General features: G+C 34.5%; 4 protein-coding genes, 1 long non-coding RNA gene and 1 pseudogene across 8 annotated transcripts; 3 read left to right on the forward strand and 3 right to left on the reverse strand.

The window, feature by feature from the left end:
* The first annotated feature begins 12,514 nt into the window (after window positions 1-12,514).
* On the forward strand, window positions 12,515-19,410 carry LOC112755302 (uncharacterized). Its single transcript, XM_025803292.3, has 9 exons — window positions 12,515-14,067; window positions 15,696-15,792; window positions 16,485-16,569; window positions 16,899-17,021; window positions 17,145-17,222; window positions 18,021-18,124; window positions 18,279-18,366; window positions 18,446-18,544; window positions 19,025-19,410. Exons 1-9 carry the CDS (start codon window positions 12,627-12,629, stop codon window positions 19,115-19,117), a joined length of 2,208 nt encoding a protein of 735 aa, XP_025659077.1. The 5' UTR covers window positions 12,515-12,626; the 3' UTR covers window positions 19,118-19,410.
* A 393-nt stretch (window positions 19,411-19,803) lies between these two features.
* Window positions 19,804-23,351, reverse strand: LOC112755303 (uncharacterized). Of its 3 annotated transcripts, none has more exons than XR_011874597.1 (5): window positions 22,875-23,351; window positions 22,141-22,276; window positions 21,430-21,523; window positions 20,804-21,305; window positions 19,804-20,377 (listed from the first exon to the last, which is right to left on the reverse strand). XR_011874597.1 is itself a non-coding variant. In XM_025803293.3 (4 exons), exons 1-4 carry the CDS (start codon window positions 23,171-23,173, stop codon window positions 20,124-20,126), a joined length of 783 nt encoding a protein of 260 aa, XP_025659078.1. In that variant the 5' UTR covers window positions 23,174-23,321; the 3' UTR covers window positions 19,804-20,123. The 3 variants fall into 3 exon arrangements, 1 of the variants encoding a protein (XP_025659078.1); XR_011874598.1 differs by having other exon boundaries at window positions 20,804-21,290; window positions 22,875-23,321; XM_025803293.3 differs by lacking the exon at window positions 20,804-21,305 and having other exon boundaries at window positions 22,875-23,321.
* A 1,587-nt stretch (window positions 23,352-24,938) lies between these two features.
* LOC112757693 (leucine-rich repeat extensin-like protein 7) lies at window positions 24,939-25,947 on the reverse strand (annotated as a pseudogene).
* A 1,174-nt stretch (window positions 25,948-27,121) lies between these two features.
* Window positions 27,122-28,855, forward strand: LOC112755305 (uncharacterized). Its single transcript, XM_025803296.3, has one exon. The coding sequence runs from the start codon at window positions 27,546-27,548 to the stop codon at window positions 28,482-28,484; it is 939 nt and encodes a 312-aa protein (XP_025659081.1). The 5' UTR covers window positions 27,122-27,545; the 3' UTR covers window positions 28,485-28,855.
* A 3,945-nt stretch (window positions 28,856-32,800) lies between these two features.
* LOC112755307 (uncharacterized) lies at window positions 32,801-38,562 on the forward strand. Its single transcript, XR_003178975.3, has 3 exons — window positions 32,801-33,509; window positions 33,575-33,821; window positions 38,324-38,562. It is a non-coding gene; the product is annotated as an uncharacterized lncRNA (long non-coding RNA).
* Window positions 38,563-46,683: 8,121 nt separating this feature from the next.
* On the reverse strand, window positions 46,684-57,973 carry LOC112755308 (elongation factor G-2, mitochondrial). Of its 2 annotated transcripts, XM_025803299.3 has the most exons (20): window positions 57,426-57,973; window positions 56,514-56,735; window positions 55,849-55,970; window positions 55,611-55,761; window positions 55,000-55,071; window positions 54,056-54,151; window positions 52,947-53,035; window positions 52,183-52,249; window positions 51,738-51,776; window positions 51,349-51,409; window positions 50,741-50,850; window positions 50,584-50,658; window positions 50,432-50,500; window positions 50,208-50,329; window positions 48,423-48,548; window positions 48,016-48,136; window positions 47,802-47,902; window positions 47,646-47,706; window positions 47,311-47,364; window positions 46,684-47,214 (listed from the first exon to the last, which is right to left on the reverse strand). In XM_025803299.3, the coding sequence occupies exons 1-20, from the start codon at window positions 57,846-57,848 to the stop codon at window positions 47,113-47,115; spliced, it is 2,283 nt and encodes a 760-aa protein (XP_025659084.1). In that variant the 5' UTR covers window positions 57,849-57,973; the 3' UTR covers window positions 46,684-47,112. The 2 variants fall into 2 exon arrangements, with proteins under 2 accessions (XP_025659084.1, XP_025659085.1); XM_025803300.3 differs by lacking the exon at window positions 55,000-55,071 and having other exon boundaries at window positions 57,426-57,972.
* Between the last annotated feature and the right edge of the window lie 14,116 nt (window positions 57,974-72,089).

Raw genomic sequence — 72,089 nt, forward strand, 5'->3', positions numbered from 1 at the left:
GCTACTCTCAGACAGTGGTGCTCAAAGCCTTTGGCATACTCTGCTAATCGCAATTGATCTCGACTCTAAATATTTTGTCTCAAGGATTACTTGACACAAGAACACCACAAGCATATGACTAGGGAAACAACTCTTTGAGCTTTTAATCATGTCTGACCTCCCTAGTCATTGATGCTCAGAGCCTTGGACCTTGCTTTTATGTCCCTTTTTTTTTCTTTGCTGTTTCTTTTGCTTCAAGGATTAACTTTTACAAATTTCAGAAAATTCATAATAGTTCTCTAAATTCCTGTTCCTTATACATCAACATCTTTTGATTCAAATTCAACTATGCATTATTCATATCATGCATTTAGAATTGCAAATAATACCACCAGATTTAAGTAAATAAGACTACTCTTAAAATTAAACTCAATTTCTCATGCACTGCATCTTTTCTTCTTTCTTTTTGATTTCAAGCTCAGTGGGTGATACATGAGACAAAATTAAGTTAACTACTAGGAATTGAAATAACAAATGATCATGCAATAGCTAAAACAAAACAGCAGAAAATTGAAAAATAACATAGTAAGGGCGGGAAGGAATATCGAATGAAAGGAATTTAACCACCTCAGTTATCTTAGTGGCCATTTTATTCTTCAGGCTATACTCCTCAGTCAAGGTGATTCACCTCCCTTTGGTACCATAAAAATAAACAGAAAAACCATCAGCGAAGCGACAACACCAAACTTAAAGGTTTGCTTGTCCCCAAGCAAAGAAGAACAGAAAACAAAAACAAATAGTATGATGAAAGAAGAATAAAAGGATAAAAGAGCAAGAGAGCATTAGGATTTGGGAGGGAGAGAGAATGAAAATCAAAACTGGGCGGCGCACTAATGGAGTTGTGCGGCGCATGCGACCTGTACGCGTACGTGTGGGTCGCCTGATTTTGAAAGTGACGCATAAGCGTCTGGCACGCGTACGCGTGCCCTTTGTTTGTGCGAATCACGCGAAGGCAGCCGCGCGCTCGCACAACTCTCTGTTCGCGTGGCCTAGGAACCAAAATTCTCATATGACGCGTGCGCGTCATGAAACCGCACGCGTGGATAGCCATGTATGCAAAGTACACGCACGCGTCGAGATGCGTACGCGTGATCAAGTTTGTGCCTCTAGTACAGTTCCAGCCCCAAACCAGCACAACTCTCTGCCCAAACACCCGTTGACGCCGATTTTTAGGGTCACGCGTACGCATCAGCTACGCGCACGCGTAGATGGAGAAAAGCGCAAACGATGCGCACGCGTGAACGACGCGTATGCGTGGGCTCGCTTGTATGCAAGGCACGCCACCAGCACCACTCCTGCCCAACTCTCTGTTCAATTTTTATTTTTCTCGCACTCACATATGACGTGTATGCGTCAGCGACGCTTGCGCGTCGTGTGCTCTATTTTTTTTTTTAAGTGTTCGGTTCCTGTTCTAAAATAGCTGCATGATAAGAACACACTTAAAACGAAAGAAAAAACAGTAAAACTCAATAAAAATCAAATAAGTAAGAAAATCACTACTACAAAAAATAACTAAGGATACGAAATTATCGAGTTGCCTCCCGACAAACGCTTCTTTAATGTCACTAGCTTGACACTTGATTATTGAATTTTCTTCCTCTTCTTCCAGTTGGTTAAAAGAAATGATTCCAAGGGGGAGAGGTGAAGATTAGTGCCCCCTAATATAACTTCTTCCTAACAAGCTTTCTTTTATTGCGATTAACTTGATTCACCTTGCTTGTTGGTGTAGAGGTTGGATTGTTTTTTTTTTTTACCTTCTCTTTTTCATGGATATTTTCTTCTGTTTCTTTGTCACAATTTCCTTTTCAGTGTTTTCCTTGGTTGCCTTCACTTCTTTGATTTCAAAATTTGGGTGTTGTGTGATAGTTAGAGTGTACCCTTCATCAAGAACTTCTTGGATTGGTGGTTCAATAAACTCACCCTCTATGCCACTCTCTACTTCATTGGAGTGTAGATTCTCATAATTGTTTTCATCCCTTACAACCTCCTTTGTTTGTGCATCTTCCTTCTTTGTTGGCGCATCTTCCTCCTTTATTTTTGCATCTTCCTCTTCTTCCATGTGTGAGGGTGGAAAGTTCTCTAATTCGTTGGAGTATGAACTCCTTTGATTGATTTTCTCACTTTCTTCTATAGGATCTTGCATTATATCTCTTGGGAAGGAATTTGCTTGTTCCTCTTCCTGGGACTTGATAATCAACTGCACATATTTCTCTACATTTTTGACACTCGTCTTTATATCATGTATGAATTCTTTCATGAGAAACTCAAGATCTGATGGTTCTTGATATGAATAAGAAGGAGATGATGATTCTTTATAAGAGTAAAAAGAGGATGGCTCTTGGTATAAATAGGGAGATAGTGGCTCTTGATATGGGTAAAAAGATGATGGTTCTTGATATGGATAGAGAGGTGGTGGTTCTTGGTATGAATATGGAGATGGTGGTTCTTGATAGTTGGAACATGGAGCACTGAAGTTTCTTTGGTTTTGACTTTGCCAACCAAAATTTGGGTAGTTCCCCCATTCATAATAATATGAATCATTCATTAGGTGTGAGTAGTAACCCATGTGATCTCTCTCCATTATTTTTCTTAGCACAAAACACCAAACAGAATTAAACGCACCATGTGGTAAACAGGCATGCAAAGAAGAAAGAACAAAAAGAAAAATAAAAATAAAAAAATAAAAATAAAATAAAATATAGAAGAAAACAAAAATAAAAAAATAAAATAAAAAATAAACTGAATAATTAAGAAAATAAAATAACTAATAAGCAAAAGGGAGTATAAAATTTAAACTCAATAAGTAAAATAACTAGGAAGAATAAAATAACTAAGGGACACCAAACTTAATTTCAGAAATTAGAAGAAAAAAAATTTTAAATAAAATAAATCAAAATATTTTTTTTTATTTTTAAAGAAATAAGTTAAATGAAATTAAAGCAAAAATGCCTAATCTAAGAAATCAAACAACCAATAGTTGTTAATCACAGTCAATCTCGGGCAACGGCGCCAAAAACTTGGTGCGAAATTTATAACCCACAAACTAACCGGCAAGTGCACCGGGTCGTACCAAGTAATACCTCAGGTAAGTGAGGGTCAATCCCACGAGGATTGATGGACTAAGCAACAATGGTTAAGTGATTTACTTGGTTAGACAAACAGAAAATTGTGTTTGAAGGTTCAAAGAGCATTCAACAGTAAATTAAGAGTTCAAAGATAAGCAAGTAAATAAGTTGGGAATAAAATATGGAGAAACTGTTAAGGCTTCAGAGATATCTATTTTCCGGATTGACTTTTTTTACTAACTATTTTAATCATGCAAGATTTAATTCATGGCAAACTATATGTGACTAGACCCTAATTCTTTAGATCTTTCTAGTCTCCTCTAACTTTCATCAACCGCCAATTCCTTGGTCAATTAATTTCAATTAGGAGCGAAGTTTAATTCTAGTTATTATGCCACAAAAATCCTAATTATCAAAATATAAGAGTATTATATGTCACGTATCCCGTTAAGTCCAGATAATTAGAATTTATGATAAATTGTTTTCAAGTTGTTGTTCAAGTAAAGAGCTTTTCCAAGTTATACAAGAACTCAATTAGAAAGAGGGTCATACTTCCGTTCCACCCAAATTCATAAGATAAAGAACGAAAACAATTCTTGAAATATAAATCAGTACATAAATTAAAATAGAAAAACAATTGAATCAATCCATACAATAGACAGAGCTCTAACCTTAACAGTGGAGGTTTAATTGCTCATGGAAAAGAGTGAAAACTAGGATTATGGTAAACTGTAATTTGGAATGGAATGAAATCCTCTCCAGAAGAGAAGTTTCTTTTTTCTTTTATATCTAATCTTAATTAATTTAAAATCTAATTTCTAAAATTAAAATATATCTTTTCCTATGAAAAATTAAAATTAAAATTTAAATCAGAATTAATTATAGCAATCAGCAAGTCTTCAATTGATGGATGGGACCACTTGCTTCGTAGGATCTTCCCCTGATTCCTCCATTCCGCAGCCTCTAATATGTGTTTTCTGGGTCAAAAACTGGGTAAAAAACAACCCCAGAAATCACCCCAGCGTTTTTCTGCGTTTTCTGCACGTGGCGCATGTCACGCGTACGCGTCAGTCACGCGTACGCGTTAGGTACGCACACGCGTCGCCGTGCAAATTTCCAAATCACGCGCACGCATCAGGTGCGCGTACGCGTCGCTCCTTGCTGGTTATCTCCTCTTTTGTAGAAACTCCATCAAATTCAGTCGAATGCTACCTAAAATAAACAGAGTTACACAAGACTCAAAGTAGCATCCATAGTGGCTAAAAGATAATTAATTCTTGATAACTCAACAAATTAAATGCAAATTCACTAGGAAAAGATAGGAAAGATGCTCATGCATCTCAACACCAAACTTGAATTGTAGCTTGTCCTCAAGCAACCAAAACTAATACAAGGTTAAGATGTGAATTTGCATGAGAAGTGAGAGTTCAATTATGCTCATGTCTCTTCTTAAAGTGGGATTTATCTATTGCAATTCTGAACAGTTTTGGCATCTCACTTTTCTTTGACTCAGAGGAATGTCAATGTCATTCGGAATTAGAATCCGGATCATATTATGAATTTTCTGATCTTTATATTTCAATTTAATCCTTGAACACAGCAAATTTCTTTTAATTCTCGTCTCTTTGGTGCTTTGCACCTTGAACCTATCCGTGACTTTAAATGTTCTATCTCAAGGGTTAATTGACACAAGAACACCCCAAGCACTTAACTGGGGAACTCTTTTGAAGTTTTGATTTTTCTTTCAGCTACTCTCAGACAGTGGTGCTCAAAGCCTTTGGCATACTCTGCTAATCGCAATTGATCTCGACTCTAAATATTTTGTCTCAAGGATTACTTGACACAAGAACACCACAAGCATATGACTAGGGAAACAACTCTTTGAGCTTTTAATCATGTCTGACCTCCCTAGTCATTGATGCTCAGAGCCTTGGACCTTGCTTTTATGTCCCTTTTTTTTTCTTTGCTGTTTCTTTTGCTTCAAGGATTAACTTTTACAAATTTCAGAAAATTCATAATAGTTCTCTAAATTCCTGTTCCTTATACATCAACATCTTTTGATTCAAATTCAACTATGCATTATTCATATCATGCATTTAGAATTGCAAATAATACCACCAGATTTAAGTAAATAAGACTACTCTTAAAATTAAACTCAATTTCTCATGCACTGCATCTTTTCTTCTTTCTTTTTGATTTCAAGCTCAGTGGGTGATACATGAGACAAAATTAAGTTAACTACTAGGAATTGAAATAACAAATGATCATGCAATAGCTAAAACAAAACAGCAGAAAATTGAAAAATAACATAGTAAGGGCGGGAAGGAATATCGAATGAAAGGAATTTAACCACCTCAGTTATCTTAGTGGCCATTTTATTCTTCAGGCTATACTCCTCAGTCAAGGTGATTCACCTCCCTTTGGTACCATAAAAATAAACAGAAAAACCATCAGCGAAGCGACAACACCAAACTTAAAGGTTTGCTTGTCCCCAAGCAAAGAAGAACAGAAAACAAAAACAAATAGTATGATGAAAGAAGAATAAAAGGATAAAAGAGCAAGAGAGCATTAGGATTTGGGAGGGAGAGAGAATGAAAATCAAAACTGGGCGGCGCACTAATGGAGTTGTGCGGCGCATGCGACCTGTACGCGTACGTGTGGGTCGCCTGATTTTGAAAGTGACGCATAAGCGTCTGGCACGCGTACGCGTGCCCTTTGTTTGTGCGAATCACGCGAAGGCAGCCGCGCGCTCGCACAACTCTCTGTTCGCGTGGCCTAGGAACCAAAATTCTCATATGACGCGTGCGCGTCATGAAACCGCACGCGTGGATAGCCATGTATGCAAAGTACACGCACGCGTCGAGATGCGTACGCGTGATCAAGTTTGTGCCTCTAGTACAGTTCCAGCCCCAAACCAGCACAACTCTCTGCCCAAACACCCGTTGACGCCGATTTTTAGGGTCACGCGTACGCATCAGCTACGCGCACGCGTAGATGGAGAAAAGCGCAAACGATGCGCACGCGTGAACGACGCGTATGCGTGGGCTCGCTTGTATGCAAGGCACGCCACCAGCACCACTCCTGCCCAACTCTCTGTTCAATTTTTATTTTTCTCGCACTCACATATGACGTGTATGCGTCAGCGACGCTTGCGCGTCGTGTGCTCTATTTTTTTTTTTAAGTGTTCGGTTCCTGTTCTAAAATAGCTGCATGATAAGAACACACTTAAAACGAAAGAAAAAACAGTAAAACTCAATAAAAATCAAATAAGTAAGAAAATCACTACTACAAAAAATAACTAAGGATACGAAATTATCGAGTTGCCTCCCGACAAACGCTTCTTTAATGTCACTAGCTTGACACTTGATTATTGAATTTTCTTCCTCTTCTTCCAGTTGGTTAAAAGAAATGATTCCAAGGGGGAGAGGTGAAGATTAGTGCCCCCTAATATAACTTCTTCCTAACAAGCTTTCTTTTATTGCGATTAACTTGATTCACCTTGCTTGTTGGTGTAGAGGTTGGATTGTTTTTTTTTTTTACCTTCTCTTTTTCATGGATATTTTCTTCTGTTTCTTTGTCACAATTTCCTTTTCAGTGTTTTCCTTGGTTGCCTTCACTTCTTTGATTTCAAAATTTGGGTGTTGTGTGATAGTTAGAGTGTACCCTTCATCAAGAACTTCTTGGATTGGTGGTTCAATAAACTCACCCTCTATGCCACTCTCTACTTCATTGGAGTGTAGATTCTCATAATTGTTTTCATCCCTTACAACCTCCTTTGTTTGTGCATCTTCCTTCTTTGTTGGCGCATCTTCCTCCTTTATTTTTGCATCTTCCTCTTCTTCCATGTGTGAGGGTGGAAAGTTCTCTAATTCGTTGGAGTATGAACTCCTTTGATTGATTTTCTCACTTTCTTCTATAGGATCTTGCATTATATCTCTTGGGAAGGAATTTGCTTGTTCCTCTTCCTGGGACTTGATAATCAACTGCACATATTTCTCTACATTTTTGACACTCGTCTTTATATCATGTATGAATTCTTTCATGAGAAACTCAAGATCTGATGGTTCTTGATATGAATAAGAAGGAGATGATGATTCTTTATAAGAGTAAAAAGAGGATGGCTCTTGGTATAAATAGGGAGATAGTGGCTCTTGATATGGGTAAAAAGATGATGGTTCTTGATATGGATAGAGAGGTGGTGGTTCTTGGTATGAATATGGAGATGGTGGTTCTTGATAGTTGGAACATGGAGCACTGAAGTTTCTTTGGTTTTGACTTTGCCAACCAAAATTTGGGTAGTTCCCCCATTCATAATAATATGAATCATTCATTAGGTGTGAGTAGTAACCCATGTGATCTCTCTCCATTATTTTTCTTAGCACAAAACACCAAACAGAATTAAACGCACCATGTGGTAAACAGGCATGCAAAGAAGAAAGAACAAAAAGAAAAATAAAAATAAAAAAATAAAAATAAAATAAAATATAGAAGAAAACAAAAATAAAAAAATAAAATAAAAAATAAACTGAATAATTAAGAAAATAAAATAACTAATAAGCAAAAGGGAGTATAAAATTTAAACTCAATAAGTAAAATAACTAGGAAGAATAAAATAACTAAGGGACACCAAACTTAATTTCAGAAATTAGAAGAAAAAAATTTTAAATAAAATAAATCAAAATATTTTTTTTTATTTTTAAAGAAATAAGTTAAATGAAATTAAAGCAAAAATGCCTAATCTAAGAAATCAAACAACCAATAGTTGTTAATCACAGTCAATCTCGGGCAACGGCGCCAAAAACTTGGTGCGAAATTTATAACCCACAAACTAACCGGCAAGTGCACCGGGTCGTACCAAGTAATACCTCAGGTAAGTGAGGGTCAATCCCACGAGGATTGATGGACTAAGCAACAATGGTTAAGTGATTTACTTGGTTAGACAAACAAAAAATGGTGTTTGAAGGTTCAAAGAGCATTAAACAGTAAATTAAGAGTTCAAAGATAGGCAAGTAAATAAGTTGGGAATAAAATATGGAGAAACTGTTAAGGCTTCAGAGATATCTATTTTCTGGATTGACTTTTCTTACTAACTATTTTAATCATGCAAGATTTAATTCATGGCAAACTATATGTGACTAGACCCTAATTCTTTAGACCTTTCTAGTCTCCTCTAACTTTCATCAACCGCCAATTCCTTGGTCAATTATTTCCAATTAGGGGGTGAAGTTTAATTCTAGTTATTATGCCACAAAAATCCTAATTATCCAAATATAAGAGGATTATATGTCACGTATCCCATTAAGTCCAGATAATTAGAATTTAGGAGAAATTATTTTCAAGCTGTTGTTCAAGTAAAGAGCTTTTTCAAGTTATACAAGAACTCAATTAGAAAGAGGGTCATACTTCCGTTCCACCCAAATTCATAAGATAAAGAACGAAAATAATTCTTGAAATATAAATCAATACATAAATTAAAATAGAAAAATAATTGAATCAATCCATACAATAGACAGAGCTCCTAACCTTAACAATGGAGGTTTAATTGCTCATGGAAAAGAGTGAAAACTAGGATTCTGGTAAACTGTAATTTGGAATGGAATGGAATCCTCCTGAAAAGAGAAGTTTCTTTTTTCTTTTATATCTAATCCTAATTAATTTAAAATTTAATTTCTAAAATTAAAATAATATCTTTTTTTATTAAAAATAAAAATTTAAATTTAAATCAGAATTAATTATAGCAATCAGCAAGTCTTCAATTGATAGATGGACTCCACTTGCTTCGTAGGATCTTCCCCTGATTCTTCCATTCTGCAGCCTCTAATCTGTGTTTTCTGGGCCGAAAACTGGGTAAAAAACAGCCCCAGAAATTGCCCTCAGCATTTTTCTGCGTTTTCTGCACGTGGCGCATGTCACGCGTACGCGTCAGGTACGCGCACGCGTCGCCGTGCAAATTTCCAAATTACGCGCACGCGTCAGATGTGCGTACGCGTCGCTTCTCGCTAGTTATCTCCTCTTCTGTAGAAACTCCATTAAATTCAACCGAATGCTACCTAAAATAAATAGAGTTGCACAAGACTTAAAGTAGCATCCATAGTGACTAAAAGATAATTAATTCTTGATTAAACTCAATAAATTAAATGCAAATTCACTAGGAAAAGATAAAAAAGATGCTCATACATCATTTGTAGATTTGATTCTCTATTTATCTTTTACTTAAAATGAAAATTTTGATAGATTCTCCATCTACTCCAATAAAAGTGTAAAAAAGTAAATAGTTAACATTCTTAATAGTAGCGTATCCAAATTTGTAAGTTTCATGAAGAATTCATCTTCTCTTTCTAATAGATATAATTTCTTTCGTTAAGATATAAAAGATAATTAAAAAATAAAGTAAAGTATCGCTTTTGTTCCTAATGTTTGTAGTAAATTTTAAAATTATCTCTAACGTTTCAATTGTTCTATTTAAATTCCCAACGTTTTAAAATTGACTCACTATTATCCTGCTATTAGGGATTCATTAATAGAATTAACAACGGGACAAAATTGAGACGATTTTAAAATGTTAGGGACTTAAATAGGACGAAAACGTTGGAGACAAAAACGATACATAGAAATAAATTTTAATTTGATCCTTTAATAATATCAATTTTTTAATTACATCTAAATAAATTAGACTTAATCATATTACTTTCATTCTAAACAAATTATTTTTTTTATAATTTTACTTTTAAAGATTTTTAGTTATCATGAAATGTTTGTATAATGACTAGTATATAAACTTGCGGAAAATATATATATATATATATATATACAATAAAATATAAATTATACATTTTATCTCTAATGTATCAAAATTCTTTAAAATTATAAAAAAATAAATTTATTTAAAATGAAAGTAATGTGATTAAGTGTAATTTACTTAGATGTAATTAAAAAATAATTGAATACTATGTACAGTAAAAAATTGATGTTATTGAAAGATAAAATTAAATTAAAATTTATTTTTATGTATCGTTTTTGTCCCTAACGTTTTCGTCCTATTTAAGTCCTTAACGTTTCAAAATCGTCTCAATTTTGTCCCGCCGTCAATTTTGTTAACGGATCCCTAACGGCAGGACAACATTGAGTCAATTTTGAAACGTTAGGAACTTAATAGGACGATTGAAACGTTAGGAACAACTTTAAATTTTATCCCAAACGTTAAAGACAAAAACGATACTTTACTCTTAAAAAATGCCCTTCACACTGATTTACACAGTTAGTCATTTAAGATTTTTTATTTTACGAATAAAATACTCAATCGGTGAAAAGACCTACTCTATAATGGCTTGATGCCAATATAATTGAAATGGCTGAAAATGCAGGAGAAGAACAATTGAATCATATTTTTTTAAATAAATAAATTTTAAAAATATTATCAAGTTTTAAATTTATAAGCAGCGAAATATATTATCAAGTTTTAAATTTATGAAATGTTAAATTTTAGCAAAATAATTTCTAAAAAAATTTTGAAGTTAGAAATAATTCAAGAAATTATTTTTTAAAATAAAATTTGCAATAAAATACAAGATAAAACTTAAAAATAAAATGAAAATAAGGTAGAACATGTATTTAAAATGGTTTTCTTTTCTTTTCTCATTCAATTATTCTCTAAGTACAAGTCATTTTTTCATACAAGTCATTTTATCCTAATTCACCTCAAGCGCCTCTTATTCTAACAAACTTTTCAATCAACGCGCGAATATATAACTGCATTTTTCAAAAGAATTTTGTTTCCGTTTTCGAATTTTCTCAACGTTTTTTATCTACGTTCTCTTTCATCTCTGCGTTTCTCTTCGTTTGTTCTCTACGTTTTTAAAATCAAGCTCTAAAATCAGTTTTGAACAGTTATCTCGTTGTTGAAGATAATGAATAATTCATGTTCAAATTGTCAATTGAACACGAACGAAGTTAGTTATTGTTTTAAATCCAATCAAGTGGCTGAGGTGTGGTTCGATTCTAGTTAATGTTTTTGTTAGTAGTTTATGATTTTGTAGGTGAATAATGTTTTTATTTGTGAAAATTGTTATTCATCGTTGATGGTTTGAATTAAATGTAATGTAAAAGTTCAGCATTAGAGAAAATATTTTTCTGTATTTGCAGCAAATTTGGGTGTAAAACCAAGATATTTGAGTGTAACACGAAGATATTTGAGTGTATTTTTCAAGAACTTTCGATGTATGTGTGCTGATAAGTTCTGCATAATTCAAAATTTTTCTTCTCCCTCCTCTTCATCTTCTGCTGCTGCTTCTCCTTTTTCTTCATCATCATCATCATCATTATCATCGTTTTTTTTCTTATTCATCTTTTTTTCTTGTTTTATCTTCTCAAGTTTCTTCTTGTTTTACTCTCTTAACAAGAATAAAAAAATCAAACAAAAAAGAAGAAGAAACACATAATGGTACAAAATTACTTGGAAGAGAATGGACTTACATTCATTCAACTAAAAGAATGAAAGAAATAAGAAAAAGAAGAAGAAGAAAAAAAATGCAGCATTAGAGGAAATATTTTTCTTTATTTGCAGTAAATTTGGGTGTAACACGAAGATATTTGAGTGTATTGTTTAAGAATTTTCGGTGTATGTGTGTTGATAAGTTCTGCATAATTCGAAACTCTTCCTCTTCCTCCTCCTCATCTTCTGTTGCTTCTTCTTCTTCATCTTCATATTTCATTTTCTCATAATTGTTTATGAATTCAGCTTCGCAACTTCCTTCACTTTTCGCGACGATTTTCAAAAATTTTTGAGAGATTTTGATCCTTGTTTAAATTTTGAGCGTTGCGATTTTGATTGAGGAAAAAGAACCGTTTACATTATTCAAGAGTTAGGAAAATACGCAACCTAAACTGAAAGTCATTTTTGTTGAATTTAGGCCAATTTATATGAACTTATATACCAAAAAGACTTGTATGCATAGCATATCTCATTCTCATTTTCAACCTAATTTCTTGGTTAAGTGTTATATTTCTAATGTAAGGAATCAAAGCTTTCTTGTTTATTTCCATAATATTCATGAAATTCACATCCCCCCGTTTAGTATAGTGATTACAAGATTTCTTCTAAAATTTCCAATTTTTCCATTGAAGATTTTATTTGTGATGTTATCACACTACAATTTTGTCATATATAGTAAATAGAGAGTAAAGAGTATAGCTAGTTTGCTATTTTTACTAGTTTGACATGAAGTTATTACAGTTAATTAATTAGTTTATTATTTATTTTAATTAATCTCAAATTAATATTATTTTTTTCAAATTCAACCCAAAAAAAAGGTTTTGACAGATCAGCCCACCAGTTAGAAAAAAATGGGGACGGACTTAAATTGTCAGACAGCCTTTTTGGTGCGCGGACCCTGAAAACCCCCTTACAAGTTACAACTGGAAATCTAAATCTCTTTCTTTTTTTTTTTTTAATTTTTTTTATGGTTTTTGAAAAGAAGTGGTCGCTCCCAGTGTAGAGTGTGGGAGCGCGCAAGAGCAGCAACAATGTCTGGATTCTCCTTCGGTTCTTCTTCTTCCTCTCAGTCTTCGTCTTCTTCTCCCTTCTCCTTGACAAATCCTCCATCCTCTTCCGCTTCCTCTTCCGCATTCTCCTTCGGCTCATCCACTCCCTCCACTGGTTTCTCATTCGGATCCTCCTCCCTCTTCTCTTCCACCACCGCCACCGCAAACCCTAGCTCCGCCGCTTCTTCCTCACCAAGTCCATTCTCTTTCTCATTCGCTTCTTCATCCTCCACCGCAGGAGGAAGCGGCGGTGCCACTACTACCGCACCCTCCTTCGGCTTTGGCTCCACACCTTCCTCCTCCGCAGCCTCTGCGCCGTCATTTTCCTTCGGTTTTGGGTCCGCGCCGACCGCATCTGGCTCGGCTCCTGCTCCAGCTCCGTCTCTGTTCGGCTCTGCTTCTTCGGCTTCCACTGCGGCAGCTTCGAGTTCCGGTTCTTCCATTTTCGGTGCCGCGAGTTCAGGCTCCTCCTTGTTCTCCACTCCGTCTTTTGGTGGAACTTCCTCTGCCACGACGCCGTTTGGGGCAAAACCCTCTGCTGCGACGACACCATTTGCCGGAGCATCTTCTGCTTCTTCGGCGTCACCGTTTGGCGGAGCATCTTCTGCTCCACCCTCGATATTTGGTGGAGCATCTTCTGCTTCAACCACACTCTTTGGGGGAACTTCATCTGCAACGACGTCATTTGGATCAACACCTTCTTCAACAACAGCGGCTGCGAGTAAGCCATTTGGAGGGTTTTCGCTCTCCCCGTCGGCGGCTTCCTCTTCTGCTGCAACTACAACTCCTTCATTCTCAAGCGTGTTCGCCACTGGTGCTTCTTCTTCCTCTTCGAGCTCATCTTCTCTGTTTACGGGGTTTGCAAAACCATCTGCACCAACACCAACAACAACTGCAGCCTCTACTGCCGCTGCGTCTGCACCGACGCCGACTAGCACTACTGGATTCTCCTTCGGAAATGCAACTTCGTCTGCTTCTCAACCATCTTTCGGGTTCCCCAATGCAGCTGTTTCATCACCAGCTTCATCCGCTTCTACAGCTTCCAGCACACCGGCTTCAAAACCTCCTGGTTCTTTCTCGTTCACCACAGCATCAGCGCCATTGTTTTCGACTGTAACTGCCACCACAGCTTCCACACCAGCCGCGGCTGCCAGCGGCAGTACCCCGTCGTCTTCTGTGCCTGCATTTGGTATCCCAGCTTCAACTGCTCCGGCAATTGCTGCATCTTCGTTATCGGGGACTCCAGCAGCTTCTGCTGGTGCTGCCTCCTCTACTAGCGGAGGATCATCTTTTGCTGGATTTGGTGTGGGGAGCTCTGCATCAACCGGTTCCTCCACTGCTTCTTTTGGGACTGGGTTTTCTTTTGCAACCAAGGCATCTGCAGCATCAACACCGGCTGTTTCAAGTTCTGCACTTGCATTTGGTGAGTCAGGCAATTTGAATGCTTTTGGAAATAGATGGATGTCAAAATGATGGATACTGCTGTTCTTTTATTTAATTTTTTGGATTTTGTCTATACCAATTTGCTTTGAGTCAATCTTTGCTACTTGGTTAAACTTACTGGAAAATGTTGGATATTTGTTGTGTTTTAACATGGCAGCATAAGTATGAGTATTTAACTTGCTTTGTCCATTTTGAATGGTGACCCTGATGTTCTAGTGGTGGTTTAAGATTTAGATAGGTGATAAAATGAAGAACTATAAATGTTAACGATGAGTAACTGAGTTGTGGTGGTGAAGGGGAGAGGGAAGTATTGATGTATTGCATAGTTAGTTGATAATTTTAACATCTTGTGTTATTTAGTTTTTGTGTATTCATATTGTCATGCACTCTGTTTGGAGGGTGAAAATATTTCCTGTGCATCTACTTATTGTTGTAACTTCATCGGATATTCCATTGTCATTCTGAGAGTGTAATTTAAATAGTTGATGGAATGGAGAGGAGGAGGAAAAAAAAAAAAGAAGACCGGGGGGGGGGGGGGGGGGGGATCCCAGTTCTACTATAGTTTAACCAAATATTGAGAGAGGAAAGAAGATTTACATATTGTGGATAGGACTATCTGTTGAGCTAGGATGAGAGATCTGACTAGATTGTTGTCCAGGTTCATTAGTATATCCTTCGGGTTTACTTGCTTCATTTAAGCTGTAAGCATATGAAAAACTACAGGTTCTCTGAAGTGAATACTGTGAAGCTGCATTGAAAGAGTGGATGTTTTGTCTTTGTCACATCACCCCGTATAAGGAATTTGAAACCTTATTGTGCTTGAAGTAGGGATATACAATGCATGCCCAAATCTGATTGCCCAATGACTCAGTTGTTTCTAAATGATGCTTATGCCATTGATTATTGATCATGCTCCAGTTTGTCCAACAGTTCATGGTCACCATGACTGAGAATCACCCCACCTTAAAGTTTAAGCTTATAAGTTGAAGCTGAATAAAGTTTTGTATTGTCAACGCATCAGTGATATGCACTTTTTTTCAGGCGTCAAAGTTGTTGAGAATTTCAAAGGGGAAGCAGTAATATTTACAATTTGCATATTATTCTGTTGTTTATCTTTGTAGACTTTTTAGGATTGGGGTTTGTCTAATCTTTTATCATTTTTTCTTTTTCAACCCCATTGTAAAGATGATAGAGCATAAATGAGATGATAGGTAGTTGATAGCTATAAATAAGGGGAGACCAACAAACATGATAGAAGAAATCATTTAAGAGTAACTTACAATTAATTACTGCTGTATAAGAATTGCTTACTATGAGATATAATGGCATTGTTTGATCTGTCAATGAGCTCATGTAGTAGGGAAAGGCTTTGTGCTGGTTGTTTTCATCTTCCCTATAGAGGATGATGCATATCTTGATGCGGTTATTTTTCTTGTTCAGGATTGTTTACAGTTATAACATTTCACGCAGAGATTTTCATTAGATGTTCATATTTTTTCTTGTTTCTTTTCATGTTATCTAATTCTTTCAATTCCTTTTAATTAAAAAAATGTACATAAACTTTCACATGCCTGATGTGTGATTGTTAACTGAAAACTGCTTCTGTAGGAGTTAGCAGTACCACAACAACTGCTCCGACAATTTCCAGCTCCAGTGCAAGTGCAACTCAGACATCATCTGCTCTTGTTGTGGCTTCCACTAGTGGGTATATATGTTTTATAATTTTTACCGTTCTAGTTATCTAGTTATTTCCTTTCCCCTCTTGACAAATGTTGTTATGTGATCTCTATTTGTGTTCATTTTTTCTCTCTCTATCTTGGTTAATTTCTTAACTTTATCCATCTTGCAATGTGATATGGTGGTAAAGGCTTGATATACATTTCATTCCAAATATACATGGATTATATTAAATTTCAAAATATACAAGAAAAAACTTATTTGCATTCCAAGTGTTTCTTTTTTATTTTTTAAGGCTTTAATTCATAACTTTTACTAATAGGAGTAACTCATGCATTATGTTGTGTACTTGATGATTTATCAAAAAGAATAAAAGGGAAGCTCGGTGCATAAGCATCCTGTGTTAATATAGGATCCGGAGAAGGGTCGCATCCAAAGGGTAGGTAGAACTTTTAACGTGGTGCTTCCAAGTTTCAACATGCACCTTATAAGTGATTGTTTGCTGCATTTACAGAGACATTTACTTCGCATTGCTTCTTGTTTCCAGATTCTTTTTTTGCTGAATGTATCAATTTCCTCACCTAATGATACAAGGCTTAGCTGTTGTATTGATTTTGTGGTGCTGATGTTAAAAAGCTTTAGTATATTATATATGCATAAGGAGTCACTAATTTTGATACAAAGTTGCATCTGATATCTTACGTTCTTCTTGTCACTTAGAACTACTTCAACTGTCAGCACTTCAGTTGCTGCTGCTGCGGCTCCCAAATTGCCATCTGAAATTACAGGGAAGACTGTGGAAGAGGTACCTGGTGCATTCTTATTCTTTTCCATGTTCCCTATTTTGTGTGCATTTGGCTTAGAAATTGAATTAATTGATAAGTTAAGAAATGAACTGCACTTATATTGAGTGGTGAACACGACTTACTGGAATATATTGAAAAGAATTGGAATATTGCATAAATGACATAAATTATATGTTCAAATTCATTGTGTAAAAAGCCCTTATTTAACAGATATCGTTTCCAGTGATGATAGAGGTCGGGTATTTCCAACAGAGTTGTTTATAGAATTTTGAACTAGATATTTCTTTCTTTTGCCCTGACCATTTTGGGATCCTGTAATCTTCTGTAGATTATCAAAGAGTGGAATACTGAGTTGCAAGAGCGTACTGGAAAATTTAGGAAACAGGCTAATGCTATAGCTGAATGGGATCGCAGAATTTTGCAGAATCGTGATGTTCTATTGAGGCTTGAGGTTTCTCTCTCTGCTGATAATTTTTTTCTTTTCCTACTTTTTTTTTTCTATAACACGCCACATGAAACAGTTTACATTTACCAATTATTTCTCTATAGCTTATATAAAATGTTTTTAATTTAGATCGAAGTAGCAAAAGTAGTTGAGACACAGTCAAACATGGAGCGGCAATTGGAGTTAATTGAGACTCATCAACAGGAGGTATTTTGAGAAGTTCTTTTCCCCATTTCTAAACAGTTTTTGGCGAGCTGCATTTAATGTGTGTTTGGCCTACTATTTATTTTAGTTGTTGTGATGTGCTGTTCTCATACAAGATTTTGCGTGTGATTTTTTCTAGTTCTTGTCTTTAGTAACTAGGATCTTTGTTTTCTTTTTTGGTAAATTTCTCCAACATTGGGGCTCGAAACTAGCTTCTCTTCAGTTTCAAGTTAATTTTACTTAAGCATCTTTGCATTTTTATCGTATGAAGGAATTAGTTGTTTGCTTGTCTCTTTGTCATCAAGCTCATGGAGGATGGATCAACACAATCTACAAAGCTGATACTAATTATATAAAAATATATTACTTCCTGTTTGTATATTCGCATATTGGGAATTAACATACTAGTAAGAAGCTATAAATTTCGTGGTTTTTACAAACTCAACAAGCAGGCAACATTTATTGATTTCAATCAAATCGTTGACATAAAGTGAATTAAACCTAGGTAGCTTGATTATGGAAGCAATTAGAATTTAGAAATTGAAAAGATTGAAATTGAGAGACTCAAAATCGGAACATTTAATTTTCATTATGCTAGAAAAGTTTAGTCACTTCATCTAAGTGTTTTTGGGTTATCAAAATTGTTTTCTCTACATCTGAGGAGTAAGTTACTATGCTTATATAAAAATATGTTATATTGATTTAATCATTTAACAGTTTCATCACCCAAAAAGATAAAAAAGGAATTGAAATGAGTTGTGTGTTCTGAATGAATTCTTTTGTTGTCATTCCTGTATTTAGGTTGACAAGGCTTTACAAAGCATGGAAGAAGAAGCTGAACGTATTTACAAGGATGAGCGTGGATTGCTTCTTGATGATGAAGCTGCTTCTACAAGAGATGCAATGTTAGTTAATCCTTGTTTGTTTGGTGATTAAGTAGTATCTGAGTCCAGTGAAGGCTATTAGTAATTTTTTTTGTAATATGAATTGTAATTTTGACACCAGTACCTCTCATTCTGTCATTTCTTTGATTTATTTTTCCAATACATTGATTTGCAGGTATGAGCAGTCTGAACTGATAGAAAGGGAACTAGAGCAGATGACAGAACAGATCAAATCCATCATCCAATCTCTCAACTCAAACCAGGTAAAGGTTGTCAGTTTCAGTTGATTTGTTATTATACTAAAAGAACTTAAAGCGATGCTTACATTATTGTGACATTCAGGGTGGAGAGCTTGATGCACTTGATGGAATGACTCCATTAGATGCAGTAGTTCGAATTCTAAACAATCAACTAACCTCTCTGATGTGGATAGATGAAAAGGTCAGTATTTTCCACCATGCCATTGTTTGGTGGAACTTTTTGTTGTTTCTACTTGTTAGGTATGCTTAGTATTATTACTGGGTGTGTTCGTTTGGGAGTGAAGTTAAGCTACACCCTTCATAATAGGTTGGATACTATACGCACCTGAACTTAGTTAAAAGCTTAGGTTCTAGTTAAGATCATTCATGCTCTTTAATCTGACAGGATTGAAGTTCGATGTGCATATAAGGATTGTCTTCCCAGTATTTGAAATTCATAATAAATTTTCTCCAAAAAATAAAACAAACAAAGATCTCTTAGCATGATTCCTCGACTCAAATATTCTCTATAATTGTGGCCATGGTGTGTTCTTTTTTGTTTTTTTTTTGGGGTGGGTGGGCAGTTATTCCCTGAAAACCTAATTTGCGCCTGTTTCTTCTGTCCTGTGTTTTTGCCTTATCACTGAATACAAGCGCTACGATTTTGATCAATCCTTGTCAGGCTGAAGAATTTTCATCCCGCATTCAGAAGCTTGCTAACCAAGGTTCTGCTTCGGATCGTGAACTGATGGGTCCAAGAATGTGGATGTCCTGATATGTCGATCTTGTAAGGACCTGTTCAAAATTTAGATGAAATGCCAGCAGATAAACACAGGGATTTGTGAGAAGAGGTTATTGTGCCTTTTGTGTGAGATTTGAGATGAATTGTTTGAGTGATTGTTACTATTAAATTTTCTGTTAGCCTAAATGTTATTTTTTACATATACTGTTTTTAAAAGAATAGAAAAAAATATAAATACATTTAATATCTAAATAGGTAATGAACAAAATAATTAAAAGAATGAGAGACAAGCTTTTTCTTTTGAAAAGCTTATGTTCTTTCCTCAACATTTGTTATCATAGTATTCTTGACTATACATGAGGAAAACTAAAAAAAAAATCATACATGAGCTGGTCAAAAGAGATTTATATATAAGCAATTTAATTTGATCCATGTAACTAACTCTACCTAATGAGATAAAGTTGTTTTGTTGTGAACTTGTGATATTGCATTCGGCCATCCAAATAAAGGCTTTTAGTTCATTCAAATAAACTAATATCATTTAAACTTAGAATCAGTAGTGGTTTAATCTCCAGTTTATTTTAAAGCTTTTAATTCAAGAAGTATCTACACTGAATATATTTTTGTTAGTTGTTTCAATTATCCTTCAAAATCTAGCGATATGCAAATACGAGTCTGTATCTTGCAGAATGCATTTTCAGGTTAATTGACACAGCAACTTACTAAATATTTGTATTATAAAATTGAATACAATGCGAAAGCTAATACATACACACTCAAATGTCTCAGTGCGACAGACTAGTGTCTTATGTACAAGAAAAAGGTGTGACACGAATGAGGCAAAAGATTGTACGAGATGTCGAGATTGTCCAAACAAATCGAAATCAACAGCCACGAATGAAACTACTCTTGCATATTCACACACCAATCAGAAGGTGTGTGTAGTTCATGAAATGTTTTACTCTATGTTTGGCTTAGAAATAAGGTTCCCCGGCGACAATATTCCCAAGAATGTGAGACATCTGATGAACCACATTCCCTAAGATCTTTCCAATCGAGCCATGATCACGATCAAGAGGATTACAATGCAGAGAAGCAGAGATGACCTGAGTTTCTCGTGCAGCACTGCCGGATCTACGTGTTGCATCTTCGGAGAATGAAAGAAATCATTTACCAGTGACTGGAAGTTTTCTATCAGTTCCCAGACCTTTCCTTTTATGAGTTGTAGTATCCAGCTTAACAGATACATGGCAAGCTCATTTTCTTCAGAATTCTGAGGCGTCTTGTTCTCATCTAGATGAAAGAATACAACGTGGAATGAGTCAGTTAGTTAGAGGTTGAAGCAATCTAGGATTTCAATATTTCATGAAACAGACATTGGCATTTGGCAATATTGGTGTCGTTCGTTCAACATAGCTTTTGTGACAGTTTTCACTTAGCCACCACTAGTAATTATTATTGTTATTATTATTCAAAATACTCAAATGCCATGCCAATGACTCACTAGTCAAGTGGCAAAGTCAACTAGAAAAGAAGGTGTTTATGGACTAAACATCCAGGGGGAAAACAAACTGTTTTGATGCGTGGCTCCCTAAGTTATGCCTAAACACTCTTTCTAGGTTATATCAAGAGGCTAGAAGGATTGGTTTCCGCTATGTTGGTAAACCCACCAAAGGTAGTATAAAGAACAAGGTCAAAAGTAAAAAAGAAATACTCAACTGCACTTGCTAGCCGCTGCATCTTAGTGATTTGATTTTGTTTAGCTGCTTCATTTTATAAAAGGTTAAATATATTTTTTGTCCTTTTAAATTTGACAAAAGTTTTAAATATATCCATAAGTTTTATTTTGTTTCAATTTTGTTCCAGAAATTTTCGATTTGCATCAAAATATAACTCTGGTGGCTAATTTTTCAAAAAAATTAGAATCAATTCAACAATAATTACATAATAACATTCAACACAAGCAAATCAAACATAATTGTCAGGCATTATTATTGGATTGGTCTTAAATTTTTTTTTTTAATTTAATTGTCAGGGGTATATTTGATGCAAATCGAAAACATTTGAGACAATAAAATTTAGGAAAATATTTTAAAACTTTTGCCAAACTTTAGGAACAAAAAATATATTTTACTGTTTTATAAAATAAGAGGGGGTCTTGGAGCACCGATGAGTTCTCTCCGTGTGATTTTGAGGTCAAATCAAACTGTGAAATGAGTCCCTAATCCGTTTATCAGTTAAAATACATTATACGCTTTCCTGGAATTTGCATAAAGCGGAATATTTGTGCACAGGGTTGAGCTTCATTTTATAAAATAAATATGCATATAACTAGAAATAAAGACCTGAATCAGGCATCTCTAGGAGCTTTTGATGCCGCACATGGCTCATGACAGCATCCCAAATAGCTTTATCAGATGACAGCGACACCACTAATCTCTACAAGGAAATTGTAATTCAATACAAAGTTAACGAACAAATCTAACAGAGGTCATAAAAATTTCAATAATAAATGCAAAAATAATAACAAATTTTGAAGAGAATAGTCGCCAAATAGCGTTAATTATAATGAGATGATCTGTATATAAATGAAAAAAAATTCCAAGATGTTGGGAGAGCAAAATAATATAGTGGAAAAGTAAGAACCCATAAAAGTATGTCTTTAAAATAACATTTATCATCCATAAAACAAGATAATTATCACAGAAACTAATTTCATAAATTGACAATTTAAAATAATCATTTTACAGAACGCAAAGGAATCAAGCCATGTTCATTTTATTTATTTATTTTCAATATTTATTACTTATTGAAGTATATTGATCATTCTGTTTTTTTTTTTTTTTTTTTTTTTTTTGTGTCGTACATGATGATTGAGTAAAACTGAATTATACCGGGTAGAAAATTACCCAATTGCCTAAAATTAATCTCATTTTCATAATCATATCCATGTTGGATTATGGTTATATACGTAGTTACCACTATGTAAATTTGTACTGTTTCACTTTGAGAAGCATAAAAAAACTTCCAAATGTTGTAAAACTTCAAAATGGAACCTTAATTGCTGGATCAGTTTGCAGCAACTGGATTGTATCATATAATCGTTTATATCCCTCAGACAGAAATATGCTCGAATCAGAAGAGCTTGTGATTTGTCGATTTGAGCTCGAGGATGATACCGCTTCTATAAAACTGGCAAATCAATTTGAAAAGGAATACTTGAGTTTTTAATTGTTATGGTAGTTTGCGCAAGTCATTAATACACTAATTCTAGAAAAATTGAAACCACATGAAGAAGTGCAGTCCAATTCTTTTGACCGGGAAATACACAAAATAGTCCAGGTAGGAAATAGACTAAATAAATTGGAATTTTTGTTTATTTCCAAACAAATTCATCCCTCCTTAGCTAGATCTTATCATAAGACATACTAGTTACTCCTTCAAGACTACAAAAGAACACGGAATTAATTTTCAAGAATTTTTAAAGAATAAAAATTTGTTATGTACCAAAGTGTACCATATGATATTCTGACCGATTTGGTATTTTATTTGTTGTTTAAGATTAAAACGGGAATCAATTTAATGACTAAAATCTTTAAATTACCCATCAACATGTCCGAAGAAACTCGAAACCTAAGTCATGGTAATTTCCCCACAAATATTTCCAAAAATAAGCAAAATCCAGAACTAACAAGTTCAAATTATGTAAAAGCAGCTCAAGTAACAAAAGAAACTCCCAGAATGCTAACATTAGGTAAGAATAAGAAATTGAGAACTATATAGAACTCACTTTAGAAGAGCTGATATGGCATCCTCAACTTCCCGTTGAGATGGAACCGTTTCAAAGACGTGGTCGTAGAGACTACTGTTGGCTTTTTTGGCTACTTCTTTCGGATCCACCGGCATAAGCTCTCTACTAGGTTTATTGCTGTGAGAGATAGAAGTAGATAAGGTAGTGTTTGCGTTCGGAGGCTTGAGATTATTAGAAGAAGAAAATGAAGATGAAGATGGCGGCGGAGGAGAAAGCTTTTCCAGATTTGAGCTTAACTGAGGCACAGAAGGACGCTGAGGCATGGTTCCACCACCCATGACCGACTGAATTTCCAGATTCAAGGTTGTTGAGGTGAGCAATGATTGTCGCTGCTTACTCTCTTTTCTTATCTATGGATGCTACGTTGTGATCGGGTTGGTGTCATTTGACAGGCTTTTGGTACACTGGTTAATTATGGTGCACTATATTAATTCAGTCACTTTTTAATTTGAATATGGAAGAAAAGGTGGTGTTGGACTCAGATATGGAGAATATAGGTGCTTTACAGTCATGTGGTATCAGTGAATAGAATTCGGACCATGCGAGTTCTTCCTTTCATAAAAAAATTCATAACAACAAACAACTCGTAGGGTCCGTTTTCTAGCTTCCGAAATTCATGTTTGCCTAACAACAAGTCGGACCATGCGATTTATTAAGTAAAATTTTAAAATCAAACAACTCGCATGGTCCGATTTGTGTACTTTGAATTTTTTTAATTTTTTTTAACACAAATCGGACCTTCCGATTTGTGTACTCTGAATTTTTTTTACTTTTAAACATAAATCGGAGGGTTCGATTTGTGTACTCCCATAATTTTAAAAAACACTAAAAATTACCATGTTAAAATATATCATTCATTTTATTTTCATATCAAAATTTTTTAACCTAATTCAGTTTTAGTAAGACTGAATAAGAAAAATAATAAAAACATAAAAATTTATTATTCTCTTCGTACAAATTCTCTGTCATAGAATTATCCTTTCAGTAAACCAATCCATTTTCTACTACAGCAGAAGTTGTTTATCAATTCGATTAAAGTATTGGATCACTATGATTCAAGGTAATTTCAATTAAATATATGTTAAGATTATCATTAATAAAAAAATTTAATTTTTTTATTTTAAAAAATAAATTATAAATATATTAAAAGTTTAAGTTTTATATTATTTTTCATACAAACTTTTTAATTAATCATATTAAAATTTGTTCTTAGCACATATATTAACTAAACTTTAAATTTTTTTTATTATTTTAGAATAAAGTGGCAAATAAATTTTGAATATTTATATTTTAGACAGATTAATTTAAAAAAAAATATTAATAAAGTTCTTTAAAATAACAAACGTGAATAAATTAGTTGAAATTAAGATTTTTATCTTAATTATAAAGACTAATTTAAAGATAATGTATTCTATTATTCTAAAAATTTTTATTGATATTTTTTTTAGAAATTAATTTATTCAAAGTGTAAATTTTTAAATTTATTTATCATTTTACTCTATTATTTATTTCATATAATTCTATAAATTCTAATATAATATTTTATAGTACTCAAAATAAATTAAACTAAAATCACGTATTAAAAATACTCTTTTAATAATCATCAAAAGATGCTTTTTATAGAGTAAATACCCATAGTCGTCCCTATTGTAGTCCTCCAGATAGAGCTTCAAGTACTCAAAGTGGTCCCTACGTATATTTCTAGTGATGAGTCATCACTGGAGTGCTGACGTGGACTCGGTTTGCCACGCTGGAGGGCTCCCAACGGTTGAGTTGGCGAGTTTCCAATTTTTACCTAGATTAGTCCCTCCTATTATATTTAACCCTAAATTCCCAAATTCTCATACACTTCATCTCTTATTCTTGTTCATCTCTTCTTCTTCTTTTTTCAAGCATGTCACGTGAAATATAAATTGTCTGGCTTGTATATACCATCAAGCATCAGGTGTTGTCTTTCTATAATAATCATGAAACATATTAGAAGTCTCGGAGGTCAGCAAGTATTTTTTTGATAATAACATTAAACATGTATGCTGAATGAATCTAATTTGCAAGGCTCTTCAGAGAGCATATTACATATGATAACTCCCTACAAAGCTTGTTATGTGCCAAGTTAAGGACTTGAATGTCTTGTAGACAAGACAATGTGTCTGGCACATGACCCATGAGAGTATTGTAGCTAATATCTAGAACTTGAATCTCAGTGAATATCCCCACTCCTTCAGGGATGCAACCAGTTAACTGGTTATTTAGGAATAGAATCTCCTTCAATTTAGAACCCATGAATCCAAAACTTGCTGGGATGTTCCCACTCAACTTCTTGTTGGCTAAATTTATCACTGATGGAGGGGAATTTCCAAGATTCCGAAAAATTTCACCTTCAAATTAATTGTTGTTGAGAAACAGTGCATCAAGATTCTTGTAGAAGAGTTCTTGAGGGATTGTCCTGGAGAAGTAACTGTTACTGTTAAGGTGGAAAAGGGACATGTCAGTGAGTAAAGATAGCTCTTTGACAAGGGTTCATTGAAAATTTGCATGGTTAAAATCTATGCTTGCAACTACAGGGAATGCTGATGCAGATGCACCTATTTCATCTTCAGTAAAATCACAAAAAACCCCTTTATAAGAACACACATTTGGACCAACCCATGTTCCTAGAATTTTCTTTGGGTCATTAGTGATTGCAGATTTCCATGCCTGTAGCGCTGTCTAAGCTCTATCCAGATTTGATTCTGAAGAAGATCCAGAGGGTTGTGAGTTGTTAACCCCTCCCCCAACCCAAACCACTCCTCCTCCACCACCATTGCTAACACCAACACCAACACCAACACCAACACCAACACCTATAGTATCTGATATATGCTTGAAAGAAGAAGAAGAAGAGATGAACAAGAGGAAGAGATGAAGTGTATGAGAATTTGGGAATTTAAGGTTAAATATAATAGGAGGGACTAATCTGGGTACAAATTGGAAACTCGCCAGCTCAGCTAGCCGTTGGGAGCCCTCCAGCGTGGCAAACCGAGTCCACGTCAGCACTCCAGTGATGACTCATTACCAAAAATATACTCAGGGACCACTTTGAGTACTCGAAGCTCTATCTGAAGGACTACAATGGAAAAATCGGGATCTTAGGGATTACTATGAGTATTTGCGTGAATCTCAGGGACGATTATGGGTATTTACTCGCTTTTTATATGATAAAATACTCTAAATATCATAATCAAACATTTTTTTGCACTAATTATCCTTTTTAGACAAACTATTTGTATATTTTTAACACATCAATTTATACATTAATCAATCAACATATAATTAAAGTTTGAATAAAAATAAGTACACAGATATTTTTTAATTTTATCTCACAAATGGATATAAATGATGCCATAAATTAATTATCACAGATAATACTGCATATTCATATAAAAAATAAAAATTGTAAATAACATGAATAATAGACTACATCCCAAGTCCACTAAACATTGAAAATAATATCTAATTTTTAATTTTACTTTCTTATTTACCTTCTTTCCTAACCTAAACCTTATTTTCACCTACCCCTAAAGTCAACCCTATCTTTTCACCGCCATCTTTCCTATCGCCAGAAACAAAACTTTCCAGCACCGCCCTCACCTGTCGTCGCTAATCTGCCCAGGAGAATCGCAGTTCTCCCGTTGCTCGAACGCTGCACTACTGCCGCTGTGTCATTGCGGCGCAATCGCGTTTTCTCCCCATCCTTCGCACACTGCTATTCTGCCCATTTCGAAGCCCACGAAGTGACGTCTCACCGTGGCCGAGCCAGAGGCATATTCCGCCGTTGCTCCAACGCTGTATTTTTTTCCTTACTTTCACGCTATTGCGTCGTGTTTTCGCCACTTCCATCACGTGCTGTTTTGTTTCGTTTAGCCGAATAGTATGACCCAAATAAACATCTACATATTAATGAAAAGAACTATCCAGCATCAGCGATAGTGTCACAAGATTGCCAGAGAGCGGTTGTGACAATAGCCTAGGATTGTAAGAGAGGCACCTCGCGACGGCTCTCCTTCCGGAGACGACGAAGATCTATGTAGGCGGATGACGACGCACTGTAGATGCCTAATGACAAAATCTGAACGGCAGTCGGTTGAAAAAAAAACGAAAAAAGATGTAAAGAGACGAAAGGTGACGTTTGAAAAAAAATAATTCAAAAATTAAAAAATTTAAAATTATGATTAAACGTAATTAATTTAAAATTTAAATTTTAAAATTAAAATTAACTTTTTTTTAAACTATTATTTAGATCGTTCAAACAGAAAACCGTTATTCCCCCTAATTTCTCATTCACATGTTACTATGAGATAAGAAATGAGAAATGCAATTACCCTTTAATTTTGGTTTGGAAGGTACACAAGTAATTGTAAAATAAATAAATAAAATAAATAAATCGTGAAAAGTCAAAAAAAGAAAAAACGGAAGGGACAGAGAGTCGGAAAGGATCCATTGTGGCAGGTGAGGCTTGGCAGTTGGCATTCATTCCACCGTGTTGCAGGAAGCTTCCACCGAAACGAGCAAACAAGCATACATTTTGCTTTTGACTTTGACCCAAATCTGAAAACAAAAACCCCCTTCAGTGGATCGTGGAGATCCCCACTTTGTTCTTCATTCTTCTCAATGGGACTCCTTCCCTTTGCCTTCGCCGGCACGGCTTTCATCCTAATCGGTGCCCACGAAGCCCTCCAAGCCACCTTCTCCAACCGCAAACAAGATTCCCAATCTCGATCTCAATCCTCTCTCTTCTCCATCTCCGTCTCCATCTTCTCTGCCTTCTTCATCATCAACTCCCTCGTCTCCCTCTTCGACGCACACAACTCAAACGACGCCGTTGGCTCCGTCCTCCAACTCCAGCTCATACCAATCGCCCTCCTCTTCCTCTCTTACTCCCTCCTCTCTCTCTTCACCTTCCCCCTCCCTCTCCCCTCATCATTATTAGAACTCCTTGCCGCCTTCGCCTTCGTCGAAGAGTTCCTCTTGTTCTACCTTCAGAGGAAGGATCCAACCGGGGTCGAAAACCGTTACTACAGTCTCTTACTGGTTCCCATCGCTGTATGTGTTTTCTCCACTTTTCTTGAATTGAAGTCTCCGGGCTCCGCTTTCCCCAAATTGGGACGTGGAATGGGCCTCATCCTTCAGGGCACGTGGATCATTCAGATTGGCCTGGCTTTGTTCTCCGGCTGGGTGGCGCAGGGGTGCTCCCTGCACCAGCTGAGCAGGGGAAACTATACTCTGAGGTGCAAGGGCCACATGGACTACCACAGAGCCAGCGCCCTTGCCACGCTTCAGTTCAACTGCCAACTTGCTCTCATGGTTGTTCTTTCTGTTGGTGCTTATTCGGTAATCTCTGCGAGGAATGGAGGATCTCTAGAATCTTCTTCTGCTGCTGCCAGTTACAGGCCGATTGGTTTTGCTGAGATGCAGCAGTTGGAGAATTCCACGAATTTCTCTTTGGATTCTGATGATGATGATGGTGATGGTAATGGTGACGTTGAAGAGAGGCAGAAGGAGACTGTTGTTGAACATGGTAATATGAATGGTCATGGTAGAAGTCATTAACATGGTGGTGATAATCATGGTTTTGTATAGGATCATTATCTTGTTTCATATTGTTAGGAAACAGAGTAAATCAGGGTTCAATAGTTGGTTCTTGTTGATTTCTTGCTATTCTGTATTTTTCTAGTCTTGGCTTGGGGTCCATTTGATTTCTTTTATTGGAATGTGAATTTTTTTTTCTCTTGTAGTATATGTGACTCCCCATACTTTTAAGTGGTAATGTTTGTAGTTCTTGTGCTTCATTGGTTCGTTAAATGAGTGCTGATGAATGCGACAGCATGGGGACTTGCCTAAAGTATTACTTTGTAGCTGTAAAACTCAATCATGGGAATACAGACAATTAGAATTAGAAGCATTTTGAACATTATGAACAATTGGAAGCATTTTGCTTTGCTATTCATATCAGTTAATTTGGATGCTACAAGGGAAATTTTGTGGGGGCTAAAATCCTTTGTCTTGATAGTGGTTCCTTTTATTATCGCAAGAAAGCTTGAGATGTCATGGGATGGAAATAGTCTTGTTATCGCAATGGAAATGGTCTCGTTATATAGCAATATTTCTATATTTTTACACGTGCTTAACATATTTTTTTTTAAATCGAAGATAGGGAGGCTTGAATTCGCAATTTCTTAAATAAGTACGGAGAGAATTGATTAGCATATTTTTGACGTGCTTAACATAATTTTTAATAAAGTAAAGTATCGTTTTTGTTCCCAACGTTTGAGATAAATCCTATTTGTGTCCGTAACGTTTAAATCGTCCTATTTGTATCCCTAACGTTTGTAAAAATGATTCACTGTTATCCTGCCGTCAATTACACATCATGAGCACTTTAGTTTGAGTTTTAAAAATCTCTTCTTGAAGTTAGAATAGAAATGTCTGAGATAGAATCGATGATCTACTCCGAAAAATAGCTTATCAAATGTTAAAACTAATTCCTACAATATTTACATAATTCACTTTTCTAGGGACATAATTGAATCTAAACGCAAATAGTGGGTCTAATATTAAAATCGAATACATCTAAGTGAGACCTAATTGAGAATGAATACATCCAAGTGAGAATAATTGAAAAATATAATCTGATTTGTTAGTATAATTGATAGTAGGATAACATTGAATCATTTTTATAAGCGTTAAGGATACAAATAGGACGATTTAAACGTTAAGAACACAAATAGAACTTACTCCAAATATTAAAGACAAAAACGATATTTTACTCTTTTTAATAAAATGATTAACTGCTAACATAATCAGTCATATTTTTTATATAAATATCAAACATATTAGGTATACTAAAATTTATCACTAAAATTAATTATTAGTATAAATTATATATTTAAATATAAAATAAATATTAAAAATAAATTAAATTATAAATATATAATAGTTAATTTTGTAACTGATTTTTTTTACACATAATATTTTTTATAAATATAAGTACAATAAATAATAGATATTAGACATTTGTATAAAGAGAAATGTTATTTAAACAAAAAATAATTTTATGACTAAGAACCGACAGAAAATTATCCAATCACACATTCTGTAAAGCAAATTACTTTTCTACTCGCACTCTATGCAAAGCAAAAATTTCAACTTTTTCTCCCTCTTCTCATCCACAAACTTACAAATCCAAGTTCTAACGTGTCTTCCAATGCAAAATCAAGACACACAATCTCGTCTCTGTTTTTACTCTTTAGTGGTTCGCTTTTGTGCTAGTAGCAACACAAGTGTCTACACTGAAGATTAACGATGAGGTTGAATTTGGTTTTTTTTTTGGGCCAATACTATGGTGCTGAAAAGAAATTTTTTCAGTTGGTACTGAAATTATGTGTCATAAGAAAAAGAACAATACGTGTTTATGTTGTTAGTAAAGTCTTAGACAATTTTGCAGTGTGCTAGAGAGTACTATATGAGATAATTAATTATATAATCTTAACTCATGCGTTAATGAAGATGATTATGATTTTGGATTTTTTTTTTATGGTCCAGCAACAATAAATTGGGCTTACACTAAGGTTTGGCTTTTTTGGTTGCATTATTGAATAAAGATGAAGTGATTAAAATATATGATGGGTTATAAAAAAATTTTTTTTTTAACATATCTTTTAAAGTTTTTTATTGGGCTAAATATTTTTTGGTCAGTTTAACATGGTATACAGTTATTTTTTTATTGAGAGAAAAGGTAATTGTTAATTTAGTTATTGAAATTATTATGACAAAAGAAAACTAAAATTGTAAAAAATAATTTATTACTACTAAATGTGTGTTTAGATTGAAGTTTATAAATGACTAAATGAGAAGTTGCATAAAATTAATTTTGATTAAAAATGAGCTGAGATTAGCATAATTTATATTTCTCAAGTTTTTATATTAAAATAGATTATAATAAACTAAGAAGTCATTTAGATTATATTATTCAAAATTATTTTTAAATAAAAAATTATTAAAAATATAAATTTAAATAGTTATTTGAATTAATCAAGTTTATAATAAAAATTAATATTTATTTAGTGAATTCAAATTAGCATAAGAAATTGACAAAATGTATTTTATATCAAAAACATAAATAATTAGTATATGAATAATATATAAAAATATACTTTATTAAATTAGATTACTCATAATTTATTTAATCAGTTGATTTAATATTGTTGAGTTATAAATGTTACTTTAATATGATTCTATTATTAGTTAAAGTTAGTTTTCTATTTAAAAATAAAAAATTTAAAATTTGTAATTTTTTAAATTTAAAAGTATTGATAATTAACGTCGTAGAATAAATTTTAAAATAAATAATTTTAATTAAAAAAATATACTCCTAAAATTTAAAGGTTATTTATTGAGTATTATTAGTAGAAAATTATAAAATTTAAATAAACAAACATAGCAGAATAATTTTAGAATTTGAAATCATTAAAGATTTGAAAATAGATAATTTTAAATTTTAATTTTTTAATTTTAAATTTTAGAATTTAAAATTATTAAATGTTTGAGAATAAATAATTTTGAATTTCATATTTTATTTATTTTTAAAAGTATTGAAAATCAAAGTTGCAAAATAAATATTATAAGTAATTTTAATTAATTAAGTTAAACAAACGTACTATTTTAAGAAATGAGAAGTTTAAATTTAAAAAATTGAAATATATGTGATAGTATGTGTCTAATTTAATAAAAATAAATTTTTTTTCGAATACGTTTCTGACACACCTAAATATCATCACGTGTTAGTGTATCTAACTTTATTCTCAACGTATATTCTCGAAATAAATTTAAGAATAGTATATATTATTATTTACTAAAATAAAAATATTTTAAATACTCTCTATAATTAAAATAAGACACTAAGATCAATTAAAAAATAAATTTATGTTTTACTATCAATAAAATATTTTATATTTTATATATATGTGTGTCTTTATATCTTATAAAATTGTAAAATTCATGTATCAAAATGTTTCGTGTCACGTCGTATTTCATGTTCATGTCAGTCCATCATAAATTCTCTTTAACATTATCATTCATATAAGGAGCCGATCATGTTAATTCTGGCACGAATTTAAGAATCTGAATCCTTGTCTACAAGTGAGGCTTAGTTTAACTCTATTATGGGTAAAGTTTACTTTTTGTCCATGAAGTTTGACAAAAGTTTTAAAAATACCCCTAAGTTTTATTTTGTTTCAATTTTGTCCCAAAAGTTTTCGATTTGTATCAAATATACCCTCAACGACTAAATTTCAAAAAATTTAAAACCAATCTAACAATAATATATGAAAATTATGCTTGATTTACTTGTATTAAGGGTTATTCTTATGAAATTATTATTGAATTAGTCTTAAATTTTTTGAAAAATTAGCCGTTAGGGGTATATTTGATGCAAATAAAAAATATCTAGGATAAAATTGAAACAAAATAAAAATTAGGGATATTTTTTAAATTTTTGTCAAATTTTAAGAACAAAAAATATATTTTACCCTATTATTATTATTATTATTATTATTATTATTATTATTATTATTATTATTATTTAGGTCTATATCATTTTTTTTCTACTCCATATATAGTCCAAACCAAAAAAACAAGTCCAAACTCATATACAAAAAATTTCTCCGAGACAGCAGAAAAAAGCCCAATAGATTAACCATGGGATTATCAATTACTAATTATAACCAACACTTCCTGATAAGGCGACAACTCTTCTGATAGTTTCTGCAACTTCTGCGAATGCAGTAGGAATTTTTGCAGCGACACAACACGCGTCTACCTCTAATGTAGCCACTTCATTTCAGCAGATGAGGAAAAAGTTTTCATTCGGCACAGTAGCACAACCCTTTTTTTTTTTTACTGAAAATGGGGAAGTTCATTCAACGGAACCAAAAGGTCCAGCCACGCCAAATTGAGTACATGAGCAGGGCCATCCTCCATCCACACAAAATTTGGATTGGTAGGTACTAATTGTACTAATTCATGAGTAATTTTGTTTTCACCTCTCTTTACATGATTGAAATTAACTGATCTAAAATTACTTACTAGGTCTAGGCATCAGTAATGAAAGTTCCAAAACAAGAATCCAAATTACCTCCTTTTTTGAGAGCATTCACTATTTTTATATTGTCACTTTTTAATATAATATTAGTAAAACAACACTCCATTGCTAATTTTATACCAACAAAGGCTGCATAAGCCTCTGCCTCTCGTGGTTCAAGTGGGTATGGTATGATCCATGAAGCTGCTGCCATTATTTGGCCCCAATTGTCTCTAACTACCACTCCCACACCACCATTAAAATTTTTGAAGATTGCAGCGTCAACATTAACTTTCAAGACAGAGTCTGGTGGGCACTCCCAATTTTTCATTGATGGATGTTTCTGTTCATTTCCTCTTGTCCTCGTTTCCTCTCTGATCTGAGTTTGCCAAAATTCCACAAAGAGGGATCTAGCTTTTTCCAATTCTTCTTCGATCTGCAGCGTCCTTTCCTCAAACACCATGGAGTTTCTCGCCTTCCACAATTGATTCAGCATGGTACAGAACATTCCATTTTCTTCTTTTTGGAGAATCTCTATTGTACTCATTATCCATTTTTTCAGGTTTGTGTCCCTTCTAACTTCAGTTCTAAGGGTAAACGGGGAGGCAAACCAGAATCTTTTCGCAAATTCGCAATCCTTGAAGATGTGCTCCTCAGTCTCTTCCTCATTCCAGCATCTGGTGCAGATCGGTGAGCAATTAATTTCTCTTCTGTTCAGGCTCTTCTTCGTTGGCAAGGAGTAGTGTAAGAGTCTCCACATGAAGTTCAGTATTCTTGGGTGAGCTTTAATTTTCCATAGTTGCTTCCAGGTATTCTCTTCCTCTTGGTCTATGCTTGAATTGTATGGTTGGTTCTTGTTTTGGATTTTTATTTCATGATAGGCCAGTTTGACTCTGAAATTTCCATCTCTAGCTTTCTTCCAAATAAACCTGTCTGGTTGATCCGACCTGGGAATAGGAATTTCGACAATCTGCTTTGCTTCAAAATTTAGGAATATCTGGTTTATTAGCCTTCTATTCCATTCTTTGTCATCTGTTGTCATCAACTCTGCTATTGTTGCGTCTGCTTCAAGAATCTTTGGAGGGGACCAGACTTTTGATCCATTTTGTTTTGGCAACCAGGGGTCCTTCTAGATCTTGATATTGTTTCCATTTCCAACTTTCCAACAACCTCCCCTTTCCAACACTCCTTTTGCTTGCCAAATGCTCCCCCAAGTATAGCTTGGTGTGAAACCAATCTTCGAGCTTAGAAAATTTTTTTTGTTAAAGTACTTGCATCCTATGGTTTTGGCTGCTAATGAATATGGGTTCCTGATCAATCTCCAACCTTGTTTTGCAAGAAGCGCCATATTGAAAGCTTTGATATCTCTGAATCCCAGTCCTCCGCTCTGTTTTGGTAGGCACATCTTGTCCCATTTTATCCAATGAATCTTTCTTTCTCCGTTCTTTGAGCCCAATAGAATCTGTTGGTCATGGACGCAATATGCTGGCACAGGCCGCTTGGAAGTTTGAAGCATCCCATTATGTATGTTGGGATTGATTGCACGACGGACTTGATGAGCACCTCTTTTCCCACCCTCAATAGACACTTCTCCTTCCACCCCTTCAACTTCTTCCAGACTCTGTCTTGGACATGCTCAAAAACTTGTTTATTAGATCTCCCAACAAAAGTAGGAAGTCCTAGGTACTTGGAATGTCTTCGTACAGCCTTTATCTCCAAACATTCTTGGATAAGCTTCTGTCTGTTAGTTGGTACGTTTCGGCTAAAAGACAACTCCGATTTTTCCAAGTTTATTCGCTGTCCCGAGGCCCTCTGGTATGCAATTAGGGCTTCTTTGGTGGCTTGAATGTCTCGGTCAGTGGCTCTAGTGAAGAGTATACTATCGTCGGCGAAGAATAGATAGTTTATTTCCGGTCCATTCCTTGAGATTCTAATTCCGTGGATCAGCCTACTGTTTTGTGCCTTAATGAGGGTTCCTGATAGAGCTTCGACACAGAGGATAAAGAGGTATGGGATAGGGGGTCCCCTTGCCTCAATCCTCTTGATGGCTTGAAGCTTTTGGAAGGGGTACCATTTAGTAGTATTGAAAAGGATGTAGTGCTAATGCAATTCCAAACTGTTTGCACCCACTTGTTTGGAAACCCCATTGAGATAAGGACCTCTCTTAGGAAGCTCCATTTCACTCGATCATATGCTTTCTCCATATCGAGTTTCATTCCCACAAAACCTCTTCTTCCTTTTGACCTTTCCTTCATGTAATGGAAAGCTTCAAACGCAATCAGACCATTATCTGTTATAAGCCTACCCGGGACAAATGCACTTTGATTTTCTCCAACTATTTGTGGAAGGATTGACTTCAGCCTGTTTGCCAAAGTTTTAGTTGCTAATTTGAAGATGACGTTACATAGGGATATTGGCCTATATTCCCTTGTATGCTTCGGCTTCTCCACTTTTGGTATCAAACAGATGTGGGTTTGGTTAATAGATGTCGGATCTGCTCCTTCATTCAAAATCTTAAGCACTGCATTTGCTACTTGATCTCCCAAAGTTTTCAACATTCTTTGATAGAAAATTTCCGGTAATCTATCCGAGCCCGGTGCTTTTGTAGGATGCATCTGTTGAAGGTCTTGGAAAATCTCCTCTTTTGTGAATGCTGCATTGAGAATCTCAAATCTGTCCTTGTTTATCCTCCCCTTAACCACATCAGCCACTTCCTTCTCATTCAGTGTTTCTTCTGATTTGAACAGATTTTCGAAAAAGCCCCTCATGACCTCTTCTATCTTATCTTCATCTTCATACCGTATGCCCACATCGTCTGTGATCGCTTCAATTATGTTCCTTTTTCTTCTTTGTGATGCTTTTTGGTGGAAAAATTTTGAATTTTTGTCTCCGTGCTTTAACCAGGTTGCTCTTGATCTTTGGCTCCACCATACTTTTTCCATCTTCAATAGCTCATCTAATTCTGCTTCTTTCTCCTTTGTTTCTTTGATCAAATCTTCTGTTTGGGAGATAGAATTTAGTTGATTTATCCTCTCTTGGGCTCTTCTCACTCTTCTCGGAAGGTCACCAAAATTTTGTTGTCCCCAAAGGTACAGTTTCTTGCTACAACTTCCAATCCTTTCTTGAATGCTTCCTTGGCAAGACTACCAGGCTTCCTTCACTACTGTCTCACATTCTTCATTTGACAACCATATCTCCTCGAACCTGAATCTTCTAGGACTCTTCTTCTTCTTCCCTACTTCACCAGCTAGGTTCATCAAGATCGGACAGTGGTCTGATTTATATCTGAACAGGTGCTGGACTATCGTCTTTGGAAATGTTGCAAACCACTCTCTATTAGCAAATGCTCTGTCTATTCTCTCTTGTATGTTCTTCTCACCAGCGTTTCCATTGGACCATGTAAAAGGGTAGCCCGCATATCCCAAATCAAGCAGTCCACACATTTGTACCGCTTCTTGGAAGTCTCTAATTTGGGAATAATTCACTTGGTTTCTCCCTTGCTTCTCTTGTGGTCTCATCACTTGGTTGAAGTCACCGAATATTGTCCATGGCATATCAGATGCTTGCCCAAGTGTTCTCAAGAGTTCCCAGCTTTCCTGTTTATTTTGGCTCTCCGGGAAGCCATAGAAGCCCGTTGCCCTCCAACAAGTACCGCTGCCCGCTGCTATCACTTCCATGTCAACATGGTTGTTTGACATAGAAATCATCTCAACCTCCAGAGAACTGTCCCATAAAACAGCCAATCCACCCCGCCTTTGTCTTCCATCCCCTCTGCAGTCCACACCGATAATGTTGTTCATTCCACCCTTATATCTTAATCCACTCATCTCATTCACCTTTTTCCTAGTCTCCATTAAGAAGACTAGGTTGGGAGCTTGTTTTTTAATGAGCTTGTTTAAAGCTCTAATTGTCCATGGGTTCCCAAGCCCACGATAATTCCAGCTTAAGATCTTCATTGGTCTCGGCGGGGCTGCTCTACAGCCTCCACCGTTTCTATTTTGTTTCCAGAAAATTGTTTTTTGGACTTTGTTTCCCTATCCTTAATCTCCATCTCATCTCTGTCAATTGTCTTCCTTTTTTGTGCCTTGTTTTCTTTTTCTATTTTCCTCTCTGTATCATTTGGTATTTCTCTGGCTTGTTTCTTCCATCTCCTTGCCATGCTTGCATTCTCTCCTTTGCTTGAGTTTGTAATTTCCTGTAGCGGAATTCCTTCTTCTTTCTTCTTTTCCCTTTCTTTCCAGTTTGGTTCCTTTTCAGTCTCCTTATTCTCCTTCACACTTATTTCCAAGTCTGGCCTTGTTTCTTCTTTGGTTTGTCCTTTCTCTTGTTTGTTGATTTCTATGGTTTTTTTTTTCTGTAAACTCATGGAGTTCCTTCCCCTTTTTGATCCCATCCTCAAGATCCCTCTTCAGTGAGGAGGTTCCTGGGAGTGTTATCGCAGGGGCCTGGCTGTTACCTTTTCCAATGTCGGCCTCAAAGGAGTCCACCATTGACAGACATGCCAGTTTTTCCATTAGTTTCTCTGTGATTCTTGCTTTACGCTTTCCTTCTTCCTTATTTTCTTCTTGTTGTTTTTCATTTGTTCTACTATTTATTATATCAACTCTAATACCAGTAATATCTGCTTTTATCCAGGGACCAAGAGATTTGGATTTATACATACCTCTTTCCTCATCTTGTTTTCCTTTTTCACAGTTGTTTTCTTCATGTCCTGCTTTTCCACAGTAGTAGCAAACTGTTGGTAATCTTTCGTATTTGAAGTTTACCCATGTAAAGCCATCCTTCTTGCTCCTTACGTTTGTTCCTTTCATGAAGGGTGTATTAATGTTCATTTTGACAGTTGCTTTAATAAATCTCACTTGATCTTTTCCTGCTTCAAACAGCTCACAGCTCACTATATCTCTCATACAGGCAGCTATCTTTTCTCCAAGTTTTGGTATTTTGCAGTGTTCCGGTAGGTTCCAGATCTGCATTTTTGTCTCCACCTTATCTAGGCCTTTGTCTATTTGGTTTTCAGCTCTCTCCCATTTTTTCACTAGCATCCAGGCATTCCTGAAGAACCATGGATTTCCTTTTAGCACCCTGTTTAGATCTGCCTCCTTGTTGAAGAAGAACTGATAGATCTTGGGTTGAACTTTTATAACTCGAAAGCCTGCTGGTTTCCTCCATATATTGGATAGTGCTGTCTAGATCCATGTAACATTGATGTTTTTGTTTGTTACTAGCTTTCCAATGATGCTATTTTCGCATGCTTGGACACTTTCTAAGATATCGTCTTCATCATATATGACAAGTGTTTCTTCCTCGTCAGGTTCCTGTTCTATTGGTTCCACATATTCTCCTTCATCAGTCATTGTTTATACTCCACTTCGTTGGGACACTAATATTTATCACTCTGCTAGTTATCACTAGTAAGGACTCTTTGCACGATGTACTACGGATAGTAACACTACACTCTTCAAACCCTAGGAGAAGAGACTCCCAAGGACATGAGGAGAGAGGAATAATAAGTGAGGTTGAATTTGGTTTAAGAAAACCAATTTGGTTGAATTTGATTTGTTTAGCACTCCGATAGTTTCATTTGCAACAATGCTAGGGAACCAAGATATTTTGGACCAAAAACCTGCCAACTCTTATTGGGCTGAGAACATGAAGTATAGTCCACTTCAGTAACATCTCAAATTAACTTAGGTAAACATAATTAACCTAAGTGAACTCTCTCATCTCCTTTCACCGTTTCACCCAATTAGACCTACATTACCATACACGGCTGTGCCACACCACCACCACTCATCGCATGGCGTTCTCTTTCGCCGTCGACGGCCGTTGTGCCTCGGACCACATCGTGTGGGCAACTTCAGTCCTCCAAAGCTAGCTACAGAACGCCGCAAAGCTTCTCTCCCGTTGGCTTGGTCACTGGCGCGTCAGTCGGAATCACGCCCATCTCCGCCGCAGCGACGTCGTGCCACCCAGTTGCGAGGAAGAAGGCAGTTTTGCTTGTCGACAAGAGTGCGCCGCTGCTGCTGCATGTCGGTGTAGGCGGCGCTATTGAAGCATCTCTGCCCTACTACCATAAACGCGACAGAAGGTCCCCTGCCCCAGCCTCAAAACATCCCTTGCGAGAACTAATTGGTGAGTGTTTAGTAGTTGGAGTTGATTGATTTTTGTTTTTGAATACCACGTTTACAGGTTGTAGGATGTTGCCTTTGATTTGGTTATAAATATGGCTTTGGTAGATGTTGCTCTTGATTGCGTCAGACGGTTTTGTTAGTGGTTTTGGTTTTGCTGTTTCATTTTGCTAGATGATTCTTTTCTACTATATTTGGGAATTAGCAATGCGATCATGGCTTTTGAATGAGATTCAAATTGTGGTATTTCATATCCTAAAATATGAACTTGAGCTACGTTTGGGTACCACTAAAATCAGCCCCTGTTGGCTATTAATAGCAATATGAACTTGAGCTGTTTATGTGTGTAGCCATTGTGTCATCCTAGCTTACTTGTTCAATTAATTTCTTTTCATGTTCTAAATATGATAAATAACAAAGAGTTTTATATTACTCTGTTCTCTTTTCGTTCTCACGTATTTTATTATACAACTTATGTGGAGTTCACGTAGAGCACAAACACACGAATTAATATGTTCTCCGACACACAACTTAATATTATAATAGTGTTTATCATTGTTTTGTGACCTAAAAAAAAAAGAAGAAAAAAAAAAGAAAAGGGAACGGAGGGGCACTTTGTGGAGGCTTGTTGTATTTGATATGCTCAGAAAAAATGACTTTCTTTTATCAATACCATTTGACTTTTCTTTTTTATTGTTGCAGTGATATAAATAATACAAACCAGATATAATATACTTTTATCATAGTTATCTTCAAAGTAATAATCATAGTTATCTTCTTACTTATGGATTGTCATTGGCTGTTGAAATGATACTGTTACATGCACATAAATTAGGAAAACATACACAGGTTATGGGAAAAATTTTGCTTTGTAAGTTGGTGTTGAAAAGTTTTAACTGTACATACATTTTTTTTAATTATTAAACATTGGATGATTTTTTCATTCATGCAATATGTCTCTGAAATTCAAAGAGGTTTATACTTTTGGTCTTTTATTTGAATAACTGGTTTCTGTTTGCACTTTTTTTTATTGCGATTTTGGGAGTTAGGTAACAAAAAGGATTAGAGTTGGTTAATTTTGTTTGCTTATCTATAAGGAAGTGTGGTTGTAGTTGATGTGACTTACCCTTGCTAAGTTGTTGCATGTTGTTAAATTGCTGTAATTAGAGATTGGATGTTACTGAAATAAGGGACCGAAAGGTGATGTTATTAGGAGTTGGATTTTGCTGAATTGCATGTGATTTGGGATTTTTGAAAATAAGGAAGTTAGTTATAAGTTAGTTTATTTCTTTTTTTTTTCAACTTTAAATTTGGTCTGAATGGGATTATTTAAAATTGCAGTACCAAAACGTGATTTTTTTGGACAGATTTTGATGGAGGTTTAAATACATGTGTTGGTATCTATGATTTAGGTTTAGGTACTTTTGTTGTAGTCGATGTGATTTACCCTTGCTAAATTGTTGGATGTTGTTGCATTGCTGTAACTAGAGATTGGAGGTTTCTAAAATTCGAGAGCGAATGATGCTGTTATTAGGAGTCAAATTTTGAATCTTGCTGGTCTCTTAATAGTGTTTTGGAATTTGGATGATGATATTGTTTTAATTTTAGTCCAATTTTGGTCGTACTTTATGTTGGTCCTTACTCATGGTCCAGGAGTCAATTTATTTGATACTCTGTAATCGTTTCTACTACCCTTCTTGTAGCTTAGTACTTGTTAAATCATGTTTTCTATATGCCAATTTACCTGTTTTCTTTCCAACTCTTTATACCCCGGAACCCACACTTGATGCAATCTGTGTAACTTAATAGCCTCTTCAGCCGGTTTTCTCTTCATGTTGAACATCTACTCTAATTTTGCTTGTGTTTAAAAATGAACCTCGTGCAATTTGATCTATACTGCTTCTAATGTTGGTTTAATATGGTATTTATTGATATGGGCTTCGTATAGTATCATCATCAATGTTCAATTGAGAACTCTTTGGATGTTGCCTCTGATCTTTGTATGCAGTTTCCATTAAAGGATTCGGGGCTGTTTCTTGTGAAACCGCAGTAGGATTGTATTGCAGAGAAGCCAACCAACATGGGAAAAAAGGTAAAATGATGTCTATCATTCTCCTTTTAACATTCCACATGTTCTAATGTGTGACTTAGAGCTAGTGTTACAATTAACAGAAATTGTTGGAGTCGTGATGCTCGCCCAGCTACATACATGACATGATGAGCACGCTATCTAAAAACAACTCCGTTGAGAAGCTTGCAGAGATTGATGAGATTAGATTCAGATTCTTGAGGATTGTTTCAAATTGGTCGGTAAAGCAAGCCATCATGGTTCACCTGGCCGAGTCGTATCAAGTTAAGCAAAGAACTTTTTTACTCAACATTGGCAACATCCGCCTCAATGCCGAGTTAATCGGGAGGGTTTTCGGCATTCCGTCTCGAGGTAAGTTTTGCTATCTTAATTACCTGGTGTGGCGTAGGCGTGTTGGCGCAAATATCTTTGGGTATAGATATATTACCATGCAATAACACATGAACATGTTGTAGGGGATCCATTTCCAGCCCTGGATGACGGTATTCCGTACCACGTGTCCATCAAAAAGAGGTTCTATAGACAGACAACAACTGAACTTCGGGATTTAGTTTACAGTTATCCAATGGCAACAGAATCAGATAGGATGGAGTTCAGGAGATATTTCCTACTGGTGATAATGAAGATGTTCCTGTGCCCCACCACTCAACAGGTAATTTCGCCATGGCACATCTTCCCCGTCTTAGATGTTACTGATCTACGAAGATTCAACTGGCCTTTGGACACTCTAAAGTGGTTCGACAAGGCAGTTGAGAAGTATAAGTTGAAAGGGAACAAAACTTGTGAAGGCTGCATGTTCGTCATGCTGGTAGGACGCAATGACTATTAATAAATTCAATATGCCATTTTTTTATGAAGAACACAACTTGTAGAAAATTAATTTCCTGTGCCTGAACTCTCCAAACTAATGTATAGGAAATTAATTTTCTACAGGTTATGTTCTTCATAAAAAACGGCATACTGAATTTACTAATAGTCATTGCGTCCTACCAGCATGACGAACATGCAGCCTTCACAAGTTTTGTTCCCTTTCAGCTTATACTTCTCGACTGCCTTGTCGAACCACTTTAGAGTTTCCAAAGGCCAGTTGAATCTTTGTGGATCAATAACATCTAAGACGGAGAAGATGTGTCATGGCGAAATTACCTGTTGAGTGGTGGGGGCACAGGAACATCTTCATTACCACCAGTAGGAAATATCTCCTGAACTCCATCCTATCTGATTCTGTTGCCATTGGATAACTGTAAACTAAATCCCAAAGTTCAGTTGTTGTCCATCTATGGAATCTCTTTTTGATGGCCACGTGGCATGGATTACTGTCATCCAGGGCTGGGAATGGATCCCCTACAACATGTTCATGTTTTATTGCATAGTAATATATCTATACCCAAAGATATTTGTGCCAACACGCCTACGCCACACCAGATAATTAAGATAGAAGAACTTACCTCAAGATGGAATGTCGAAAACCCTCCCGATTAATTCGGCATTGAGGCAGATGTTGTCAATGTCGAGTATAAAAGTTCTTTGCTTAACTTGATACGACTTGGCCAGGTGAACCATGATGACTTGCTTTACTGACCAATTTGGAACAATCCTCAAGAATCTGAATCCGATCTCATCAATCTCTGCAAGCTTCTCAACGGAGTTGTTTTTAGATAGCGTGCTCATCATGTCATGTATGTAGCTGGGCGAGCATCGCGACTCCAACAATTTCTGTTAATTGTAACAATAGATGTAAGTCACACATTAGAACATGTGGAATGTTAAAAGGAGAATGGTAGACATCATTTTACCTTTTTTTTCCATGTTGGTTGGCTTCTCTGCAATACAATCCTGCTGCGGTTTCACAAGAAACAGCCCCGAATCCTTTAATGAAAACTGCATACAAAGATCAGAGGCAACATCCAAAGAGTTCTCAATTGAACATTGATGATGATATTATACAAAGCCCATATCAATAAATACCATATTAAACCAATATTAGAAGCAGTATGGATCAAATTGCACGAGGTTCATTTTTAAACACATACAAAATTAGAGTAGATTTTCAACATGAAGAGAAAACCGGCTGAAGAGGCTATTAAGTTACACAGATTGCATCAAGTGTGAGTTCCGGTGTATAAAGAGTTGGAAAACAAACAGGTAAATTGGCATCTAGGAAACATGATTTAACAAGTACTAAGCTACAAGAAGGCTAGTAGAAACGATTACAGAGTATCAAATAAATTGACTCCTGGACCATGAGTAAGGACCAACATAAAGTACGACCAAAACTGGACTAAAATAAAAACAATATCATCATCCAAATTCCAAAACACTATTAAGAGACCAGCAACATTCAAAATCCGACTCCTAATAACAGCATCATTCGCTCTCCAATTTTAGAAACCTCCAATCTCTAGTTACAGCAATGCAACAACATCCAACAATTTAGCAAGGATAAATCACATCGACTACAACAAAAGTACCTAAACCTAAATCATAGATACCAACACATGTATTTAAACCTCCATCAAAATCTGTCAAAAAAAATCACGTTTTGATACTGCAATTTTAAATAATCCCATTCAGACCAAATTTAAAGTTGAAAAAAAAAAAGAAATAAACTAAGTTATAACTAACTTCCTCATTTTCGAAAATCTCAAACTACATGCAATTCAGCAAAATTCAACTCCTAATAACATCACTTTTCGGTCCCTTATTTCAGTAACATCCAATTTCTAATTACAACAATTTAACAACATCCAACAACTTAACAAGGGTAAGTCACATCGACTACAACCACACTTCCTTAACTTTAGCGTAGATAAGCAAACAAAATTAAACCAACTATAATCCTTTTTGTTACCTAACTCCCAAAATCGCAATTAAAAAAAGTGCAAACAAAACTCAGTTATTCAAATAAGAGACCAAAAGTATAAATTTTTTTGAATGCCAGAGACATGTTGCATGAATGAAAAAATCATCCAATGTTTAATAATTTAAAAAAATGTATGTACAATTAAGATCTTTCAACACCAACTTACAAAGCAAAATTTTTTCCATAACCTGTGTATGTTTTCCTAATTTATGTGCATGTAACAGTATCATTTCAACAGCCAATGACAATCCATAAGTTAGAAGATAACTATGATAACTATGATTATTACTTTGAAGATAACTATGATAAAAGTATATTATATCTGGTTTGTTTTATTTATATCATTGCAACAATAAAAAGAAGACATTTTTTCTGAGCATATCAAATACAACCAGCCTCCACAAAGTGCCCCTCCGTTTCCCTTTCTTTTTTTTTTCTTCTTTCTTTTAGGTCACAAAACAATGATAAATACTATTATAATATTAAGTTGTGTGTTGTAGAACATATTAATTCATGTGTTTGTACTCTACGGGAACTCCACATAAGTTGTATAATAAAATACGTGAGAACGAAAAGAGAATAGAATAATATATAAACTCTGTTATTTATCATATTTAGAACATGAAAAAGAAAATTAATTAAACAAGTTAGGATCACACAATGGCTACACACACAAACAGCTCAAGTTCATATTGCTATTAATAGCCAACAGAGGCTGATTTTAGTGGTATCCAAACATAGCTCGAGTTCATGTTTTGGGATATGAAATACCACAATTTGAATCTCATTCAAAAGCCATGATCTCATTTCTAATCCCCAAATATAGTAGAAAAGAATCATCTAGCAAAATGAAACACCAAAACCAAAACCACTTACAAAACCGTCTGACGCAATCAAGAGCAACATCTATCAAAGCCATATTTATAACCAAATCAAAGGCAACATCCCACAACCTGTGTAAACGTGGTATTCAAAAACGGAAATCAATCAACTCCCACTATTAAACACTCACCAATTAGTTCTCGCAAGGGATGTTTTGAGGCTGGGGTAGGGGACGTTCTGTCGCGTTTATAGTAGCAGGGAATAGATGCTTCAATGGCGCCTACACCTACATGCAGCAGCAGCGGCGCACTCTTGTCGACAAGCAGAACCGCCTTCTTCCTCGCAACTGGGTGGCATGACGTCGCTGCGGCGGAGATGGGCGTGATTCCGACTGACGCGCCAATGACCAAGCCAACAGGAGAGAAGCTTTGCAACGTTCCGTAGCTAGCTATGGAAAATTGAAGTTGCTCGCACGATGTGGTCCGAGGCACAGCGGCCATCGACGGCGGAAGAGAACGCCATGCGATGAAAGTGGTGGTGTGGCACAGCCGTGTATGGTAATGTAGGTCTGATGTGGTGAAACGGTGAAAGGAGATGAGAGGGTTCACTTAAGTTAATTGTGTTTGCCTAGGTTAATTTGAGATGTTGCTGAAGTGGACTGGGTTTCATGTTCTCAGCCCAATAAGAGTTAGCAGGTTTTTGGCCGAAAGCATCTTAGTTCCCTAGCATTGTTGAAATTAAAATTTAATAAAAAAATCTGACATCGTATACCATAGAAAAAAAAAATCATAAATAAACCAATACTAACATTTTAACCTGGTTCAACAGTTGGTTTCTTCCAATTTGCATTTCTCAATGCATACATATAATTGCCTCCAATTATAAATATTTCAAATTATAGTTATAAGTTCTGTTGCCAAATTAATTTATATTTTCCAATAATACTTGTATTTGCTGCTGATTATAAGTATCTCAAATGACAATTACAAACTTTGCTATCAAACTACAAGATATATAACCTTTTAACATAGGTCATTTTTTTAACTTTCTTCTTCCGTTAGACTAATAAAATTAATTAGCATAAACAACCAAATAATAAAAGTTTGTGAGTTGAATAGATCATTATTTTCTTTTATTGTCCTCTTGTTGACTTTTGAAAGGAAAGACAGGATGGAAAAAAAATAGAACAGAAAGAACTTGGATTGAAGAAAAAAAAAAAGAAATCATACTAAACGACCAATTAGTTCTAACATCAATAAAATTATAGAAATAAATAGAGATGCATTGTCATTTTACACTAAATCAATCTTTGTCGAGACTTACATTGCTACATTCTAGAAGGTGAGAGAACACTTTTTTTCAGTAAAATGTTATATATACTATTTTTGTATGCACATTTTTTATATACATTTTGTTGTACACAATATACAAATATCATTTCTCTTTTACAATTCGCTCTACAGCTATTCATTTCTTTCTGAGAACTTATTTTCTCATGACCAGTCAAGAAAAAAAAATCATTCTTTTTCCACATCAGTGTCTCCAAGAGAAAAAAATGTTTCCAAAAGAACTAAATACGTTCATCATATCCAAAAATATGTTTGACAAATTCCGTCGAACCCTAGTACAATCATAAGAAAAGAAAAATCGAAAGGACATTTGAAAATTTTGTAAAACAGTTTCTCTGCGTTGATCTTTTGAAATCTAATTTGGTTGTCTGCTCTGAAAGGAAGCAAGCTGACGCTGCCAAATACAAACTTTCAATCGCCTTATGAACAATAAATAGGAATTTATTGCTACATTCCGTACACCGTAAATATTTTTGGCGATGTTGTATCTTACCGGTATACCAAAACAAATAGAGCAAATACAAAATATAGAAAAAGCTCAGGTTCTATCTGAGCTAGTTGACAATGTTACTAGTTACTAACTACCTAAAACAAGTAATTACCTATGGCGATTAACATGTGCTGAACCGTTAACTTATCCGTACAAAATGTTCTCACAGCTACAAGAACTTTTATTAGCTTTTCATTTTTCTGAAACTGTCAACCCCCCCTCTCTTTTCTCAAAAAAAAAAAAAAAAAAAAGAAGGAATCAAACCTATATACCTTATATAATTGATACAATTTAATTTCTTCCTTCCATGAAAAATGATTGTCCCAGGTTTTAGGACCATGTTCTTCGACGAAACCTGATCATTCGGCCGCCTTGCCCTTGTAGGAGTTTATTAATTGCGTCTGTACCTCATGAGATACAGGTGAATGCTCCTTGTATTCCATTGTGAACTCACCTTTCCCCTGCAGTTATTGAAGGATCAAAAGAAAATTAAAAACCAACATTTGAGTAATATTTTATAAGCCATGTTCTTGATTCATGTAAACCGTGATATTCACCTGGGTCATTGAACGAAGAGCTGTAGAATACCCAAACATATTGTTAAGAGGGACCTGAAATAATTCATGCAGCAAATAATTTAGCAAGTACAAAAGGCATAAGAATTGAAATTGACAAACTGCATTAGATATTCCCAGTTAAGCCATTAAGGTTAAACCCTAGAGCATGCTCTCAAGTTTACAGAACAAGCATCAAAAGCATTCTAGTTTTGTTAAGTATGCACAGATTTTAGATGCCCAAAAGACATAAGCATGCTAACCTTCCCATTAACACTAACATAAATACTTGAACACCTTCCAATAAAAATATTAGCACGGATTTGTTAATCACTTACATGGGCAGTGATGATAGAGTCATCTCCTTCCTGATCATTGCCAACAATAACACCTTTTCTCCTGTTAACGAGGTAAAAAAATATCAGTAATTGTTAAAATTTATCGAAATATCCATTTGAAAGAGAAACAAGGATAGAATAAAATAAGAACCCCACTTGTTAATGTCACCAGCAACGGCTCCTTGGAATTCTGTTGGTACTTTCAGCTCAACAAGCATAACAGGTTCTAATATAACTGGCCTGGAAGCTGTATAGCACTGATACAAATATCAAAGAATATGGTCATTACTATGAAAACAAAACCATGGACAATATTATCAGGATGATATGTGCAATGTTATAAAATATGGATGTCAGAATTGTAAAGAACCTGTCTGAAAGCATAGATAGAAGCCAACTTAAATGCAAGTTCACTAGAATCAACAGCATGAGCAGCACCATCTGTCAAGACAACTCTAAGATTTTCGACAGGATGTCCAATTAAAGCCCCCCTGTATGAAAGCAACATTACGTTACCATAAAATGAGTATTGTAATACTACCATGGCTGAATCGCATAATAAAATTGATATTTCGTAAATATGCCAATGAATGAACTTTGGCTTCCTCAATATTACATTCTTAGTCCCCATAAATTACTTTTGAGTGCTCACTTATTCCATCATTACATTTATCGGTGGTCTTTAGTACATTCATGGGGAATAAGATAATATATGTTGAACGACAATTAGACTTAAAGTAGAAATCACAAATAAGCAATGATGAAAATTTCACTCACGAGTTGGCGGCTTCCTTAAAACCTTTTTCAATTGCAGGGATAAAACCTGATGGAATAGCTTGCCCAACAAGGAGGTTTTCAAATTCGAATTTAGTTGGTGATCCTGCCGGAAGTGGTTCAATATACCTGCAAACACAGTGAATTCACTAAGCATCAAGAAACAAAAGGTGATTAGGGATAAGTTGGATCATCACAAATTCACAATCAGCTGCTATCATAAAGTAAGATACTTCATATGGAAGCCATTAGCCCAGAACCACAGCAAAGAGAAGAAGGCTTTAAACAATTTGTTTTAAATCTCAGGATTATTACACTTTTATTGTAAAAAGGAAAAGGATATTTATACACAAGGAGAAGTCTGGAAGTAAATGAAAATCCCTATCTAAAATTTGATTGCCCTTGAATACCAGCAATTTTCTGTTCCTAAGAGACATGCATTTAGTTTGGATGACATTGTTTGAAAATCACGATGTATACTTTCTTCATTTATTAATTCACAACACCTTTTATTTAACAAAACTTTCTTGACTAACTTTAAAATTTTTTAATAATGCATCAACTTAATTTTATTTCTAACTACACAGAAAAGAATATAAAATGAGATACATTTGTTTAAAAACTAACATGGACAAAAATGCCTCTTTTGTCAAGCGCTTATATTAAAAGGAACTTCTCAAAAAGTAATTTATGAATAAACAATTTGCTGTAAGATTAATATAAGTTACTTTTTTTTTATCTTTTAGAAAGTACTTATTAAGCCTAATACAAAAAATAGCCTAATACAAAAAATATATAATTACACACTACAACGGCATATTTATCTTGTAATATTCAGTAAGTTAAAACTTGGGGAAAAATAATTAAAGAATCTCGTAATGATCAAACAGTGCCTACTCCCTAATCTTGCCTTGCATGCAAGGTCTATGCATATTTAAACATGCTGTTGTTTGAGAGAAAGTTAATCAAGAGTGAGTCACAGTCATTATATTTCTTGCAAGGTTGGTTCACATGATTTCTATGCTCCAACCATAGGGTATTGAAAATTGTAATTGCAATTAAACAATTTTTGGAGTTATATCTTTGATGTTAACAGTTTGTCATTAAGTATCTCTCCTAAAGTTGTAATTATTGTAATTGGATAAAGGTAAAACACAAAAGAATGGTTTAATATCAAACAGCCTCCTTCACACGAATGTCGATCCTATCTTGGGATGCAGCTTTTATTAAGAATAATTGAGAGACAAGAAGGATTGAACCCTCTGTCTAGTCATAGAAGCTCTTATACCATTATTGAAACTCAGTCACTCTTTAAACTTTAAAAAATAGCTCAAGGGAGAGGGTCGCCCTAGACTTGTAAAGGCTTCTACTACACCTTATCCTTAGGACATGTGGAACTATAATATACCTTCTCATGCTCAAGACTGGACAAAGACTTACTATTTGGTTGACTAGACATTTTGGGGTGACCCAAAAACAACCATAGAATAGGTTCTGGTACAGTAATATACCATGATATGAACCATCTTTCCCATGAACTTAAATTGTTGGTCAGCAACATGATTTTATATCTAACACTTTCATGAGAAACAAATCCAAATCTTGATTATTGATATTGTAAATGTGAGATGTAAATTAGTGGGATACAAATAATAATAATAATAATAATTAGTGCATATGACAATCATAGTGCAAAGTGCCACTCTCAGGCAATCCACATGTCTAATCTGATTTTAATAAAAAAAATTCTTATGTATGGTAACTAATATAAAAATTACCGATACATACCCGATTACCCGTCCATATTGACCTTGCCCTCCAGATTGCTTCTTGTGTAAATAATCAAAATCAGCACGTTGTGTAACAGTTTCTCTGAAGTTTACACGGGGCTTTCCAACAGTTGCATCAACCTTAACAAGTAGGAACATAATAATGAAACTCCAGAAGCAGGAAATATAAAACCAGTATCAGCAAGGATTAACAACATTAATGCATGGGAAAGGAATAGGTACCTTATACTCTCTCCGAATACGTTCAACATAAATATCTAAATGTAGTTCTCCCATGCCAGAAATGATAGTCTAACAACAAAGGTAAACTATGTCATTGCAAGTACAACAAATTTGCCACTTTTGTGATCTAGATAAATAGAATAGAACATTACCTGCCCACTCTCTGGGTCTAAACCAACACGGAATGTAGGATCCTCTTTCTGGAAGCGATTCAAAGCTTTTGAAAACTACAAGTGATATACCAAGAAAATCAAATACTTGATAAGCTGGGACAGGGTGGTCAGTGTGTTACATAAAGAAACTACTTACTTGCCCTCCAGAATCTTTTGAAACTGGCTGTACAGCTAATGACATTACAGGTTCAGGAACATTCATGGAAGTCATTGTGTATTTAACTGATCCATCAGTAAACGTATCTCCTAATAACCAATGGATGGAAAAAAGTTAGACAAGTAACATGTATTAAGGCCAATATAAAACTAACTTAGGCAACATATTACTACAAGATTAAGTTCAAAATAGAGTGCAATTCATTCTCTACATCAATAGGCAGAGACTGCTAACAACAAAAGACTCAATTATCAGAAATTCAGAATGTTTAACAGCTGTTGAGAAGGACTGACGTAATTAAGCCTTAAAAATTTGATCAAACTATACAATTAGAGCCTTACAAATTAATTTAAAAGATTTAACTTAAGAGTTTCCTATGGGCATTGGTTAAGAGAGAAAATAGAAAAGTTTTGGTTTGCATTAAGTGCACAGAAAAATTTAAAAAATTAACATTTACTTGTTCTTATAGTATTCCTAGCAAGTGCCTTAACACTTGTTAACAAGACCCTTAATTAAATCTTGAATAAATAAAGGTACAATATAGGATTCCAGACATCAATAGGTTAGGGCAAGGACAAAAGACGAACCTGATGCACAATCAACACCAAATACAGCAACTATTTGCCCTGCATGAGCCTCTTGAATGTCCTGCAATTTGGATAAAATCCTAATTGAATATTAAATATATTTAAGTATTGAAATATATTAAACAGTCTTCGTAACAAATCAAGCAGGGAAAGGTACCCCTACCAAGTTACTCTATAGCAAAAATAATAGCCTATAACCTACCCAACTAAAGTTTCTTTTTCTTTTCTTTTCTTTTTTGTTTTTTCTTGATTTTTTAATATGGAGAGAAAACTAAACAAACTGGGTAGGACAAGGGGATATGAGTTCCTCTTTACCATAAAAAAATAATGAGAAAAAAATACCAATAACATGAAAATCTGCCAGTAATACTGTAAATTTAAAACCTAACCTCCATCTCATCAGAATGCATCCTAACTAAGCGAGGAACCTGCATCCATTAAGAAAAACATTTAGCCAAAAATTCATTATAATTTTGAAATGCAATACATGAAAGCACAGACCTAATGATCTAACTAGTGAAAATATTACATCACTGGTAGCACAGCAACAAAATTTTGGTGCATAGTTTTAAAGAAATTCATGAACCCAGGGTAGATTACAATTGAATAATTGCTATAATCTTATGCCATGCAATTTATTACTCTTCCCAAGATGAAATCTAAAGGAAATAATAAAAAGCTGAAGATTTCAACAAAACATTACTGCAAAGTTGTGTTTGGAAAAATCTTGAGTTAAAGCTATGATTTATAGCATAGCATTAGCCAAAAAAAATTCCAGGATTCAGTTGCACATATGCACATGAATAACGCAATCACAAAAACCTTAGAGTTTACCTTGATCTTCTTGCCGGTGTTTACATTAATAATAAACTCGCCCTTGCGGATCACACCCTCGTAAATTCTTCAACACCCAAAGCCGGGGGGTAGGAAAAATGAGAAAACAATCCAATAATTGTGTTATTTACAAAGTTAACACATTCAAAACAAAATATATGCAGACAACACACACACATAGGGAAAGTGATAAAATGGTTAATGGTGAGAGTGAAATGAGTAAATCTCGGTTGTGGGAGAACAAAATGCTCAGGAGGGGGAGGAGGGGAGCGCAATATGGGCCCAAGGGACTGGTAAATCTGGGTGGCAAGACTGGTGGGGAGGGGTAGTGAAATGATTTTGTTAGAAAAGAGAGTTGGGGAGTATATTGGGAGGTGACAAAATGCTGAGGAGGGCATTCAGATTGTTGGGATTAGAATCAGACTAGGAGAGGGCCAGGTCTCTCAAAAGCCTGCCATTTGTCACACATTGTTTTTTCCTTTCTCAGTAAAGAACACATGACCTGGGGAAGGGTAAAGCCACATTGGATTTTACCATTTCCTTCAGTTTCTGTACTGTTTGATCTCTTTTCTACCTACAATTGGTAGCAGCTGTTACATAGTCATATGAGATGTGACTTCTTTCTGTAATCATGTGAGCTCTAAAGTACTTCGACCATTCATGTACGATTATGCAGCCAAGAATTGCTCTCATCTCATAACAGCCAAATTCTCTTACTTGATACTGCCATATATATGTTGAAAAAGAGTTTGAAGTTATATTACCTTAAATATGTCAACTGGCCAAACCGCCCTTCCTCCAACTTAAATGCCAACGCTACAAGTGGCCCATCAGGACTTCCAGTCAACTCAACCTGAAAGTGCATAGATAAATTATTCAATAAAAAAGAAACAAGAGCACAAATGCAAAATCGGCTTGCAAAATCATTTGCAGGCCTCTCATTGCCACAGCAAGAACTCTTGAGGCCTTTTGGTATCATTTAAAATCCTTGGGCTTTTCCCGATGGATTTGCATCAATTTCTAATTACCACATTCTGGATCATACCAAGAAGCAAATACAACTGGTAACTTTCCAGTGTTTTGGTCCATTCGGTTGAAACTTGTAAAGGAAGTCCATGCCTTTTAACAGCTCCTTTTCGACTACTGATTTAATTGAGATATGATTACCTTTTCGGCCTCACTTTGGTGCTTAGTACATGGTCTGTCTAAGGGTGTTCCTCACTTCCTCTAGCTAACATTCAAAGGGATTGGCATGCTTTAGTACATGGTCCTGTTTGTTGGGTGATACCATTTTGTATCCATGTGAGGATATTCCATCCTCTTGTGTACATTCTTCTCTCTCCTAATAAAATTTCTTTTTCTATCAAAAAAATTTAACCTTCCTTTGACTAAGTTGTGATTTATATTTTGAAAACTTATGCAATAGTTATCATCCCGATTAAATCTAAGTTGTGTTATTTTTCATTTTGTATTTACTTTTTCTGCCTGGAGTCTTACAAATGCTACTATAGATGCAAGAAAATGTCCACATGAGAATTTTTAACTTTTTTAAAGATTATGTTTAACTAGTAATTACATTTTAAAAAATCCATGAAAATTTAATTATTCGAGTAATTAACCAAGTTCTTAATTGATGTTTTTTCCCTTTTTTTATGTTTTACTCTATTTTCCATATATCTTCTTGTATGATGCTTCAAACCAAATATTCTTCTTTCACTCCCACCCAAATATATATCTAATCTATATATATAAAGAAACTTATAAATCATCATTAAAAAAATAGCCTGCAAATTCAGAGGCCAATTGACAATTTATGACAAATTGATCATAATATCAAAGCAAAACAAAGATAAACATCTTATAAATCAGGTACCTTTTCCTCATTCTTTGTTTGGTCAAGGGCATAACTACTAACTTCAATTGGACATGGCAAATAATTAAGTACACCATCCAGAAGTGGCTGTACTCCCTGTATCAGTAACAGAAGACAATGAAAAGCATAAGAGGCAGAAGGTAAAAATAGGGATGCCTGCAAGCATATGCATGTACAAGAGAACCTCTTGGGGGTTTGGGAGTTTGAACTTGAGAGCAAGGATACCAACCCTAGACGAATTGATGATAAAAAGATTCATCAATTACACAAATCCAATCAAAAGGTAACTTAATAAATCATACAAATTACAAAACATTACACGACACATTAACAGAGCAATCCAGCATATCACAAGCAAGATAGGAGATAGAACACAAATAAGAGATGAGTAGTCAATAATAGATAGTTATAAACACAGCAGCATTCTAATAAAAATTTATCAGGACAAAATATTTTATTCCTTTATATTTATTGTGTATGGTCATAAATTGACCTGTATTTGATTTCATTTGGGCATATGATGGGATAAAAGATCCCAGACATCTATGATCCAATCAAAACAAACGTAAAGGATCTAGTAGGTTGGGCAACTTAAGCTACCTCTTGGAATATTTGAATATTTTACACTCCTAATATTTTGAGCCATCCTGACAAATATTAAATACCTGCTAACATGATGCATGCCATTTATGATCCCATATGATATGCATACACAACCATTATAGCAGTTGTGTATTACAGAATGTCGGGGCAACTAAGCCAAGAGGATTTAAGTTCTCAAAAAAAGAAAAGGAAAAAAAAAAACAAATATCCAAATTAGGTGCATTGTATACATATGGGAAATAAGGATACAACATATTAATAATGTAAAGAGGAGGAATACAGAAAGCAATGACTATATAGCATAGAATACACATAAGAACTAAAGGTAATTCAATGGTTACCTTATTTTTAAAAGCACTACCCATGAACACAGGTACAAACTTCCGTGCTATGGTGGCCCTACGAATTGCTTCCTGCTCAAAGAAAAATGACATCACAATAATACATCTCAATATTTAATAAAATAATTAAATATTCTAAACTACATATAAAGCTAAAGGAGAATGTAGTACATCGACTTCATGATAATCTATCAGTGAAAAACCATAGGCCAAAGTGAGTAAAAAATGCAAGAACTAAGCATCAACGAAGAACCATGCTTACAACTTTTATTAGCAGAAACCACACATATTACTATATAAGCGATTATTTTCACTGATAATCATAAAATAACTAGACCACTTCCCATTGACACACCTATGCCTTTCCTATTTCTGATACACATCTAGAATGCTCAAGACTTCTATGTAATCAACAATAAAACATCTCAACAAAATAATTGTCAGAGGTAGACCAAACTTAAGAAACTGACTCTACCAGCTAGATTAGGATAAATACAACAGATTCAGAAAATATCTTCTCTCTCTACTCAGTTTCAGTTAATACCAAACTTCAATAGGGATGAGGGAAAGGGGGAAAAAAACCAAAAAATGAAAAAAGAAAACCCACAGACCTGAAGGTCAGCAGGTGATATGGGCTCATCACCAAGAAAAGCTTCAGCAAGTTGATCATCAACTTCTGACACAGCTTCTATGAGCTCACGCCTTTTTTCTGCTACCAAGGCTTCCATATCTGCAGGCACCTCTTCAGTGACAACTTTTTCACTGAAATAAGCAACAATAGAGCATGCTAAAAATAAGCCATAAGGAGAATTAATTTTAGTAATAAACAGCAATAATTTTGAAACAAACCCATTAGAACCCCGAAAATAGTATGCTTTTAATTGCACAAGATCAACAAGTCCCTCAAAATCATCCTCCAAGCCTATCGGAACTTGCATTGCAGCACTATGATGCCGAAGCTTAGATCGTGCCTGTAAAAGTAATAGTCCTCAAATGAGAAAAAAGTTATGCAACTATAATGATGATGTAAGCACTTTTGGCTATCTTTTGCTATTGTATATATATAATCTCTTATCATCTTCCTTCTATCCGTCTTAATGATATTCTTCTATCAATATAAATACAATAAAAAAGAAAGTATGGTGATGATGATATAATGAATCAAAAGGAAACTAAAAGGATTTCCAGAATGCACAAAGGTAATAACAAATAATACTTACTAAACTACAAAACTAAAATTTGATAGCTTATGTATTGCTGCAAAATCTTAATTAATGTGATGCTATTAAGGTGAAGTCATAGAAGATTTTTAATAAACAGGTTACAGAAGATTTTATCATGAAAAATCAGCTTTAGAAGAGGTTCAACTTTTTCAAATTCCTTAATTTCTCAAAGATCAGCAACCAAGGGATTGAGGAACCGAATCTGTGAAATTCTCTTCCATAAAACCGTATGAATGGCAATAAAACTATAAAACATATCATCTATACTGTCTTCATTAATCTCCAACGAACCTGATTTAAAACTTTCCATGGATCTGCTCCCATCCGATCAAGCTTGTTAATAAATGCAAGTCTTGGAACCTCGTATCTTCTCATTTGTCGATCTACTGTGATGGACTGACTTTGCACACCACCAACACTACAAAGTACAAGAATAGCACCATCAAGGACACGCAAAGCCCTCTCAACTTCAATGGTGAAATCAACGTGACCAGGTGTGTCAATTATGTTAATCTGCAATGACAAATTTCCCAAAAGAAATACAAATACAATTATACTTTTACCCAAAAATTAGAAAGTATAAATAATTAGCAAGTCAAAGAGATGGAAGAAGGAAGTCATCAGTACTGCAAGTATAATATAGAATTCTTATTCCAATATTCCAATGTTCCAACATTTCTGACTGTCATCGAGACAATTTGCTTTTGCTTAGCAGACTAACTTTTTTATTTTCTCAATTCCACTTAAGAATGATTACACATAGAAACCTTTTCAACCTTTTCTCCATTCTCCATCATAACTAATAACTAATCCATAACAATAATTAGTATGTTAGGGATTGCAGTAATCACTATACATTAAAAGCTCATTAGCTCTTCAAAATTGATTTAATACTTAAATTCAGTCTGAGCTCAGTCAACTCATAACCACATAAAATTCATCAAACTGAATCTCAACTCGAATCATAAATTCAACACTGAAATGGAACTGACTGATTCATCATAGTCACTAGTAGATTGACAGGTACTTCAATACACATTTTCTTTACAGAAAACGTAAAAAAATAATTACTTTTTGAAAAATTAGACTAAAATTGAAGTAAATAACTACTTTTATATTGTTTTATCATTTGAGGAATAGCAAAACAACAAAACCATTTGGAGAAGGGGAACAGTTTATCAATAGCAGAGAAAGGGATATTACCTTATAGTCTTTCCAAGAGCAGTAAGTAGCAGCAGACTGGATAGTGATACCTTTCTCCCTCTCCAAGTCCATGGAATCCATCTTGGCGCCGACGCCGTCTCTGCCCCGAACCTCGTGGATCTCGTGGATACGACCAGTGTAGAAAAGCACTCGCTCCGTCAAAGTTGTCTTGCCGGAGTCGATGTGAGCAGAGATCCCGATGTTGCGTAACCGCTCCATGGACTCCTTCCACCATGGCTCCTTGTCCGCCGCCGCCGCCCTCGCTCGAGCAGCGTTGCCCGACGAGAAGTGCCGCAGGTGGAATGCACCGGCAAGGAGGGACGACGCCGGAGACGGAGATGGCGATGGGGATGCCGGGGGCACGGAGGAGGAGAAGAAGGTGTAGAGTAGGCGCGGCGCAGAGGACCTGGCAATCCGTGCCATGATGATGGTGGAAGAGGTGGCGCAGGGTTTTTCGTTTGGTTTGTGGTTTTGTGGGGGGCTTACAGCCAGTGGTGCCTAAACCCTGTGATCGAAATAGGAAAATTATTAGGCATATAGGCAAATGTTCTTAGGAAATTTTTAAAAAATAAAATAGAATATATCCTCAGATAAGCCCTCATGAAATTTTGTATTTAGCTTTTTGGCCTCTGAAAAAATTTTATTACAATTAAGGTCTTCGAATTTTATATAAGTGAAATGTTTAGGTTTTTCTGTTAGTCAAAATTGTTGACCACTAATAACAAAAATTTATGTGACCGTCAAGATATTGGCATGACTATAACGTTGTTACGTGTTGTCAATCAGACTAATAGATCTTCTAAATTGAATTTCCTAGACAAAATGCTGTCTTTCTACTTAAATTAAAACAACATTCATATTCAAATCTTATTTTGCTGTTACACTAATAGCATTGATATTTATATCAGAATTTGTTGGAGATAAGCCTCAATGTAGTCCCTGAAGTTGCACTCGAGCCTCATAGTAGTCCCTGAACTTAAAAGTTCTTCAGAGTCATCCCCGAACTTGCACTCTGAGACTCAAAGTGGTCTTTCCGGCGATTTCAGCACACGTGGCGCAACCAGAAAGCTTAGCTAGCAGCGTTTGTGACACGTGGGACTCACAACGGCTAGCTGATGTGGCAAAGTAAACTCTTCCGACTCAATTTGGTCCCTCAGGTGAAGTTAAAACCCTGATCCCCTTTTTTGAAAGCCACATTGTTCACTCTGCTGTCTCCTCATCGGTGCTGTGTTCTTCTGTTCTCCCTCTCTGAAGCCCGAAGGTTATGGCTAGCACGAGCAATGCAGCTGGGAGCTCGAACAACCCACGATCATTTGGAAGCATCATGAGGAGAATGAACAGAAATAGAGAAGCTCGTTTGCCAAAAATGAAAAAAAAATCATGGGAAGCCTGGTTTCTCTAAAAGAGGTAAGCCAAAAATGAAAAAAAAATGTGGTTCCTCTGTTTTTTGATATTGTTGTTAATCTAATATTCACAAAAGTTCATGCCATTTTTTTTATTGTAATTGGTGGGTATGAACGCCTCTGTTCTGTTCTCTGTGCTAGGGTTTGATCACTACTGGCTTTCGTAGTGGTTTGGCAAAGAAAATTGTAGAGTAGGAGTGTTTCTTGTGCTTTGATAATATGAAAACGTGTTCCTTATGTGTTAGAGTTTACTGCTCTTAGTGGAGGAGTTTCCAAACTGTTAATGTGTTTCAGGACAATGACTCTGATCAATGAATTTGTTAAACAGAGTTTGCATGATCACAATAGAAGTAAAGATCTTTTGGGAGTTGAAATTTTTTGTAACTCTGATAATGGATTCTGAATTTGACTGATTTACCTAATTGCCTTTCTTTGTATTGGGTTGGTTTAGTTAAACTGAATGTAATGTGTAATGCTGTTTAGTTAAACTGAGTGTGTGATCATAAAGAATTCTTGCATACATAAGTTAGAGTAATATAAAGTAATAAGTTTTGCAGTTGCTAATGAAGTTAACTTAGCTATTGGAATAGTCACATTGTTTGATGAATTTGGTCTGGACTAGTGGATTAGTTGTGGGAAAGGGTATGTAAATTTGAATGGTTTGATCCACTAAGATTGAAGTTAGTGTCTAGAGAACTGCTATCCTTAGTTACACCAAAATAATGTTCTTGATTTCACACTTTCTTATGTTCACATGACACAAATCATTAGCAACATGATCAAAATAAAGGTGAAATATCATATAATTTAACAGTTAACAACTAACAAAGTTAGGCACTCTATTCAATACCCCGGTCCACAATAACCTTTTCTAATAAAAATTTTGAAAAAAAAAATCACAAAATAATAGAAGACTTAACTTATATTGTTAATTTGAATATAGTGATAATATAGCACAGTGAAATATTAGAGGGAGAAGGAGAAGTAGAAAAGCAAGGGAGTGGTGCTTTTGTTGCCAACTGTCAAGTAATGAAAAGGAGAGAGTGAGAGTGATGATGAAAATGGTAGAAGAAGATTAGGAGTGAATCAATGCTATGATATGAAGAAGATAACAGATGCCATTCAATGAGCTTTCATTAACTACTATTTACCATTACTATTTCTAGATGGTTTTTCTTGTTTCATCTCCACTTTCAATGTTGTATATTATTTTATTGTTTTTTAACCTCTCTAGTTAGTGATTACTTTAGCTCCAAATTTGGCAGATTTTCTTTATTTCTGTGTGCCTTTTTTTGTTGGTAGTAAGTTGTAGTTGTATATATATATATATTTCCCTCAGTTGCAAAAGAAAAAAAAAAGGGTCTTGGTCTTGGGTTTTGTGGGGAACTACACGGAGAGTGAAGTTTGGTGCCTGTCCTTGTGATTTATTTGCCAGTTTGATTTAAGGCACATATTGCTGATTATATATGCTGAATTAATCCTGGACTGATTATATGATGTTAATACACTGGGCTGCTGTCTATATATGCAGAATTAATCCTGGACTGATTATATGCTGCATAATGTTCTGTCAATCTATTGTTATTCATTTATCCTGTTCTGCATAATGTTCTGTAACAGTGCTGTGTAGGGACTAGTTTGATGTCACTTACATAAGTCTAGGGACTATTTTGATGTCACTTATATAACTGTAGGGACAATTTTACTGCCTGAAAACAACTATCTGACCCCTTCTTTGGTATCTGAAACAGGGCCTTATAAATGCAGTTAAGGAGGTTTTTCCAAATGTCCATCACAAATTCTGTGTTTGACATCTGTGGAAGAACTTCAATAAGCAATGGAAGGATCTCCAACTTAGAAGGCTACTTTGGGATTGTGCAAGGTGTACTAGCCAAGATGGCCTTGATATCATCAAAAAGATTGAAAGGGTTAATAAGGAAGCTTGGGAGTATTTGAACAAGTGGCCCTATGCAAGGTGCAACACAGGAATTGCTACAAGGCTTGCGAATTTCATGAAGTTTGTGTCCAACCCTGGATTCAAGGCACCCAGACACAAAAAATGAAGATTAAGATGATTATGTTTAGGAAAAACAGACTGCTTTTTTTTTTTTCATCTATTTTGCTGATGTTGTTTACAATGCCTAAAACATTGTCCCAGTGTTGGGAATTTTAGAATTTGAATTTTATCAGGTCAATATGTCAACAACTTTGATATACTTAGTGTTTTGGCTCTATATTGTGTCTTTTTTGAGTCAAACATTACCAATATGAATTATGAATTATGACTTTATTGAATTGAGTTTTCTCAGCCTTTTGTTTATATCTTATCCTCTGTTACAAATTTAAGAGTAGTTCAAATCTTGTCCATTTCTATTTCATTGAAAAGAAGTCCAGGAACAAAAGTATGCATATAATCAAACACTTTAATTTCCATTTCTTTCAAACAAAAGGATAGGAACAAGTACATGAACAAGGAATGCATATAACATGCATGTCATTTGTTTTTTGCTAGATACACTTGACTCTGCTGTCTATTCAGCTTTAATACAAGAACACCAATTACAATCAACAGTATGAACACAAAGATCAAAATTCTTCCCATTTTTAGAACCCTAATTTCAGCTTCTAATTTGCCAAATTTTTAAGCCATCTTCATCTTCCATTCTTCATCATCAACTGAATGTCTTGTTCTATCATCACATGGCATGGCATCTTCCAAAACTTTATCAACCCACATAAACAATCCACACCATTTCTTACCCACAGTCTGCACATCAAAGAAAATTCAATCAGCAAAATTTATATCCATAAATACAGCAATCAACAACAATAATACTTACATTGTAGTTCGGGCAACCCAGGAACGGTCTCCCTGGATTAGAATCCGTCTCTGACCACCGCAGCACCGGTCTCGACCCGCAGGCATACCATTCTGGCAAACGAACTTCTCTGTTTCTGTTCATTCTCCTCATGATGCTTCCAAATGATCGTGGGTTGTTCGAGCTCCCAGCTGCATTGCTCATGCTAGCCATAACCTTCGGGCTTCAGAGAGGGAGAACAGAAGAACACAGCACCGATGAGGAGACAGCAGAGTGAACAATGTGGCCTTCAAAAAAGGGGATTAGGGTTTTAACTTCACCTGAGGGACCAAATTGAGTCGGAAGAGTTTACTCTGCCACATCAGCTAGCCGTTGTGAGTCCCACATGTCACCAACGCTGTCAGCTAAGCTTTCCGGTTGCGCCACGTGTGCTGAAATTGCCGGAAGGACCATTTTGAGTCTCAGAGTGCAAGTTCGGGGATGACTCTGAGGAACTTTTAAGTTCAGAGACTACTATGAGACTCGAGAGCAACTTCAGGGACTACATTGAGGCTTATCTCGAATTTGTTGCAACACCAACAGCATTAGCATTCACATAAAAGCTCTTGTACTTTGTCATTCATATCAGAATTTAAATAGAAAAGTAACGTTTTATCCAGGAAAAAACAACATCGCTTTTGTGCTTCGATTTGGAGGGCTTATTAGTCCAATTCGCAACACGTGACAATGTGCTTGTTTGGACGCCATTATTTTGATAAAAAAAAATATTTTTTCAATGAAAAAAGATTTTTTTTTATTTTTTAGCGTATTTAGCAAATTTCGAGTAGTAAAAGTAAAAGCACTAGAAAAATCAGAAAAACATTTTTTTTTAGAAGCTGTAATTTACATCTTTTTTTAAAAGATCTTTTTTCTTTTAAAAAAAGATGTTTTTCATGTAATAAATAAATAAATAAGTACTTTTATATTGTTATATCCAAACATAATTAATAGATAAAAAGATCTTTTTGTATGAGATACCCAAACATAAAATTACTTTTACTTTTCTATAAAATCTTTTAAAAAAAAAATAACTCGAAAAAAAATATTTTCTTAGAACATCATCCAAACAAGCCCAAAACCCTAAACCCTAAACCTATATCAGTAACTTAATGGCTACCTAGACTTCTGCCATTAGTGATCAACAACTTTAACTAACGAAAAATCTAAATGTCTCACTTATATAAAATTCGAAAACTTTGATTATAATAAAAAAATTTCGAAGACCAAAGCGTTCAATACAAAATTTTTTAAGAACCTATTTATATATATACTCAATAAAATAAATTTAATAATTACATATTTGTGTACTTTTTTAAAAAATTAGGCAAATGTTCTTATGAAAATACAAAATATTATATATAAAAAAATCAGGTATTAAATTAATTATTATGTATTTATATTATATATTTGTATATATAGATATATATAGTATTTAATTTATTTTTAATTTTTTTATATATATTTTATATGAATAGTTAATTTTTTAAATATACAAAACATGATTAGTTAAAATAATTTCTATTATTTTTGTATTTTTATTTCTAAAAATAATTTTTATTTTTAACCTTTTATATTTTGAAAACATAATTTGTTTGTGAAAATAATAAAAACATGTTGGATTAGTCTATTTATAAAATATATTTTTAGTATTGATTTTAGAATATAAAATTATATTTATTGAATTTATAATTTTATTTATTTTTTCTAAAGTTAACAATTAATTTTTATAAAATATCAAAAATAAAATAAATTACTATCATAAAGTAATTAACTTAATTCATAGTAAAAATAGATATTTAACCAAATAAACAATAATAAGTAAAGCTTTTATTACTTATTATTTTTCAATATATTAACCTAGTAAAAGTTACTATTAATGAATTAAAACAAAAAAAAAAAATTTTACTATTCATATTTTAAATATGTGATAACTATCATGTACGATTCTACGATAATTTTTCACATTTAATTTGCAATAATCGTTCTTATTTAAACTATTTCAGTCATTTTCGTAGCATTGTTATCATTTTTATATAAGTGTTGCTGATCTCCAATCAAACATTCCTTCGAATATTCACCAAAGAATTTATATTTCTATGTTGTATTCAAGTTTTGAAAAACAAACCAATGACCAATCATTCAATTGATGAAATTATAAATTCAAAAGTTTAACGAGACTCCATTAAAATGAAATCGGATATAATAAAATAAAATATTTATGTATAAAATATATATTTTAAAATAAATTATATTTTTGTAATTTATTATTTTAAATTAATTAATTACTAAAAAATTATACTAGTTAAACTAATTAATTATTTTTTTTGCTAATTTTTATTCTGTCATAACAAAGTAGTTTATACCTTGAACTGAATTAATTTGGTGATTGGTTCTTGATTAACTAGGTCGAACCGATAGATTTGATTTAGTTCGTTCTAAAAATCATGATTGTATTTTAGTAAAATTATGTATAACATAACATGCCATAAAAATTTACTTTTTATCTCCTAATAGGATAATTTGACATTTGTTTCAAAATTAGAAAGCTTGCCTTTAAAACACCAAACATTTTTTAATAATATTTTTTAACAAACAGTGTTGATAATTAAAATAATTTAATTTTATTATGTGATTGTTCTTGAAGCAAAATTTTATGTTATAAGTTATTCAAACTGTGATGTTAATAATTTGACGAATTAGAAAAAAGAGAAAGAGTAAAAATTGAGAGCGGGAGAAAAATTAGTTTTTCAGTTCTTCTAATTTTAAAATTTTCAAACGAATGAAAACAGAAAATGAAAAAAAAATGTTTTGTAGTTAATCTTATGTACTTTTATTATAATTAATTACCATTAATATTAAACTAATAAAAAAATTTAAGTAACACTCTTCCGCAAGTTAGAATTGTATATATCTTGACAATCCTAACTTGGAAACATTAGTAAAGAAAAAGACTTGGTGGCAAAATTTTGGTAAAAAAGATCAACAAGTTGGTCTTTGAAACGAACTGACATAAAATGAATGAGACCAAACAAATGTTTTAATGTGTTTGGTTTTCTCATAAAAGATGGAATTATTGGCTGGTTGTCACATAATATAGTGATAAACTTTTGAAGCGATAAACCAATGAAATCCATTAAAAAATGAACAATGCTAGGGAACTAAAAGGGTATTAGCCAAAAACTAGCCAAATACCTTTGAGTGAATCCAAAATCTTTACGAGTTAATATATATGAATGTTTCTTCTGCTAAGTATCAAAATGTTTCTTCTGATAAGTATCTGAATGTTTCTTTTGCAAATGTGAATGCATCTATTTCTTTAAGAATTTTATATTTTTTTTAAAATTTTATAGATATTTAATTATTTTTGCTAAAATATAACTGGATATTTCTTTTGTTAAGTATTAGGATGTTTTTTTCATATTAAATGAATGCTTTTTTTTGTTATATTTCTGTAATTGTAGCCGTTGAATACAGTTCTTAGTTCAACCATTTTTGCCAACCAATATTAGTATTTAGATTATGTTAAATTTTAAGGATTAACTGACACTGATCGGTTGATTGAATTGTTATGATTGCTTGTTTTAATTAGTGTACTCTGCTTGTGCTTGTTTGTGCACGATTGATGCAGGTGCAGGAAAAAGAGATACATTAACAACCGAGACAGATGTGGAAGCTTGCTCCAATAGTAAAACAAGTGTTCCTAGAAAGAATAAATACCGTATGAGAAACATCACATTGTTTGGTGTAGACTTATCCCCGGATAACATCGCCGTCGCTATGGTATACTTTGTTCAAGGTGTTTTAGGCCTTGCAAGACTGGTTGTCAACTTTTTTCTAAAGGATGATTTACATCTGGATCTTGCTGAGGTATGTCTTCTTAGTTGAAGGTGTAATCAATTAAGTTTGAGTTAGATGTCGGTGATAACACATCTGATTTACGAAAGGAAAGCGGTTCTTATCGATGGTGGCAAATCCGACGAGCCAGATATGAGATATCGGTGATAGAAGAGGAGTGGGTCACGGTGGGAAGGCGGAGAGGGCCTGACGGTGAGAGAGATAGGTCTGTGTGTGTGATTGTTGGAGGTGGGTAGGTTAATGTGAGAGAGAAGAGGAAGGTTTTTATAGGTTTTAATTAGGTTTACTTAATCAATTTTAAATTTTGAATTTAAAAAATTAAAATTAATGTGGTTTTGTTTAGTTTTTGGCTGGTAATCTCTTGGTTCCATATATTTTTTCTTAAAAAATATAACTAACTAGCTTCATACGTGGCAACGATAAGAGACCTATATTCAGTTTTTACAGAGGACTTGGCAACGATAGTTTGCTTCTTACTCTTCCTGCTAACGAGAGAGTTTTCAAGCATGAAGTAATAACCGAAAACGGAATGACGACTATCGGCACAGGTAGCCCAATCAGCGTCGGTAAATCTAGTGAGATGCATATTAGAAGTAGAGGAGAAGAATAGATCAGTAATATGCCTTTTAAATGTCAGAATACGTAAAAAATAGCCTATAAGTGAAAAGTGGTTGTAATAAAAAATACATATATATTTAGTATTCTGATAAAATTTGATTATATATAAAAAAAAGTTGATGATTCTGTTACAATAAATTTAATTATTGTGTAGGTGACAGTAGTCCATTTGGTTCGCTCCTTCAAACACCTATGGTGCATGTGGATGACATGGCTAGAGCCGATATATTTTTACTTGAACATGCTAATCCAAAAGGGAGGTATAATTGTTCATCATCTTTGGTTACTGTTAAAACAATATCTCAAGTCGTTTCTTCTAAATACCCGTAGTTTCAGTGGTTAACACTAGGTGAGAAGTGGTTGTATAGTCTAAAAATGAGCTCAAACGTTCAACAACATAAAAGATATCGGGTCTAGTATTTGTGAGGTAAAGGAGTCGGCCGATAAGCTGTCTGTAAATAGTGTTGTCCGTTAAAATAGTTTCTGACTCTTTCGAGAGTTTCTGACTATAATCAAATAGAGTGGAACGAGGCTTGCAATCTAGATAACCAAAATCCTTGAGAAGGTCCATGGTGTACTTCCGCTGATAAATGTGAATTCCACAGTTGGAGTGTGCTACTTCCATTCCCAATAAGTACTTGAAATTACCAAGATCCTTTATTTTGAATTTGTCATCCAAAACTTGATTGATGGAATTGATTTCGCCAATGTCATCTCTGGTTAAAACCAAGTCATCAATATATATTAGAATGACAGTGAAGCTTTCGAATTGTTTCTTGATGAAGAGGGAATGATCACTGCTTATAACCAGCATCAACAAGAGTCTGAATGAGCTTAATGTTCCATTGTCTGCTTGCTTGCTTAAGCCCATATAGAGACTTTTGCAATTTATAAACTAAACCTGGTTGTGACACAGCCAAATCGGATGGTATCCTCATATAAAATTTTCTTGTCCAAATCTCCGTGAAGGAAGGCAGTATTGACGTCCAGCTATTTCAAATGCCATTTTTTTGCCGCTGCTATTGCTAACATTACTCGTAGAGTAGTCATTTTGACAACTGGACTAAAAGTATCACCATAATTCACTCCTTGCATTTGAGTAAATTCTTTTGCAACTAGCCTCGCTTTGTGCCTTTCTATGGTGCCATCGGGATTGAATTTTACCCAAAAAATTTATTTACAACCCACAACCTTCTTGCCTTTTGGGAGTTCAGTGAGACGCCAAGTTCTGTTCTGATTTAGAGCTGTCAATTCAGCTTATATTGTCTTTCTCCAACATTCATGTGCAGCCGCTTTCTCATAAGTGCTAGGTTTCGGATTTGAGGTAATGGCTAGAGAAAGGGACTTATATTTTGAGATTAGTTTATCATATGACAAGTGTTGTGAGATAGGATATAAAGAGTTAGAGTTAGCAAATTTGCTAGAGTGAACTGCGTGGGTTATCATACAGTGGTAGTCCTTCAAATAAACAGGCGATTTTTTAACTCTTTCATATTTTTTAGTGATGCAATCATGTGTGATGTCATAGTTTTGTGATGTAGATGTTTTGTTAGTGTGTGGTGTGGTAATGGGTGTAATGGTGTGTGAAGAAATTGGTGAGTGCACTAAACTTGAGAAATGTTCATTTGAATTTATGAGTGTGGTATGTGTGAGTAATTGTAAATAATGTGTGAATGGTGTATCATATTAAAAAAGATTAATACATTGTGGAGTACGAATGGGTACCGCAGGAATGTCAGTGCTAGTGAAATATGAAAATAAAAAATGAGTTTCATAAAAAGTTACATTTTTAAATATAAAAATTTTCTTTTATTTTAAATCAATAAGTCGAAAATCCTTTGTTTCTAGTTTAAAATCGAGAAAAACTGTTTTTCTGGCTCTTGGGTCTAATTTTGTTTTTGAATTTGTTAATGTAAAGACATATGCAAGAGAACCAAATACTCTTAAATATAAAAGGGTAGGTAAGTTACCATACAAAAGCTTATAAGGATTAGCATTATCCAGTTTAGTACTGAGCAACCTATTAATTAGGTGATTAACGTGAGCAACTGCGTATTGCTAAAAACAATGTGAAATTCTTGATTGAAACAACAGTGCTCTAGCAACACCGAAAATATGTTGGTATTTTTGTTCTACAATCCCGTTTTGTTCTACACAAGAAATTTGGTGTAAAATGCTTGTTAATGAAAAAAAAAAGAATTTTAGGGTGAATTCTGGTTCATTGTTAGTCCTTATACACTTAACTTATTTTTCAAATTGTACTCTGATAAATTAAAAAATTAATAACCAATTGTAATGTCTCAAATTCGGTTTTCATAAAAAAGATCCAAGTGAATCTGCTCTTGTCATCTACCACAGTAAAAAAATACCTATGTCCTTCATTGGAAGGGACAGAAATAAAACCCCAAATATCCATATGAACTAAATAAAAACAATCTTTTATTTCAGTTGTACGAAGATCAAAAGATAATTTCTTTTGTTTTGCGAAATGACATGAGTCACAAGAAAATTTTGAAGCAGTAAATCTATAAAAGGATAATATTTTTTTCAATAAAATCAGTTTATGTAATGTATGTGTCATAATCTAAGATGTCAAATGTTGTTGTGCTCAGTGTGTGAAGGTGTTATGGGATGAGTAGTAATCGTAGTTGCCGCCAATGAAGCTTGCTTTGTTGAAGGAGAGAAAAAGTGAGAGAATTCTGGTTCTCTACTCATTATATATAACCATTCTCTACACTTAGCAATGCCAATCATTTTTTATGTGGATCAATCTTGTATCTCACAATACTTGTCATCGATTAACAATCGGCAATGTAAGTTTAATGTTAATTTTGACACAGAGATCAGTTTAAAATAAAAAAAGAAATGTACAAAATATTTTTGAGAAAAAAGTTTTTAGAGAATGTGATTATGCCAATGATGTTGCTGACAGTTTTGGTCCCATTTGGCAATATCATTGATTGGAGCAATATTTTAAAAATTTGCGAAATCTTTTAAATCGAAAGTCACATGATCTATTACATCGGAGTCAATGACCCATAGTGCATATTTTAGACTGATAATGTTCATAATTCTTGCATTAAAATGTAATGCAATGGTTTTACATGGAGTGGAGGTCTGAATGGAATTAGTTAAAATTTGGTTTGCATTATGAGGTTGTTCGCACACTTTTGTCTTTGATAAACTCTAACAAGACAAATTTTTGTTCTGGAGTGAACTCAGATATTGATATTCCAGTGTTCTTATAGACAATTGAGCTGGGATTGTTTGTCACTGAGTATATCATCATGCTCCTCGGTGATCACGTGATTGATTGTGGTGTTATGTTATTGCCATTCTTGGAAATGGGAGGAGCACCATGCTTCTTATAGCACACATCTTCTGTGTGGCTGATAAATCACTATTTTATGGTTTATCTTGTACTCAATTGAGTGGTTTTTATCTACTCTTTACCCACTTATTCATACTATTTGCATGGTTTTACATTTGTCTTCCTAATTATGTGCTTTGATTGAAAACATGTTTTTTTGGACTTATATTTGCTAATATTAATCCTCTCTTATTACCATTAGATGCCTTGATATGTGTGTTAAGTGATTTCAGATATTACAGGGCAGGAATGGCTCAGAGGATGAAAAGGAAGCATGCAAAAGTGGAAGGAATACAAGAAGTTGGAGAAATTGCTAAGCTGTCTAGCCTGACCTCTTCGCACTCAAACGGCTATAACTTTAGCTACAGAGGTCCAAATGACGCGGTTCCAGTTGCGTTGAAAAGCTAACGTCCGGGGCTTCGATTTGATATATAATATGTTATAGTTTTTCTGACACTAGGCGACGCGATCGCGTGATCCATGCGGCCGTGTCGCAATGACGGAAATCCAGCGTGGCAAAAATTCGAAACCAGCGAATTCTGGACTGTTTCTGACCCAGTTTGCGGCCCAGAAAACACAGATTAGAGGCTATAAAGTGGGGACTGCATTCATTCATGAGGAGGCTCTCATAATTCACTTTTTATATTTTAGATGTAGTTTTTAGAGAGAGGTTCTCTCCTCTCTCTTAGGATGAGGATTTATGATTTCTCTTAATTTTAGGAGTAACTCTCGATCCAGGTTTAATATTCCTTTTACTTTTTATTTCTCTTTTACTTTCAGATACTCTCATGCTTTTATTTGTATTTGATTTATGTTGCCCAATTGGCTTATGAACTTTTCCATGTTAGATTTTACTACTTTGAATGTATTTTATTCGAGGTATTCTCAGATTTAATTTTGCTTTGCTTTATTTATATTGATGCTTTTTAATTTAGATATTTTCTTCCTTTGGGCAAACTCATTGTTAATTGAAAATTGGATTTCTTCATTTCATTAATTCAAATTCCAATAACTCTAGTCTTTCCCAAAGAAAGACTAGGACCTGAGGAATAAAAATTAATTCATCCACTTAACTTACCTTCATAGTTAGAGGTTAACAAAGTGGGAGAAAAATCCAATTCTCATTACAATTGATAAGGATAGGACCTCCAGTTCTAATACCTTGCTAAGAGTTTATTTTTATTATTATTATTATTTTATTTTACTTGTCATATAACATATTCCCACCTTACTTCCAAAACTCCAATTTACAAACTCATAACCAATAATAAGAACATACTTCCCTGGAATTCCTTGAGAAGACGACCCGATGTTTAAAATACTCGGTTATCAATTTTAAAGGGGTTTGTTACTTGTGACAACCAAAACGTTTGTACGAAGGGATTTTTGTTGGTTTAGAAACTATATCTACAACGCGACTGTTTTTATGACATTTTTTACTAGCAAAAATTCTAACGTCAAAATGGCGCCGTTGCCGGGGAATTGCAAACGTGTGCCTTATTATTGGTTATTGTAAATATTTTATTTTTGCTTGTTTATTTGTTTTTATTTTTGTTTTTATTTTTGCTTTTCCATAAATTAAGAGGTTATTTGTTTTTATTTAGTTATTAAAAAATTTTTCAAAAATTTGTTCTTAGTGTTCATCTTGATCTTCAAGTTGTTCTTCACGTTCATCTTGACCTTCAAGCTGTTCTTAGTTGTTTTCTTCGTTTTGATCTAAAAATTTGAAATTTGGTGTCATTTTATTGTTTTTCTCTTTCCTCATTAAATTCAAAAATATTTTTAATTAATTTTTTCGAAAAAAAATTTTTTTCAAATTTTTATTTTTAAAATTTTTATCTTATCTTATCTTATTTCAAAAATCAAATTTAAAAATTTTCAAAATTTAAATTTAAAAATTTTCAAATTTCAAATTTCAAATTTCAAAATTTCAAATTTCAAATTTCAAAATTTAAATAACCTTTTAATTTAAATTTATTTTTATTTTCATTTTTAATTTTTATTTACTACTATGAATTCTCACCCCTTTGACTATGAGTCTGGTTACAATTATGTTGCAAGAAGAAGAAATTACAATGAGAACAGGCATCAAGGTTGGAACAATCAAAGAAGGGAGGAGCCATAAGGATTTAATCAACCCTCATGGCAACAACCACCTCCAATGGACTATCAACAACCACCATCATATGCCTATGAACCTCCTCAACACAACTTGGGACCACCATACTCACAAGCCCTTTTCCACCATTCACCTCCATATGACCCTAACCCTCATCCACCATACCAACCACCTTATGAACCAAATGAACCCTCCTATCTACCCCAAACCTCCATGGAGAAAGCACTTGCCGATCTAAACTCTACTATACAAGCTCTCTTCACCCAAATCAGACCACCAAATACCTTCAACAATCAACCCTCAAGCTCTAGTGCACTTCCTTGTCAACCACAGAATAATCTCTCCATCCCATCACCACCATCCATGGAAGAGCACCCACATCCATCAATCCGAGAGCAAGATGATCCCAATTATGCTATTGATATAGAACAGGAAAGAAGG

Source organism: Arachis hypogaea, chromosome 16 (assembly GCF_003086295.3).
Source record: "Arachis hypogaea cultivar Tifrunner chromosome 16, arahy.Tifrunner.gnm2.J5K5, whole genome shotgun sequence".
Taxonomy (NCBI): Eukaryota; Viridiplantae; Streptophyta; class Magnoliopsida; order Fabales; family Fabaceae; genus Arachis; species Arachis hypogaea.

Bases quoted from the DNA above. Each gene is read 5' to 3' on its own strand.
- LOC112755308 (XM_025803299.3), bottom strand. From the start codon at position 57,848: ATGGCACGGATTGCCAGGTCCTCTGCGCCGCGCCTACTCTACACCTTC. The intron at 50,501-50,583 runs GTAATGTTCTAT...CTTTGTTGTTAG, and splicing joins TAGACCCAGAGAGTGGGCAG to ACTATCATTTCTGGCATGGG. The intron at 50,330-50,431 runs GTACCTATTCCT...CTACTTGTTAAG, and splicing joins GTATTCGGAGAGAGTATAAG to GTTGATGCAACTGTTGGAAA.
- LOC112755305 (XM_025803296.3), top strand. From the start codon at position 27,546: ATGGGACTCCTTCCCTTTGCCTTCGCCGGCACGGCTTTCATCCTAATC.
- LOC112755303 (XM_025803293.3), bottom strand. From the start codon at position 23,173: ATGGGTGGTGGAACCATGCCTCAGCGTCCTTCTGTGCCTCAGTTAAGC. The intron at 21,524-22,140 runs GTTCCATTTTGA...ATTTCCTTGTAG, and splicing joins AAACTGATCCAGCAATTAAG to AGATTAGTGGTGTCGCTGTC. The intron at 20,378-21,429 runs GTCTTTATTTCT...TCTTTCATCTAG, and splicing joins CCTAGAGATGCCTGATTCAG to ATGAGAACAAGACGCCTCAG.
- LOC112755302 (XM_025803292.3), top strand. From the start codon at position 12,627: ATGTCTGGATTCTCCTTCGGTTCTTCTTCTTCCTCTCAGTCTTCGTCT. The intron at 14,068-15,695 runs GTGAGTCAGGCA...CTGCTTCTGTAG, and splicing joins AAGTTCTGCACTTGCATTTG to GAGTTAGCAGTACCACAACA. The intron at 18,545-19,024 runs GTCAGTATTTTC...AATCCTTGTCAG, and splicing joins TGATGTGGATAGATGAAAAG to GCTGAAGAATTTTCATCCCG.